Source organism: Parasteatoda tepidariorum, chromosome 2, assembly GCF_982258835.1.
Source record: "Parasteatoda tepidariorum strain Cologne lab strain chromosome 2, Ptep-v5.0, whole genome shotgun sequence".
In the NCBI taxonomy this organism is placed as follows: Eukaryota; Metazoa; Arthropoda; class Arachnida; order Araneae; family Theridiidae; genus Parasteatoda; species Parasteatoda tepidariorum.
In genome coordinates this window covers 126,052,089-126,124,177 of record NC_141756.1, presented here as the reverse complement: position 1 = coordinate 126,124,177, position 72,089 = coordinate 126,052,089, and the positions used below count along the sequence as shown (strand labels likewise).

General features: G+C 29.5%; 1 protein-coding gene and 1 long non-coding RNA gene across 5 annotated transcripts; both read right to left on the bottom strand.

The window, feature by feature from the left end:
• Window positions 1-16,150: 16,150 nt before the first annotated feature.
• On the bottom strand, window positions 16,151-41,120 carry LOC147816181 (uncharacterized). 4 transcript variants are annotated; one of them, XM_087158334.1, is made up of 8 exons: window positions 40,853-41,119; window positions 40,030-40,091; window positions 38,619-38,661; window positions 31,601-31,712; window positions 25,672-25,829; window positions 22,821-24,420; window positions 22,466-22,561; window positions 16,151-16,380 (listed from the first exon to the last, which is right to left on the bottom strand). In XM_087158334.1, exons 1-5 carry the CDS (start codon window positions 40,909-40,911, stop codon window positions 25,794-25,796), a joined length of 312 nt encoding a protein of 103 aa, XP_087014460.1. In that variant the 5' UTR covers window positions 40,912-41,119; the 3' UTR covers window positions 16,151-16,380; window positions 22,466-22,561; window positions 22,821-24,420; window positions 25,672-25,793. The 4 variants fall into 4 exon arrangements, with proteins under 4 accessions (XP_087014460.1, XP_087014459.1, XP_087014461.1 ...); XM_087158333.1 differs by having other exon boundaries at window positions 24,260-24,420; XM_087158335.1 differs by lacking the exon at window positions 22,821-24,420 and having other exon boundaries at window positions 40,853-41,120.
• Window positions 41,121-55,861: 14,741 nt separating this feature from the next.
• Window positions 55,862-60,496, bottom strand: LOC147816180 (uncharacterized). The gene is made up of 2 exons (XR_015431859.1): window positions 60,171-60,496; window positions 55,862-57,019 (listed from the first exon to the last, which is right to left on the bottom strand). It is a non-coding gene; the product is annotated as an uncharacterized LOC147816180 (long non-coding RNA).
• Window positions 60,497-72,089: the final 11,593 nt, after the last annotated feature.

Below are 72,089 nucleotides of genomic sequence, written 5' to 3'. Positions count from 1 at the left end.
ATTTATTTTATTTAATTTTTTAATCCATTGTGCGTTCTTCTGCAAAGAAAGACAATTGGTTTTATACATAGAACACCTTAGCTATGCTAAACTGTCGTGAAAATATCGTAAAACAAGTTTATAAAAATAATATAATTTAAACAAACTACTTTTCCGGGTTTTTTTCCAGTTTTTAAGCATTATTTGAATTTTCCCGATCAGAAAAAAATATTTTTTATATATAGAATCCCTTAAAACATCGATAAACACGTTAAATAAATAATATTATGCAAAATAAACAAAAGAAAAAAAAAATTAAAAATTGACCACAGCCGAGGTTCGAACCCGGTCCCCCACGCTCCAATCGTAAGTCACTAGCGCATGGTCTTAGACGTTGGACCCCGCTTATACGACGTTCGTGCTACAACATAGCTTTAATTACCCTCTCCCCGTTAGTTAAACAAAAGACATGAGGGGTGACTGCGACCTCCCTAATCTATTTATAAATATTTACTTAAGTAGGGTGGTTTGGTTCATAGAGGCCTACTTCCATTCCGAGTTTGAAAATTATAGCTTAATATGCAAGGGAGTTTGGCGGTCTTGAAATTTGAGCCTTTTTCCCGCCAATTTATTTTATTTAATTTTTTAATCCATTGTGCGTTCTTCTGCAAAGAAGGACAATAGGTTTTATACATGGAACACCTTTGCTCTGCTAAACTGTCGTGAAAATATCGTAAAACAAGTTTATAAAAATAATATAATTTAAACAAACCACTTTTCCGGGTTTTTTCCAGTTTTTAAGCATTATTTGAATTTTCCCGAACAGAACAAAATATTTTTTATATGGGTCATTCTCACGAAAACTGTCATTTTTCAGTTCATAAAATCCCAAAAAAGTAAAGTGAATAAAAAGCTCTGAAACTTTCTATATTAATAGAAATATGTAATGGCATTATAAAGAAAGTATATATCCAATAAATTATACTTAATATTTAAATTAATTAATTTTTAAAAAAATTAATTTATAATTATTAATTTATAATAATTAATAATTAATTAATTAATTTAATAAATAAATTAATTAGTTTAATAAATCAATTTATTAATTTATTTTTCAAATTAATTAATAAGTAAATTCATTATTTTCACTATTTAAAAAGTGAGGGACTGACACTAATAGTGAGGGAATGATATTTTATTTTAATACATGTTTTTATCTAAGTTACATCTACCTAAAGTTTGAAAATGATAACATACTAAGTATATCTAATATTTATTATAATTTAGTCTTATATATTTAATAGTTTTTACAGGTTTGGGAAATAAAATTGGCTGGCACGATTGAACAAAAAAAAATTTAATAATATACTCATCTTGAATCATTCCCTCACTTTATACACTAGTGAGGGAATGATGAATTCAATAAAATTTAAAAATAACAGTTAGGCTTTATTAATTTCTGAAGTCAATCACATACAATTATATTCATACAAGAAAGCAACATATAATTATCCACTTTCTCGATGAAGTTGTATTTTATTTTACTCTAAAAAACGACATGAGGGAATGACAAATGTAAAAAATTTTGCCTGGTTTGATTCATTCAAATTTATTCCACAGCAAAGCTTCTTTAAGTTGAAGATGGAAACATACTGCAATTTTGTTCTATGATGCCAGTTGTTAACTTCTGAAGTTTTTATTAAAATATTTTCATTCTAAGATGATTGCAGGTGATAAGAACATTGTAGTGAGGGAATGACGCGAAACACTGGGGACAAAGTTTAAAATAGTGCTGTGTTAATATTTTTATCAGAAATTAAATTTAAAATTTATTTTCTGAATTCTATATTTCAATATTCTCAAATAAAAAACACAAATTTGTAAAAAAAAAATTTTTATTTCAGATACAATTTTTTTCTTTTTTTAAATCAGCAGTGGGGACAAGTGAGGGAATGACATATTGGTATATTTTTATTACCTAAAATTAATAAAAAATAAAAATTGATAATTTTATTTTTATTCTTTTGTTAGCTTGCATTCTGAAGGACACTTTCCCTGAAAAATTTTTTTTCGTAAGTTGTAAAACAAACAGAAAATATACTGGGGACATGAAAATGACTGTTTTTGTGAGAATGACCCATATATAGAATCCCTTAAAACATCGATAAAAACGTTAAATAAATAATATAATGCAAAATAAATAAAAGAAGAAAAAAAATTAAAAATTGACCACAGCCGAGGTTCGAACCCGGACCCCCACGCTCCAATCGTAAATCACTAGCGCATGGTCTTAGCCGTTGGACCACGCTTATACGTCGTTCGTGTTACTACATAGCTTTAATTACCCTCTCCCCGTTAGTTAAACAAAAGACATGAGGGGTGACTGCGACCTCCCTAATCTATTTATAAATATTTACTTAAGTAGGGTGGTTTGGTTCATAGAGGCCTACTTCCATTCCGAGTTTGAAAATTATAGCTTAATATGCAAGGGAGTTAGGCGGTCTTGAAATTTGAGCCTTTTTCCCGCCAATTTATTTTATTTAATTTTTTAATCCATTGTGCGTTCTTCTGCAAAGAAGGACAATAGGTTTTATACATAGAACACCTTTGCTATGCTAAACTGTCGTGAAAATATCGTAAAACAAGTTTAGAAAAATAATATAATTTAAACAAAATACTTTTCCGGAATTTTTCCAGTTTTTAAGCATTATTTGAATTTTCCCGAACAGAACAAAATATTTTTTATATATAGAATCCCTTAAAACATCGATAAAAACGTTAAATAAATAATATAATGCAAAATAAACAAAAGGAAAAAAAATTAAAAATTGAACACAGCCGAGGTTCGAACCCGGACCCCCACGTTCCAATCGTAAATCACTAGCGCATGGTCTTAGCCGTTGGACCACGCTTATACGTCGTTCGTGCTACTACATAGCTTTAATTACCCTCTCCCCGTTAGTTAAACAAAAGACATGAGGGGTGACTGCGACCTCCCTAATCTATCTATAAATATTTACTTAAGTAGGGTGGTTTGGTTCATAGAGGCCTACTTCCATTCCGAGTTTGAAAATTATAGCTTAATATGCAAGGGAGTTAGGCGGTCTTGAAATTTGAACCTTTTTCCCGCCAATTTATTTTATTTAATTTTTTAATCCATTGTGTGTTCTTCTGCAAAGAAAGACAATTGGTTTTATACATAGAACACCTTTGCTATGCTAAACTGTCGTGAAAATATCGTAAAACAAGTTTAGAAGAATAATATAATTTAAACAAACTACTTTTCCGGGTTTTTTCCAGTTTTTAAGCATTATTTGAATTTTCCCGATCAGAAAAAAATATTTTTTATATATAGAATCACTTAGAACATCGATAAAAACGTTAAATAAATAATATAATGCAAAATAAACAAAAGAAAAAAAAATTAAAAATTGACCACAGCCGAGGTTCGAACCCGGTCCCCCACGCTCCAATCGTAAGTCTCTAGCGCATGTTCTTAGACGTTGGACCCCGCTTATACGACGTTCGTGCTACAACATAGCTTTAATTACCCTCTCCCCGTTAGTTAAACAAAAGACATGAGGGGTGACTGCGACCTCCCTAATCTATCTATAAATATTTACTTCAGTAGGGTGGTTTGGTTCATAGAGGCCTACTTCCATTCCGAGTTTGAAAATTATAGCTTAATATGCAAGGGAGTTAGGCGGTCTTGAAATTTGAGCCTTTTTCCCGCCAATTTATTTTATTTAATTTTTTAATCCATTGTGCGTTCTTCTGCAAAAAAGAACAATTGGTTTTATACATAGAACACCTTTGCTCTGCTAAACTGTCGTGAAAATATCGTAAAACAAGTTTAGAAAAATAATATAATTTAAACAAACCACTTTTCCGGAATTTTTCCAAATTTTAAGCATTATTTGAATTTTCAAGAAGAGAACAAAATATTTTTTTATAGAATCCCTTAAAACATCGATAAAAACGTTAAATAAATAATATAATGCAAAATAAACAAAAGAAAAAAAAATTAAAAATTGACCACAGCCGAGGTTCGATCCCGGTACCCCACGCTCCAATCGTAAGTCACTAGCGCATAGTCTTAGCCATTGGACCACGCTTATACGACGTTCGTGCTACTACATAGCTTTAATTACCCTCTCCCCGTTAGTTAAACAAAAGACATGAGGGGTGACTGCGACCTCCCTAATCTATCTATAAATATTTACTTGAGTAGGGTGGTTTGGTTCATAGAGGCCTACTTCCATTCCGAGTTTGAAAATTATAGCTTAATATTCAAGGGAGTTAGGCGGTCTTGAAATTTGAACCTTTTTCCCGCCAATTTATTTTATTTAATTTTTTAATCCATTGTGCGTTCTTCTGCAAAGAAAGACAATTGGTTTTATACATAGAACACCTTTGCTATGCTAAACTGTCGTGAAAACATCGTAAAACAAGTTTAGAAGAATAATATAATTTAAACAAACTACTTTTCCGGGTTTTTTCCAGTTTTTAAGCATTATTTCAATTTTACCGAACAGAAAAAAATATTTTTTATATATAGAATCCCTTAAAACATCGATAAACACGTTAAATAAATAATATAATGCAAAATAAACAAAAGAAAAAAAAATTAAAAATTGACCACAGCCGAGGTTCGAACCCGGTCCCCCACGCTCCAATCGTAAGTCACTAGCGCATGGTCTTAGCCGTTGGACCACGCTTATACGACGTTCTTGCTACTACATAGCTTTAATTACCCTCTCCCCGTTAGTTAAACAAAAGACATGAGGGGTGACTGCGACCTCCCTAATCTATCTATAAATATTTACTTAAGTAGGGTGGTTTGGTTCATAGAGGCCTACTTCCATTCCGAGTTTGAAAATTATAGCTTAATATTCAAGGGAGTTAGGCGGTTTTGAAATTTGAGCCTTTTTCCCGCCAATTTATTTTATTTAATTTTTTAATCCATTGTGCGTTCTTCTGCAAAGAAAGACAATTGGTTTTATACATAGAAAACCTTTGCTATGCTAAACTGTCGTGAAAATATCGTAAAACAAGTTTAGAAAAATAATATAACTTAAACAAACTACTTTTCCGGGTTTTTTCCAGTTTTTAAGCATTATTTGAATTTTCCCAAACAGAAAAATATATTTTTTATACATAGAATCCCTTAAAACATCGATAAAAACGTTAAATAAATAATATAATGCAAAATAAACAAAAGAAAAAAAAATTAAAAATTGACCACAGCCGAGGTTCGATCCCGGTACCCCACGCTCCAATCGTAAGTCACTAGCGCATAGTCTTAGCCATTGGACCACGCTTATACGACGTTCGTGCTACTACATAGCTTTAATTACCCTCTCCCCGTTAGTTAAACAAAAGACATGAGGGGTGACTGCGACCTCCCTAATCTATCTATAAATATTTACTTGAGTAGGGTGGTTTGGTTCATAGAGGCCTACTTCCATTCCGAGTTTGAAAATTATAGCTTAATATTCAAGGGAGTTAGGCGGTCTTGAAATTTGAACCTTTTTCCCGCCAATTTATTTTATTTAATTTTTTAATCCATTGTGCGTTCTTCTGCAAAGAAAGACAATTGGTTTTATACATAGAACACCTTTGCTATGCTAAACTGTCGTGAAAACATCGTAAAACAAGTTTAGAAGAATAATATAATTTAAACAAACTACTTTTCCGGGTTTTTTCCAGTTTTTAAGCATTATTTCAATTTTACCGAACAGAAAAAAATATTTTTTATATATAGAATCCCTTAAAACATCGATAAACACGTTAAATAAATAATATAATGCAAAATAAACAAAAGAAAAAAAAATTAAAAATTGACCACAGCCGAGGTTCGAACCCGGTCCCCCACGCTCCAATCGTAAGTCACTAGCGCATGGTCTTAGCCGTTGGACCACGCTTATACGACGTTCTTGCTACTACATAGCTTTAATTACCCTCTCCCCGTTAGTTAAACAAAAGACATGAGGGGTGACTGCGACCTCCCTAATCTATCTATAAATATTTACTTAAGTAGGGTGGTTTGGTTCATAGAGGCCTACTTCCATTCCGAGTTTGAAAATTATAGCTTAATATTCAAGGGAGTTAGGCGGTTTTGAAATTTGAGCCTTTTTCCCGCCAATTTATTTTATTTAATTTTTTAATCCATTGTGCGTTCTTCTGCAAAGAAAGACAATTGGTTTTATACATAGAAAACCTTTGCTATGCTAAACTGTCGTGAAAATATCGTAAAACAAGTTTAGAAAAATAATATAACTTAAACAAACTACTTTTCCGGGTTTTTTCCAGTTTTTAAGCATTATTTGAATTTTCCCAAACAGAAAAATATATTTTTTATACATAGAATCCCTTAAAACATCGATAAAAACGTTAAATAAATAATATAATGCAAAATAAACAAAAGAAAAAAAAATTAAAAATTGACCACAGCCGAGGTTCGATCCCGGTACCCCACGCTCCAATCGTAAGTCACTAGCGCATAGTCTTAGCCATTGGACCACGCTTATACGACGTTCGTGCTACTACATAGCTTTAATTACCCTCTCCCCGTTAGTTAAACAAAAGACATGAGGGGTGACTGCGACCTCCCTAATCTATCTATAAATATTTACTTGAGTAGGGTGGTTTGGTTCATAGAGGCCTACTTCCATTCCGAGTTTGAAAATTATAGCTTAATATTCAAGGGAGTTAGGCGGTCTTGAAATTTGAACCTTTTTCCAGCCAATTTATTTTATTTAATTTTTTAATCCATTGTGCGTTCTTCTGCAAAGAAAGACAATTGGTTTTATACATAGAACACCTTTGCTATGCTAAACTGTCGTGAAAACATCGTAAAACAAGTTTAGAAGAATAATATAATTTAAACAAACTACTTTTCCGGGTTTTTTCCAGTTTTTAAGCATTATTTCAATTTTACCGAACAGAAAAAAATATTTTTTATATATAGAATCCCTTAAAACATCGATAAACACGTTAAATAAATAATATAATGCAAAATAAACAAAAGAAAAAAAAATTAAAAATTGACCACAGCCGAGGTTCGAACCCGGTCCCCCACGCTCCAATCGTAAGTCACTAGCGCATGGTCTTAGCCGTTGGACCACGCTTATACGACGTTCTTGCTACTACATAGCTTTAATTACCCTCTCCCCGTTAGTTAAACAAAAGACATGAGGGGTGACTGCGACCTCCCTAATCTATCTATAAATATTTACTTAAGTAGGGTGGTTTGGTTCATAGAGGCCTACTTCCATTCCGAGTTTGAAAATTATAGCTTAATATTCAAGGGAGTTAGGCGGTTTTGAAATTTGAGCCTTTTTCCCGCCAATTTATTTTATTTAATTTTTTAATCCATCGTGCGTTCTTCTGCAAAGAAAGACAATTGGTTTTATACATAGAAAACCTTTGCTATGCTAAACTGTCGTGAAAATATCGTAAAACAAGTTTAGAAAAATAATATAACTTAAACAAACTACTTTTCCGGGTTTTTTCCAGTTTTTAAGCATTATTTGAATTTTCCCAAACAGAAAAATATATTTTTTATACATAGAATCCCTTAAAACATCGATAAACACATTAAATAAATAATATAATGCAAAATAAACAAAAGAAGAAAAAAAATTTTAAAATTGACGACAGCCGAGGTTCGAACCCGGTCCCCCACGCTCCAATCATAAGTCACTAGCGCATGGTCGTAGCCGTTGGACCACGCTTATACGACGTTCGTGCTACTGAGGAGCATTAATTACCCTCTCCCCGTTAGTTAAACAAAAGACATGAGGGGTGACTGCGACCTCCCTAATCTATCTATAAATATTTACTTAAGTAGGGTGGTTTGGTTCATAGAGGCCTACTTCCATTCCGAGTTTGAAAATTATAGCTCAATATTCAAGGGAGTTAGGCGGTCTTGAAATTTGAGCCTTTTTCCCACCAATTTATTTTATTTAATTTTTTAATCCGTTGTGCGTTCTTCTGGAAAGAAAGACAATTGTTTTTATACATAGAACACCTTTGCTATGCTAAACTGTCGAGAAAATATCGTAAAACAAGTTTAGAAAAATAATATAATTTAAACAAACCACTTTTCCGGAATTTTTCCAAATTTTAAGCATTATTTGAATTTTCAAGAAGAGAACAAAATATTTTTTTATAGAATCCCTTAAAACATCGATAAACACGTTAAATAAATAATATAATGCAAAATAAACAAAAGAAAAAAAAATTAAAAATTGACCACAGCCGAGGTTCGAACCCGGTCCCCCACGCTCCAATCGTAAGTCACTAGCGCATGGTCTTAGCCGTTGGACCACGCTTATACGACGTTCTTGCTACTACATAGCTTTAATTACCCTCTCCCCGTTAGTTAAACAAAAGACATGAGGGGTGACTGCGACCTCCCTAATCTATCTATAAATATTTACTTAAGTAGGGTGGTTTGGTTCATAGAGGCCTACTTCCATTCCGAGTTTGAAAATTATAGCTTAATATTCAAGGGAGTTAGGCGGTTTTGAAATTTGAGCCTTTTTCCCGCCAATTTATTTTATTTAATTTTTTAATCCATTGTGCGTTCTTCTGCAAAGAAAGACAATTGGTTTTATACATAGAAAACCTTTGCTATGCTAAACTGTCGTGAAAATATCGTAAAACAAGTTTAGAAAAATAATATAACTTAAACAAACTACTTTTCCGGGTTTTTTCCAGTTTTTAAGCATTATTTGAATTTTCCCAAACAGAAAAATATATTTTTTATACATAGAATCCCTTAAAACATCGATAAACACATTAAATAAATAATATAATGCAAAATAAACAAAAGAAGAAAAAAAATTTTAAAATTGACGACAGCCGAGGTTCGAACCCGGTCCCCCACGCTCCAATCATAAGTCACTAGCGCATGGTCGTAGCCGTTGGACCACGCTTATACGACGTTCGTGCTACTGAGGAGCATTAATTACCCTCTCCCCGTTAGTTAAACAAAAGACATGAGGGGTGACTGCGACCTCCCTAATCTATCTATAAATATTTACTTAAGTAGGGTGGTTTGGTTCATAGAGGCCTACTTCCATTCCGAGTTTGAAAATTATAGCTCAATATTCAAGGGAGTTAGGCGGTCTTGAAATTTGAGCCTTTTTCCCACCAATTTATTTTATTTAATTTTTTAATCCGTTGTGCGTTCTTCTGGAAAGAAAGACAATTGTTTTTATACATAGAACACCTTTGCTATGCTAAACTGTCGAGAAAATATCGTAAAACAAGTTTAGAAAAATAATATAATTTAAACAAACCACTTTTCCGGAATTTTTCCAAATTTTAAGCATTATTTGAATTTTACCGAACAGAAAAAAATATTTTTTATTTATAGAATCCCTTAAAACATCGATAAACACGTTAAATAAATAATATAATGCAAAATAAACAAAAGAAAAAAAAATTTCAAAATTGACCACAGCCGAGGTTCGAACCCGGTCCCCCATGCTCCAATCATAAGTCACTAGCGCATGGTCTTAGCCGTTAGACCACGCTTATACGACGTTCGTGCTACTACATAGCTTTAATTACCCTCTTCCCGTTAGTTAAACAAAAGACATGAGGGGTGACTGCGATCTCCCTAATCTATCTATAAATATTTACTTAAGTAGGGTGGTTTGATTCATAGAGGCCCACTTCCATTCCGAGTTTGAAAATTATAGCTTAATATTCAAGGGAGTTAGGCGGTCTTGAAATTTGAGCCTTTTTCCCGCCAATTTATTTTATTTAATTTTTTAATCTATTGTGCGTTCTTCTGCAAAGAAAGACAATTGGTTTTATACATAGAAAACCTTTGCTATGCTAAACTGTCGTGAAAATATCGCAAAACAAGTTTAGAAAAATAATATAATTTAAACAAACTACTTTTCCGGGTTTTTTCCAGTTTTTAAGCATTATTTGAATTTTCCCAAACAGAAGAAAATATTTTTTATACATAGAATCCCTTAAAACATCGATAAACACGTTAAATAAATAATATAATGCAAAATAAACAAAAGAAGAAAAAAAATTTTAAAATTGACGGCAGCCGAGGTTCGAACCCGGTCCCCCACGCTCCAATCATAAGTCACTAGCGCATGGTCGTAGCCGTTGGACCACGCTTATACGACGTTCGTGCTACTGAGGAGCATTAATTACCCTCTCCCCGTTAGTTAAGCAAAAGACATGAGGGGTGACTGCGACCTCCCTAATCTATCTATAAATATTTACTTAAGTAGGGTGGTTTGGTTCATAGAGGCCTACTTCCATTCCGAGTTTGAAAATTATAGCTCAATATTCAAGGGAGTAAGGCGGTCTTGAAATTTGAGCCTTTTTCCCACCAATTTATTTTATTTAATTTTTTAATCCGTTGTGCGTTCTTCTGGAAAGAAAGACAATTGTTTTTATACATAGAACACCTTTGCTATGCTAAACTGTCTTGAAAATATCGTAAAACAAGTTTAGAAAAATAATATAATTTAAACAAACTACTTTTCCGGGTTTTTTGCAGTTTTTAAGCATTATTTGAATTTTACCGAATAGAAAAAAATATTTTTTATATAGAAATTCCCTTAAAACATCGATAAACACGTTAAATAAACACGTTAAATAAATAATATAATGCAAAATAAACAAAAGAAGAAAAAAATTTAAAAATTGACCACGGCTGAGATTCGAACCCGGTCCCCCACGCTCCAATCGTAAGTCACTAGCGCATGGTCTTAGCCGATGGACCACGCTTATACGACTTTCGTGCTACAACATAGCTTTAATTACCCTCTCCCCGTTAGTTAAACAAAAGACATGAGGGGTGACTGCGACCTCCCTAATCTATCTATAAATATTTACTTAAGTAGGGTGGTTTGGTTCATAGAGGCCTACTTTTATTCCGAGTTTGAAAATTATAGCTTAATATTCAAGGGAGTTAGGCGGTCTTAAAATTTGAGCCTTTTTCCCACCAATTTATTTTATTTAATTTTTTAATCCATTGTGCGTTCTTCTGCAAAGAAAGACAATTGGTTTTATACATAGAACACCTTTGCTATGCTAAACTCTCGTGAAAATATCGTAAAACTAGTTTTGAAGAATAATATAATTTAAACAAACTACTTTTCCGGGTTTTTTCCAGTTTTTAAGCATTATTTGAATTTTCCCGAACAGAAAAAAATATATTTTATATATAGAATCCCTTAAAACATCGATAAACACGTTAAATAAATAATATAATGCAAAATAAACAAAAGAAAAAAAAATTTAAAATTTGACCACAGCCGAGGTTCGAACCCGGTCCCCCACGCTCCTATCGTAAATCACTAGCGCATGGTCTTAGCCGATGGACCACGCTTATACGACTTTCGTGCTACAACATAGCTTTAATTACCCTCTCCCCGTTAGTTAAACAAAAGACATGAGGGGTGACTGCGACCTCCCTAATCTATCTATAAATATTTACTTAAGTAGGGTGGTTTGGTTCATAGAGGCCTACTTCCATTCCGAGTTTGAAAATTATAGCTTAATATTCAAGGGAGTTAGGCGGTCTTGAAATTTGAGCCTTTTTCTCGCCAATTTATTTTATTTAATTTTTTAATCCATTGTGCGTTCTTCTGCAAAGAAAGACAATTGGTTTTATACATAGAACACCTTTGCTATGCTAAACTCTCGTGAAAATATCGTAAAACTAGTTTTGAAGAATAATATAATTTAAACAAACTACTTTTCCGGGTTTTTTCCAGTTTTTAAGCATTATTTGAATTTTCCCGAACAGAAAAAAATATTTTTTATATATAGAATCCCTTAAAACATCGATAAACACGTTAAATAAATAATATAATGCAAAATAAACAAAAGAAAAAAAAATTTAAAAATTGACCACAGCCGAGATTCGAACCCGGTCCCCCACGCTCCAATCGTAAGTCACTAGCACATGGTCTTAGCCGTTGGACCACGCTTATACGACGTTCGTGCTACTACATAGCTTTAATTACCCTTTCCCCGTTAGTTACACAAAAGACATGAGGGGTGACTACGACCTCCCTAATCTATCTATAAAAATATACTTAAGTAGGGTGGTTTGGTTCATAGAGGACTACTTTCATTCCGAGTTTGAAAATTATAGCTTAATATTCAAGGGAGTTAGGCGGTCTTGAAATTTGAGCCTTTTTCCCACCATTTTATTTTATTTTATTTTTTATTCCATTATGTGTTCTTCTGCGTAGCAGGTATGTGAAGCGTGGTGCAGTTGGTAGCGCTGTGGGCAAGGATGATATGTAGTCCTGGAAGTCATGGGTTCGATACCTTGCAAGGGTCGAATTAAATTTTTTTTTATTTATTTTATATACTTTTCGACAATTTAGCATGAATGAAGTGCTCTGTATATAGAAATATCCATTTTTCCTATATGAAATGGCGAATAATAGCTAATAAACAGAAAAATTTTGATTATCTTTTATTTATTTATTTATTTTAATAATTGTTATTTTTTTAACTTCCTTCTCAATATTTTTAAGGGAATAAATTGTTTAATATAAGAAAAGAATTATTTTTCTTTTTAAAGAGCGAATAATGGCTGAGAAAGGGACAAAAGTCGTATCAGGAGGAACGCACACCTCACACCCCGTGTTTCCATATTATATTGACCTATAAATTTCAAACTCGGTCCCAAATTAGAGTTTAATGTAACAAACAATTGTACCAAAATTTTTTATAAACTATTTAGTGGGCCCACAATGGGCCAAAATAAGTTGTTGACTAACCAGGAGCTAATTATTCGCGGTGGTGGTATGGGAAGCGTGGAGCAGTTGGTAGCGCTGTGTGCTAGGTTGATATGTAGTTCCCGGAAGTCCTGGGTTCGAAACCCTGCAAGAGTCGACTTTTAATTTTTTTTATTTATTTTATATTATGTTTTTTAATATACTTTTCAGCAATTTAACTTGAATCATGTGTTTTGTACATAGAGATAACTATTTTTCCTTTCTGAAATAGCGAATAATAGCTAATAAATAATTAAATTTTTCATTATCTTTATTTATTTATTTATTTATTTTATTATATGTTATTTTTTCAACTTCTTTTTCAATATTTTTAAGTGAATGAAGTGTTCTATATATGAAAAGAATTATTTTTCTTTGTTAAAGAGCAAATAATGGCTGAAAAAGGGACAAAAGTGGTATCAGGAGGCACACACACCCTCTAATATTAACCTATAAATTTCAAACTCGGCCTGAAATGAGAGTCTAATGTAGCAAACAATTGTACCAAAGGAATTTTTTATAGACCATTTAGTGGGTCTAAAAACTTTTAAAACGAGGCGATTCGAAGTCCTTTTTCAATATTAACGCAAGGCCCGATATCAGACCTTAATATTGACAAATAATATTTTAATTGGACCACGTATTATATTACCGGGTAATAGTGTACCCTACGAGAGGAAGTAATTATACACCTCATAGGGGATACACAATGTGGCTCTTTAATTTCCTTTGTCTGTATAAATATAATAGTGTGTTGAATAGTGTTTAAAGGAAGAAATTCGAAGTCAATATTCTGTATAAAAATATGGTCCTATATCTGCCTCTAATATCAACCTATAATATTCAAACTGGACCACGTATTATATTATCGGGTAATAGTGTGCCCTACCAGAGGAAATTATTATAGACCTCATACGGGGTACACAATGTGGCCCTGTAGTTTACTATGTACGCATATGTATTGGAAGCAGGTTTTTTATCGTTTACTTATATGAAGCATATTTAATAACATATAAAGTTTTTAAATTTTGACTCATCTTTTGTATGATACCTGGGCTCTAGCGGCCCAAATTTAAAAAAAAAGATACTCAGTGAAAATTCTGGGAACCCCTTTAAAACTATTATTTTACTATTGGGGTAGCTGGAAAGTAATTTCGGTGTTGTTGAGTGAAATAAACTTTTTTTTTTTCCTACACAAAAAATAAAATTAGTCAAATATCTTTCATTCTGTTTGACTGACTTTTCTACTATTTCCATGATCCAAAGCTCATAGAACTTCAGGTCCTTACAAGCAAAACTTTTATTTTTATTTTACTAGAAATGTCATTACTGCACAGAATGGTAATTTTATCACAATTTTATGTGATTTTTATTGATAAAATCATTAAAATTTAAAAATTTCGTAAAAATGGTAATCAAGATATGATAAATGATGTAAATAAATAAATATTAAATGATAGTGGGAGATCGGGTCTACATGGGGGATGCGACAATACCTCCCAATCAAGCTACTATAATTTTGTACCGAGTTAACTCGGGTGGGTCTATATATTGCAAATATTTATTTATTATCCCGACAATATCCGGGCATAGCAGAATTTGTCAGTTTTTTTTTTAAATGTTTTTACTAGACTGGAATGAAAAAAAAAATCTGCTGTCATTGGAAGATTACCAAGGTTTGTTTATGAGTTTTGCTGTTGGATTGTGATACTGCACACGTGTTTTATGCGATTGTATATACGACGGTTACTAAATTTACGTAGGAAAAAAAAAAGAGTAAAAAAAAAAAAAAAAAATAGCGTATCACTTTGTGTTGTCCCTTGTTTTAAAAACTATCATATTCATATTTAACATTTTTTTCATTTGTCCGAGAAAACTCGGGATAGTACAGTGATGGTAAATTAAATGTCATCATGAAATGTGCCTCATTTCAGCAAATATAGCTCTATATAAAATGTATTTTTTAAAAAGAAATAATTTTTAAGCAATCTTACTAAGAGCAATTGGAATTTAAGAAAAGAAGATAATTTTATAACCATCATGCTGTTAGTATTATATAATAATAAAGAAAAGTTCCATCCCAGGAAAAACAAATACATAGGTACAGCACCACAAAACTGTTGGTTGCCAGCAGCTAAAGCGACGGGTCTAAGTCACTTTCAACTGTATTAATGCTGGCCAGTAGTATTCAACGCAGCATTCGTCGTCTAAGAAGCGCAGGATGAGGGATTGCCCGACATTTTCCAGCAGAGGGTAATCAATGAATCAATAATTGAGGGCCAGCAATTTATATGCACCCAGCAGCATCCTTTCAGTCTATTGAGATTTACTAGAAGTCACTGACCTAGTTACAGGGGTAATTAAAACCCTCAAATCCAATTATTTTTATTTAATACAATTCAATTAGCTAAATAAATATCTAGCCATCTAAATAACATATTTGAATAAATTATTAATAAATGAACTAAGAAAATATTTTTAGGTAACTTTTTCATTTAAATTGCTTTTTGTAAAGAAAAATATTTTTTACACAGCTCAACCCCTTAGTCCAGAAGATGTGCCCTGCATAATCTATGTTTAACCCCTTAACGATCGGTTAATTTTCATGAAAACGATCATAAAAGTGCCTATTTTCTTGGCTTTTGTATTTGTATTAGATTAGTGCTGCAACTAGTTTAAAATAAACTAATTATCTACAATTACCTTAAAATTATCCTGTTACTGCCATCAGGTGTGTAAAATGAGAAATAAAATGTTTTCCTTGCAAAAGAAATGAATTAGTTTTATTCTTATTGGCACGTTACTACTGAACACTCCAGCCCGTTAATATCACGGGAGCAAGAAATAGCGGGCAAAATCTCACCCCGTCATTCTCACGGGAGCGAGAAGGAAGGGGTTAAACTTATTAATACATTTTTAAGCTAGGTAAACATACATAATAGTTTTTCCTTTACTGTGCTATTCTACTTAAAAGCAGAGTAATAAAACTGCTGTCCAGATTTATAGAAATTCTGTATCTCACAAGTAATTGTTCAAGTTTTAACTTGTAGTCAATATATGTATATAAATTACTAAACATAAAATAAATATATAATAAAGTTAAAAATAGAGTTTTAAAATAAAAGCTGTGCGTTTTTAAGGAATCTAGTGATACTATTGTACCCTATACAGAAATAGATACAACCTACAGCTGAAAATATTAAGAAGCTGTCTACAGATGATGATTTAGTGCGGTATTGATCATGAATTCATGTCTTACTGATTATATTTTGTCTTGCAGCAAATTTAGCAAAAAATAAGTGTATTGTACAAAAATGTACTAATATAATCACCTGGTTATCTCATGTAATGAATTGAATGTACACTGAAAGTAATTAAATACATAATCAACATTGCCTCTAGCATACATTTTATTATACAAAGATATATAAATACAAAGACATATCCATAAACAATACAAATATTACACAAATTTCTATTTATATTTAATTTTAAAAATAATAAATACAACAGAGAAATAAATATTTTTGTCAACATAGAATCCCTTGGAATAGCATAGAAGAGTTCTGAAAAACTTCAATATAACAACTGCAACAAACAATGCTTGACATTATTCAAAATCCTGAAAGAGAAGATATTAAAATAAAAATTATGCAAATCATATATTTTAAGCAACTTGAGTATTTTTGTAGAAATGTGCTTTTAAAACTAAAATTTCTACCTTGAAAAGTTTTTGTTTTCATCATTTCATTGATAAATTTTGACTCATCAAAATACATATTGTAACACCATGCAAGTATACACCTGCCTTATAATTTAGACAGATTTTGAACACAAAATTCCTTTTTGAATGAAATTATTGATTATTGACTCACGAACCCATTAAGATTGACACCTAGTACAGGAAAAGCTGACTGTTAAATGAAAAGTTATTCAGGGTGTTCACTTTTTTATTTTGTGCACAACTTTTCTCAGAAAATATTTAACTTTCAAAAACATACTGTTTTTTTTTCCCATTATTTATTTAATGGTGCTCAATTTTATTGCTTTTAATATTTAAAATAATTATGATATTCTAATGTAAATTATTGTTTCAAGGGAAGGTATAGAAGAAAAAGTACTTCTAAATATATATTACTTACATACATGAATTTATCAATTGCATTTCTTTTTCGGTTTATTTTTATGATTAAATTTGTTATTGGATTCCTTCGACAAAAAAAAAAGTCAAAATTTACAACATTTTTCATATTAAAACAATAATACGTAATGAAATTGAAACCAATTCAGTAATAAACGAAAAAAGATTGCTCAAAATTTGCTAGTTAAAAAGGCAAATAATTTTCCAATACTGTAACTAATTTATATTTCAAAAAGTTTTTAAATTACTTTAATGGTGATGCTTTGAGAAATTCATAAGTTTTCCTTACATAAAAAACACAAGAGTTAGATAAGAATAATCGCAGATTTGAGCAAGTCACGATTTCCATAATGTCTCTATATAACTGGTACAGATGTAAGACAAAAAATGAAATGTTTACATAAATATTAATAACATTGTTTACATCTCTGAAGAAATTTCCTTACTTCACTTTTTTTTTATTTATTTAGTTGCTTTTTTAGCTAAAAATTTTTCTTAAATACTCCATTACAACGCCTACTACAGAGTTCTCCCTTGAAATAAAAAAGCGCAAGATGCTTCCTCACAGAAAAGGGTACATCGAATTTTTAAAGGGCTCTTAATTAACACAATAAATATTTAACAAAATGTGTACTATTATGTAGTGGCTGAATTTGATTCTCAACGACTGTAAAATTACCATCTTATACTATTTTACATGTGTATTTCAAAAAGTAGTTCTCATCCATTATCAAAATGAGAAAAATTTGTAGTTTACGAAAAAAAAGATATGCTAAAAGAAAACCATTGTGCACACTTTAAAAAAAAAATTTATTGTAAAACTTGAGATTTTTTTTTATAATTTAAACTAAAAATTATGAGAAAAATAAATATTTAAAGGTACATTTAAAAAAAATATATATTTATTTCAAAAAAGTTTTAATATCCCTTAATAAACTTATTGATACCAAAAAGAGAAACTTTGAAAAATTTAACCAGGTGAGAAAAATTCTTACAAAGTAAATATTTGTAATGGTATCAAAATCAAACCTATTAACACGAATAATTTTTTAACAGGAATATTAACAGACAGTGTCATCAAAGGGCAGTGAGGAGGGGTGGCCCTTATCGAGGAAGTACACTACATACTACATGCATTTTCATTTGATACAGAAAAATTAGTTGCCATTTTCTGTAGATTAGTATAGCAGGTGTTACACATTAACCACTTTCAATATATACTTTTCAAACTCTAGTAAAAAAAAAACTTTGCTATAAGACGCACACATCAATGGTCACAAACGAAAAGAAACAATCTAATCTAATGAATAATTCGGAGGAAAACCGGACTGAAAATATTTAAACCTGTTTGATTGCCAGAGGACAGGAAAGTTAAAAAATAATCTTTGAAAACTTCAACATTTCAATGTGCAATTAAATTGGTTCTGATGTTTTTCATCTTTTTTAACTTATAAGAAAATCGTGAAATTTCTATAACTTTTTTGCTTCCTTCGCACTTAAATGTTGGTTTAGTGATTCCTATTGCGTTGACATTTTAAACTTCTGTTTCAAGAAAACTTTTTTTTCGAAAAGGTGTATTTTTGCCAAATAAAAAGATTTTCTACTATTTAAGAATAGATAAATAAGTGAAATGTAGGTGTTATTAACATTATTTTTAGTAACCATAAATTAAAAAACTTTTACAAGGCATTTTACTTGCTTGGACTAAAAAAATTTTCGTATTGCAAAAAATTGTTCTACCAAATAATGTCTTAGAAGGCATTCAATATTGTACAGGTTAGTTTCAAGATGCTTCAAATCAGCATTTATTTTTCTCTCTTTAACCTATATATTTTTAAGCTATGTTAACAAGGTAGGTTTTTAAATATGATTGTGTTTGCACAATCAAAATCTTATTGTACATAATAAAATTAAAAAAAAGTATTTCATATACATTAAAAAAATTTATAAATAAAACACTTTTTTTCATTGAATAGGGGAGAGAACTATTAAAATGAAAATTAATAAACTAATAAATCATGTAGGGAATGGTTTCGCCGTTTCAAGAATGATGTGGTACAGTATGAGCTGCTACTACCTGGCGATTCCATTATGGGCGATCGGTATAGGCTACAATTGATTCGTTTGTGCCGTGCATTAAGAGAAAAACAGCCCGAATATGAGCAAAGGCATGACAAAGTTATTCTTCATGACAACAGTTGGCTTCATGTCGCAAAAAATTTTTATAAACGCTCAAGTGGGATATTTTACCACACCCGGCGTATTCGCCAAACATTGCTCCTTCTGATTACTGGTTCTTCCTACGGGCGCAGCACGATTTGGCAGGTCTACGGTTCACTTCTTTTGCAGAAATCGAAAATTGCCTCTTAACTTGGATCGCCTCAAAAGAAGAGAAATTTTTTCGAGATAGAATTCGAAAATTGCCAGAGAAGTGGAAAAAAGTAGTAGCCAACGATGGACAATACTTTGATTAATCTGTTCATTAATTTTGTTTCTGAAGGATTTTTAACCACAAAAAAAGGACTGAACTAATTTGTACTCCCAATACATAACTAATTATTTTATTGAGCAATAAATGCATACTAAAGGCAAAACAGGACATTTTAAACCCAAATTCTAAGTCCTGTTGTCACTTGGGCCCTTTCTGTTTTTCTCTTTCATTTGAAAAGAGAAATGAAATGTAAATTTATTTTTTTTTAAATGTGCAAACATTTCTACGTAATTGTAATGATCTGCATCGTTATTTTCAGGGTGGCCACTCAAATCAGATTTCAAATTTCTCTGATTTTCCCAGGTTTTCCAGATAAAAATCTTAAAATTTCCAAGTTTTTGTTTCTTTTTTCTTGTAAAGTGTAGGATGTGTACAAGAAAAGTGTCGGTATTATAAAATATTTTATTCAAAATATTATTTTTTTAACATATTATCTTGAAAAAAATAATTTATTTTGACAATTTTCAAGATTTTTTATTTAATTTTTAATGTTTTGGTACAAAATTTTGAATCAAAAATCATTAATGCAACAATTGTAAAGATTTGTTGACAAACATTGCGGTTAGCGATTGTAAAAATATGTGATTGGTTGGTTTGCTGAGAAAAAAATAATTCATAGATTTCTTTGTATGGGAGTAGAAAAGCTTTCAGAAAAAGGGTGCAATATAAAGTCTATTATTATTAAATTATAACCAACTAATTTTTGGAGAATTAAAAATACAAAATCAGTAAAGTTAAAAATACAAAAACATTTTGTCAAAATAGAAAAAAAAAATACCACCAAAGCATCGGAACAAACTTGAGCCATAAATGGATTCAGCCCAAGAACAGAATTTAAAAACAGAAATTTCCTAATCCCTTTTTCCACCTCCACCAGAATCTTTCCTAAATTGAACAGTCCCATAGCGGTCAAAGGTTTCTACATTCGTTCAGCAACCGTGGCAGAATTTTATGTGGCATTCTAGTTTAACAGAGCTGTAATGGAGCAAATTTTGATGCAAGCAAAGTATCGCTAAGTTGATAATATTTCAACTGTTTGGCGATACATTTCCGTTTAAAAAAAAGTGGGTATAATGGATGAAATAATTTAAATTAAAATAATTTGTAGATAATTTAAATTGGTGAAATTAAAAAAATGATCAAAGAAAAAATTTCCAGCTTTTCTTTAAAATTCCCTGATTTTTCCAGGTTTTTATCCAAATTTCCCTGATATTTCCAGGTTTTTTCCAGTATAAAAAGAATTCCCTGATAATTCCAGGTTTTCAAGGTTTTCCAGGTGGGTGGCCACCCTGTCTGTATCTCTGTTTTATTAATTTTTTAGCTCCTAATATTTATCCTTTTTTCAAAGTACTTTTTTTCAAGGGAGGAATCATTTGAAAAGAATGCCTGGAGGTAGTTATCTTAAAAATCTTTTACAATTTTTATACATTATTTAATAATAATTAACACAGATACATAAATAACAGAATACAAAAAAGGACAGTTTTCCTTGAAACTTAAATAAGTTCTTCTCTAATTCATTAGAATATTGTGGGCAATCACTGGAAAATAGTACTTGAAATAATTTGGAGATATGATTTCACGCTTAATAGTTTGTAAATACTTAATAATCATTAAAGAAATTCCTGGCTTTTGCTAATAGAAATATTAAATAAACAATTTGGAATGTTTATATCAAAATGGACACATCTAATTAGTAGCGGGACTGAATCGAGAAGAGACTAAAACCGCAATGAGAATGAAATGGAGGAAACAAAATGTCACAAGACTTCAAACTACTAAAAAAAAAAATTAGTATTAAAAGATCAAATGCCTTATGATAATTAACCATGAAATGAAACTTTTATTGTTTTGAGGAAGTACTAATTAGTGTTAAGCATAGACTCGCTCTTAGAGGCTGACTCTAAATTTAAGCCTATTTTATATGTGTTAAAGATTTTATATGTAAGATTAAGCTAAAATTTGTAAAGATATAAGACTAAGTAAAATATGTTTGAGATTAGTATATTGAGATCACTTATTTAAAAATTAGCAAGTAAATAAAAACTACGTCATTAGCCTGAGTATGGAAAATGTTTCCAGACAATGAGTCTCAGCTAGTTGTCAAGCCCAGCTGGGACTCATCTCCAATAAGGATGCATTAGCTTCTTATTATGAAATACTAGAATGTAAGCAGATCAAAAAATTATTAATTATTACAAATGAAATTATTTATTTTCTATTTAAAAAAGATAATGCACATTATGATGAGTTCCGAACTTAATAAATTAGATAAAAGAAATAACTGACAAAAATATAACATTTGTAATCTTTAAAATCTTTGTGACTTATAAATTATCGTTAGAATAAATTTAGAAAGCTTCTCCTAATATAATTTGAAATAATTTAATCTTAAAATATTTTTCAATTGCTACAAGAATTATACTGATAGAAAAAGAAATTTATGTAATTTTCATAAGCTTCCCACAATTTTCTAGAGCTAGATACAAATTTAAATTTCTGCACTTGATAATTTATTAAAATATCACATTCCATTAAATTACAATAGAAGTATTTTGAACAATTTCCAAGAAGTTCTAATTAAAAAAAAGTACACATAAAATCAAACTCTTCAAAATAACTAAATACTAAAAATAATAAATAAAAAAAAATAAACAGTTAAAATAAAAAATTTAAGCAGGTATGCTGGTAATAGTAGTAATGCTCTTATTCACATAAACATCTCTTCTTCAATGTTTTTTTTTTTTTAAATGTAACAGAAGATAAGAAGCCATTAATAAAATGAAGAAATTGAAATTTTCAGCAGTTTACAAAATATTTAATTTATTTTGTTGTCAAAGAAAAAAATCTGTAAAACTTAAATCTGTAAAAAATAAGTAAAAAATTAAATAAACAAAAAAATGAATAACTAGAAAACAAAGTAATTGGTAATTTGAATTAAAAAATTAAGTTAAAAAATGCTAAATAATTTTGCCTTATTTTTAATTCTTTATTTATTAACTTGAATAATGTAAATAAATATTTAAAAAAAAATGTCCTCAGTAAATAGGAAATTTATTTAAAATATTACTTTACCAGTTGCTTTGGACTCATATTATGGAGAATTCGTTCAGCTTTTTCAATGTCACCTCTGCCTTCCATTCTTGCCAGCAATAACTTCGATGCATTGTTCTGTGTAAAAGAATACACAATAGGTTACAAAAGTAGCTAACAATTTTTTTTAAACCAAATTTAAATTCGTTAACTTAAATCTAAAACATTGCATATTGGTTTACTTAAAAAAAAAATTTAATTAAAAAATGGAAAGGTTAACAACAAATTACGAAAACAGCTACAGTTTAGAACCAATTACAGGTTTTATTATTCTAATATTACATAAGTTTATAAAGAAAAATTTTTTTTTGTTAGATTAGAAGAAATATACACAAACCTTCAGTTCAAGGACTAAATCCATTCATTTTCCCCATACTGTAGTAGTAACTACCTGGCTATCACACTGTTTCCTAACCAACCAAGGAACTTAATTTAGAAACTATTAAGGACATTACATTAGGTTGGATTTCAATAAGAACTATCTTACACAGGGTTACCACTCAAATCTGGGAGAAAAAAATTCCCTGTACATATTATACACAATATATTAAGAGGAAACAACAATTACTGTGCTCTTGCGTGAGCTATATTGGGCTAACTATTTTTATTAGTTTTAATTGGTGGAAAAACAGTGAACATACTTAAATAATGCTTTAGCAAATGAAATAATTTAGTATAGCTGAAATATAAGGGTGAAATATCCCATAGATTACGCTTTGAGGAGTCACCATTTTTTAAAAGACAAAAATAAGAAACAAAATTCCCTGTATTTTCCCAGTTCATAAAGAAAAAATCAAAATTCCCTGCATTTTCCTAGTTATTTTAAGTGATTTTTAAATTGCCTGTATTTTCCAGGCTTTTCCTGTGGAGTGGCAACCCTGTTAGAATCAGAGAATGATAAAATCATTTCTCTCCTTTCTTTTGGGATCCTGAACAACAATTATTCGAGTCCTTACAACATAGGATCTAAATAACAGTGAGAAGCATTTCAATTATCGATTTGAGAAACATTTGCTTTTAAACCACTTTAACCAATATTTTAAAAGCTGACATAGTTGTTCAACAGAAACTGGTCAGATTGTTCCAATACAGCCAACTGAAATTTAAATCTTGGCCCTGAGAAGTAGTACAATATTTACATTGCACCAGAGCTGCATAATGGGGGACAAACATCACTGAAGATGTTCAGAAATATGCCATCACAATTTTGATCCATCTGCCCACAAAGTTTAGCACATTATGGTAGAACAGTTTAATAAGGTTACTTCTCTTGCTGATCAAAGTGGTTACCCACTTGCTCAGTGAAGCTTGACTTTGTACAGGAAGTTTTACGATCAGTTGACTGTGGGATAGCTCTGAGAAGTTCATTAACCAAGTACATTGTTCATTAACCAATAATTTCACAAGTAATATTATTCTCACTTAAATTGGTTCGAAATAATTTTTCTTAAACTTAAAGAATTTAATATCAATAAATGGTATATGAACTGATAGAATACTTAAAAGCACAGTCACGTAATACAAATAGAAAATTGCGATCAAGGATATTTTCTTTACAAAATTAATTTAATTTATTCATTTTAAAACTAATTACATTGGATTGAAAACTTTAAAAGAAAAGAGTTAGTTCAGTATTAAAAAAATAAAATTTTCTAATACTGGAGAGGACTTTTTGGAGAGGACCAATTTTTACCACATGAGTACACTAAAACAAAAGCAAATACAATGTGTAAAAATAAACACTAAATGTAAAGAAAATGAATTAAAACTATTTACTTGATTTTCATGGCATGGTCCTGGCAATATTCAGGTTCATTAATATATAAACCTAATAATCCAAGGCCTCCTGTAATACTTACATATATACAATCAAGGAACATAAGAGTTTCAGATACAACATTGTAATTATTTTTATCGGTTTGATTTCTCAAGAAATTCTAAAAATAAAAGAAATTAAAGATGTTTAACTAAAGCAGATGGATATTAAATATTGTATTCAATTTTTCAAGTTTTGATTTTAAAAAAAGGAACAGATAAAAACTAAATAGTCATAAGTTATGTAATTAAACATTTAATTAAAAAAAATTTAAATAACATTTAAAAAAAAAACAATTAAAATAGTGCATAGTTGTCCAAAATAATGTTTTAAATAATAAATTTTTGGGTGGTAGTTTTTATTTGCAAGATGCAAACAAAAATATTTAAAAAAAATATTCATAACTATGCAATGCTTATCCACTCTTTATAATTATGATAATAATTAAGGATGTCGATTATAATTTGGAAAAAAAGAGAGATAACTAATCGGTTTGCACAACACAGACATTTTCTTTCTTAGACTTAATTTAATTTAGTATATGTTTCTAATTGTTAACAGTCTTAACGAAAATATCAAAATAAATAATAGTAAATAATATCAAAATTAAATTATTAGACATAGTTATCATTGTGAATCCACACAACTTAATAGAATTTTAAAAAATATACGGTTAAATGTAATGAAAAAAAGTTTGCTTTACATTCAGAAAAATGAAAGATACTTTAAAACTTACAAAATTCGAGAGATTTCACAATTAGAACACTAGCATAATAAAGACGATTTTCGATACAAGACTTTGGTTATAATCTCCACAAAATAAATTGTACTATATTTTCAGTTATGTCAATGGCCACAGTTATACCAATTGTGGGCATTGTAAACAAATAACCAACACAAGGGTTCAACATAACTAAATGATGACTATGAAAGATGCAAGGAAATCTTTTTAAAAAGTCACAATGCATATAATTATTTGAAGTCTCTCACAATATAGTGAGTTGTTTCAGATAAAGAGTGAATAAAAATGTAGTTCTTTACAATATATATTTGAAGATAAATAAACACACTGCAACCTGTAAATTTAAAATAAGTCAAATATTTAAGATAATTGATTTACTACTTCAACAGCCTTTTTTGGATAAAACAAACTTTCTCAACTTCACTTTGAAATTTAACTATAATTACTAAATAAACAAAACTAAACACCACTCAATCTATAGCTATGAAGCTACATCCAAATTTAATGAGCTAAACTCCCGTAAAACATATTAATACTAAATAAGGAGCTAAGGAATATTTTTAATTTGAATTTTTATTTAATTTATCCTTTTTTTCATTAATAATCTGTGCTATGAAAATGTGCACTTACTTGCAAATCATAATTATGGTTTTCACACAAGAGTTGTAAGAATCTTAAAATAGGCTGCATCAGAACTACTTCTCGGGGAAGTTTGTTTTCTTCGGCATCTTTTGCTTTTTCAGCCTTTTCGGCTAAAATTTCTTCAAGAGCAATGTGGGTATGAGCCCCTAAAAAGAGTTTGATACAAAACTATTAGGAAAAATATCAAAATTTTGTGAAATAAATGTCTTATAACATATTGTTATAAATATAACAGAAATATTAAATGAAACTATTTTAATCTTATATTCTATACGCAGACATTTTAACTTAATTAGTATCGATTTGAAACAATAAATATTATTGACTGCATTCATTGATTAATGTGCTTTAATCTCCAGTATTGTTTTTTTTTTTAACTCTTAATACTGCCATTCAAAACTAAACTAAACTCAGTGACACAACAGCCCATAAAGGGCCAAGGCCTACTGTGCCCATCTCAGTTTTCTTAACATTGGGCTCAGGGGTGCAGAAGCAAGATGTTGCGGCTAGGTGGTCAGTCGAATGCGAAACCCCCAGTGTTTAGCCCCCAAGCATGCTTGGTACTCATTTATCGACCCACTGAAAGGATGAGTCAACCTTGCCCAGCCCGAGGATCGAACCCAGAACCTGTGGCATGGGAGCGCGAAGCTTAACAGAAATTAAGGGATTGTCGTGATGATGACTATTGTTGAAAAGACAAAATGCAACACAATATGATGAAGTAAAAATAACTAATTAGAAAAATATTTACCAGGGTATCTGTTACATTTAATAAATTTCAAATTCATGACTTAACGAAGTTACTATTTTCTCTGACAAAAACACAACAATAAATTTAAAACAGCATTATAAAAACATTTATTGAAATGGTAATACCTACTATTTCAATGTCAAACCAAAGTTATTATACTCTGCCTCTTCATATTTATAGATTTTAAATTTTAAAAACAGTGTAAAGAAAGAGTTGAAGCCATAAAATAGCTGAAAAAATACAAAAGTGAATAATTTTTTTCTTCAGCAGAATTACATTCGAAAGATACTTTTCTTGTTCATAGGAAAATAAAAGAATACTCCTGAATTTTCTGTTCACATTTCGGAATAAAAAAATTTACCAATTACTGGCTTGCCCTCAGGTAGAATTTTAAATTGATAAAATAAAAATAATAACAAAAATTCTGAAATCACAGAAGTTTCAAAGATAATTTGCTCCAGAAATGATGTTTTTCCTTTAATTTTTTGAAAGAACACCATAATTTTTATAGAACACGATAAAAACATTTTATATTTTAATCAAATATGGGAGTGGTGAGTGGGAATTTTGTTACAAATTCAGATATTCGGAACACTATAAAATTGGGTATGAGAGGGGTAAATTCCATTTTAAAAATTTAATCGGCGACCTAAATCCATGACTTTTCATGATTTTTTTTAAAAAATTAGTAAAAACCATGACAAATTTTGCTCAATACCAAAATTCATGACTTTCCAGGTGCGCAGATACCCTGTATTTAAAAAAAACCTGGTAGATTCCTTATTTATATCAGATAATAATATTACAGGTGTTATTATGCTTTTATAGAAACTAATAAAAAATAGCATCAGCAGAAATGCAGAAGGGATATATAAAAGCAAAAAATAAATATACATTTAAGAATATTACAATAATATAACAAATAAATATACCAAAACAAAAGTTTTATCTCAGAAATTTTCTAACAAATAAATAAATAGCAATAATTATATAATTGATATGTTTCATAGAATTATTATTAATTATTCTAAAATAAAGAATATAATAAGAAACACCTGTGTGGTGACCTGGTGAAAAAGAATAGCTTCAACGTAGCTCATACATGTCGTAAAAGGCGACTAAATTGGGTACCCAGCGTCCGGGGATATGAAAATTTACCCTGCCCCAATTTAGGGCATACGGGTAAATGTTTATGTAAATCCAAAAAGATATACAAATCATAAAATACACAAGATACATAAAAAAATGGCAACAGCCCATGAACATGGTGGGCGAGTAAGATAAATATTAAGCTATAGAACAAAAAAGAAATTTAAAACCAGGGAAAAGCCCCAAAACAAGTAAAATTCTAAAAGTAATTTAACATCAAATGCTAAAATGAGCAATTTCAAAATCTATAAGAAATTAAAATTTGGGTGAAATAGTAAAACTTTAAATTTACGAATCATATAAAACTCAACAAATAAAAAGCTAACATCGTAGTGTAGATAGATAAGATGATAAAAGCAGGTGTAAAGTTTTAAAAGTTGATAGTTGAAATCAATAAGTAAAAAGTTAAAATGTTGGCACGATGGAGGGACAGTCTAAGTTCAGAAGTAATAGTTCAAGTATTATAGTTTACGTAAAGTCTAAAATGTTCTTTAGGGTCACTTTGATGATGTATTTGATAGTATTTCTGCAGGCCTGATTAGAAAAGAGTTGATGTTCAGTATTATTATTTTGAAAGTCAGTGCCACGACGCGTCTGGAATTCCAGGCAATCAAGTAATAGATGTTTAATATCCTGGAATTCACCACAGAAGTTACAGTTTGGGGATTTCCCGAAAAGGCGGTATTGATGATTACCAAACACGCCATGGCCTGTAAGAAATTGATTTAGGTAAAAATCTGCCTGCAGTCTGGTGACCCTTGGATCTTTAAAAAATTTAAAAGTTTGATGTCCCTTAGTATTATTTGTCCATTCGCTTTTTCACCGTGTCATGACACATTCATTTATTATCGACTTGACCTGTACTTGGGTTAGTTGGACAGTGAAATCCACTCGGTCGAGACTGATGGCTTCCTTGGCTGCCCGATCCGCCTCCCCACATGAGCTCTAGTCCAATTAAGAGTAATACCTTTATGCCATAGCTTTTTAATTGCAATTACCATTGAGCTTTTGTGAGTTGGGTCAGCTAGGGCATCAGAGTCCGGGGGTATAGCTGGGCACACTGCCCCTGGGGATTATATCAGGGAACTGTGTTAGGGGTTGGGCGTGGGGCCAACTACCCCACCCTGTAAAGGACCTCCAGTTCAGAAACCTCAACAATGTGCATATACCGGGCTCTGTTTTACCCAGACGACTCAGCATGGGAAGGGATAACCTTGCAATAAGCTAGACCATGACTATAAGCTAAATATCCTTGCAGTTCAGGAAATCAGATGGTTGGGAAAAGGCATTTTTGATAAAAAAAAAAAGGGAATGCAGAGTATATTACAGCTGCCATGACAAATCACACCATTTTGGTGTTGGCTTCATTGTGAACAAAAGAGTCAGTAGGGCAGTCATTGACTTTCAGGTTATAAGCATGAGACTCTGTAAAATAAGACTGAAAGGAAGACATTACAACATAACCCAGATTTGTGCTCATGCACCGACTGAAGAGAAAGACTATGCGGAAAAGGACTTATTATACGACCTGTTGATGAAGAGCTATAATTCCTGCCCTGCACACACAGGACATGAAGATGGTAATTGGAGACTTCAATGCTAAGATCGGCAGAGAGGGATTTGTTAGATCCCATGCTGGTGATGAAAGCCTTCACTTTGATACTAACGGAAACGGACAGAGAGGTTTTGACTTTGCTGTGTCGGAAAATCTGTTCATCACAAGCACGGCATTCCCACATAAAGATATACACAAGCTTACTTGGCTGGCCCCTGATGGGTTAACTGATAACCAGATGGATCATATACTTGTGGACACGAGACACCATAGCAATGTGATGGACGTGAGAAGTTTTAGAGGAGCGAATGTTGACACGACAATGTCCTTGTGATATCCAGAGTCAGACTCCTATTATGCAAGAATTTCTATCACAGGAGAGAAATCAGAGATTTCAAACCTGACATTTCTAAATTAAATGATCAAAACATTCTTAAAGAATATAAAATTAAATTCTCCAATTGAATTCGTGAACAAAAAGGGAAACTAGGCTTCACTTTTGACTGGTACGCAATAAAGGATAACATTTTGACATCTACACCTGAGGCTATGCCAGATCTGGAACGACGAACCCGCAATGAGTGGTTTGACAATGATTGCAGAAAGGCCACAGAAGACAAGAACAAAGCCTATAGATTAATGCTACAAAAGCATCATACTCACTAGAATTTCATGCACCAGATAAAAGAAAAATTTGGTTCACAATAAACACGCTTAAATAAAATAATTAAAAAATATATATAAAAAGAATAATTTAAAGGTAAATAATAAAATATAAAAAAAAAAGTTGTGACAATCTGTTGGGAAAAAGAATATAAGAGTAATTCAAGTAAAGTGGGTTAAGCAGGTATAACAGCTTGTTTTACAACAAAAGTTTCAGTAATCTGCAATAACATAATTTTTAGAGTAATAAAAAAATCACTTGAATGACATCTTTTAAATAAAAAAAGTACAGTACACTCTCGATTATCCGGTTTGCGGATTATCTGGTTTGTGGATTATCCGGTTTGCGGATTATCCGTGCTCATTCTGGAGTCACACGAAAAATATAAAGAGAAACATTTTAAAGATTAAAAAAAATTTTATTCATGAAGTTACAACACTACCAAATTTTTGGAAGCAATATTCGTTAGTGGATTGAAGCATATCGAATATCAGCAGCATGGTCAAAGGTAAAATCGTCTACTTTATCACGATCTTCGAGAAAGATAATATCGCTTGATGAGCAATCTTCTTCAGATGCTCAAGAAAAATATGATAACAGTATTCTCGAACAAGCAAAAGAAATCTGAGGTTTCTAAATTCTTGACGTAGAAAATTTTGAAGATTTCTTTCAAAGTGATGCATGTGAGCCTGACTTCCAGTATTTGACTGATGAAGACATCGTTATGTTGTTAAATCAAATAGTGATGATAGTAACTGATGCAGAAGATGTAGTAAATGAGGGAAATACAATTTCTATTTCTGCTGCTCTGTGGAAATTTTATTAGATTATATGGGAGGATTTAATTACGGTGACATTACTGCGGTTCGTAAAACATATGACGAAGACGCATTACACAATTTTTTAAAAGGAAAATTTCCAGTTTGATGTTATGCATGCAAATGTCAGTAATTTTTATATTTTTTGTACTGATATTGATTTTTTCACTAATTAAAAGAGTTTTCGGATTCTCCGTGCTCCCTGTCCCGGTGATTAACCCGTATAATCGGGAGTGCACTGCATTTGAGTTGAAAATAATATGTTTGATTAAAAAGTTTGAGATAACAACCTATACACATTGAAGGAGTGTCATTGAGTTGAATGACAAAGGAGCAGGAATCAGCTGTGTTCAAATGCTAAAATGGCAGTGATTCAAAACCTTATATACTTGGGTATTAAGTAGACACACACGTGTACTATCAAATATTTCATCAAACATGTAAAATAATTGGTGCTTTCAGACGCTATGGACCGACGCTATGGAGCCGAATCAGATAGTGATTGAATGAATTGTGAAGACGTTGAATAGAATGCGAAAAGCATCCTTTTGCATAACGCGCAAAAGTCGACATGGTAAAGAAGAAGAAAAAGTTCATTTTCGGAAAGGGGATATTAAGCACTTTTTAAAAACACCCAATGAAAAAAGCACCCTCAAGGGATTTTAAAAAACGAAAATAAACACCTTTAAGCCCTTTTTAAAAACGCTACGCACCATGTAATAATAATGAAAATCGAAGGGAAGGTTTGTTTAATATTTTTCTGAAACTTGACATGAAACAAAAAGAAAACAATAATTTGCAATGATGATAAACTTTGTAATCTATTAGTATAATAAAAGCAGAACAATGAATAAAAAAACACACACTTGGTCGTTATCAGAACTTAAGCTTTCATAACTATTTATAATAGGAACAAATAAGAATCAATAGTTACTGCTTATTTACTGCCCTTGTAAGTAAATAGTTAAGACTAAACATACCTTTTCTCCATAGTCTGGGTCTAATGACATCATTTCTTTAAAAGTTTGCAGCACTTTAATGCAAAGTTTTTCCTCTTTTTTCTCCAACAATCTTTCAGTTTGACATATAAGTCTAAACAGCAAATAAATAAACTATGTGAGAACTAATAAAATGTCAAATAACTGATAATGTATTCATAAAAAATTTCAAATTAGGAGTAAGCATTTATTGAAGGAAAATGATAAAACAATAGCATTTGGTATAAAAATTCAATAAATCAATTAAAAGTGGTATCTTTACCATTTGCATGTACCAAATGTTTTTGAAAAACATATTTCTTTAAAATTTTTTGGGAAATTTAGTACATTATACAGAGTAATTGAAATATGGAGGCATATTAAATTGAAAAAAGATTTATTTAAGAGATGCAATAAGTTTCCTGCCCTTAACTTAAAGCAATTTATTTTTTAACATAGACTTGCTATAAGTATGTTATAAATTTTATTACTCTATAACTTAAATTCTATGATTATTGCAAAAATATTTTTCCTAATATGTTACCCTTGTATTCAAGAAAAGTAGGGTAATCTTTCTGCTGGTAGTAAATAGAAATAACGAATATTATGTACAAAAAGAATTTTGAAAGGCAAGCGTCAGTCTTTTAAAAATATTTAGTCTAGTGTTTGCTTATTTTAGTACTATATCCAAGCATCTAAATTTATTATATTGATATTGAGATTTGTTAATAGCACAAAAACTGTTATCTTTTAAAACTCTTTCCGATTTTCGCGTTGCTAATGATTTATTTTATGTTATTCTCATGTTTGTGAATAAATAAATTTAATAAATTTTTCACAGGAGTAAAAATTCTGTTGTGAATCTATCATAAAAATAAGCTATCCTCTAACGTAACAGTTCATACAAATAATATTTAAAAGAGAACTGTTTAAATAGTTCTTCAGACCGGAAAAAATACTCCACATTGCTTACGCGAAGGAAGCAAAATAAGAAAGGGCAATTAGTTATATATTAAGAAATTCTCTATCCAACTACAAATGACTAAATCATCTTGTTAAACATATAAAAAACTTTAATAAGACTAATTAATGTAAGAAAGAAAACTAAGACGCAAAAGTGGCATAAGACTCATTAAGTGATGTGCGTGCATGAGCCATTTTATCATAAGATATTTTTAAAAAAATACTTTTTTTTTTGTATTTAAATATATATAAATATATATATACATTACCAAGTACTGAAATGTAATTTATATTATTTTGAAATGAAAAAAGTATATTACAATGAATTATACATAAACAATAATGCTATAAAGAAAATTAATATTACTGTAACGAAAATGTATGTATAATTAAACAAGGTATGAAGAAAATTATACTTTTTTTAAAGAACTCAAAATTTATGGCACCACATATAAAGGTCTAAATCTACTACCTTGCAAGTAGATTTTAACTTTTTAATTCCTTTTTTGTATTAATTTGCATTAATAACTAAACCTTTAAAAGTCTAACGAAAAAGAAAGCACAAAGAACGATATTTTTTAAAAATAAAAAAAACTAACTTTCTAAAAATTTACTGTACATTTCAATTTAATGTACATTTTTTGTTTTTAAACTTAGTGAATAATTCCAAAATTGAACCATTTTATTATAAAATGCTTAACAAAGTCATAATTTATCCTTTCGAGTAGCCATAATTATACAAATTATTACAATATACTAATGACCAAGCCTAGTTGTATAATTTTAAACCATGAATTTTAAAAGGATGCAAATATATTGTAATATATATTCTTTTAATAAGAAAATATATATTCTTTTAATTGGCATTACTTCTTGTTTCTTTCTTACAGTAAAAATTTTCAGAACATTTTTCTACTAATTGTTTTCAATTAAAAAATAAGGAAAAAATAACAAGTATTCTCGAATATTTATATTCAAGCAATATAAATAGAAAACAAGACATTAAAAAGTGTAATACATATCAGTTATATTTAATTTTAAGTTAAAAACATATTTAAGTGAATTATTACATATTTTAACAATTGCAAATATATTTTGATAACAGATACAGTGATTAAGAAATACTTTTACTAAGAAACTTTTAATTAAAAAAAACTATTAAATTTCATTAATGAATTGCTAAGCATAATTGATAAGTGATTGAATTCCACCTCGGTGAAAACCAGAGTTTATAATCTTTTATATAGGTTTCCTTTTATAAATATGAGTATAACTGTTTATAAACATTAATATTCAGTATAAAGATATTTCAGATAATAATTTATAAAATATTTATTTATTTTTTATTTTATTTCCAATGGCAATTGAACATCAAAAAGATGACAATAAATCTATAAATAAGAGCAAGCAATTCAGTAGCGTTCCCAGAGAGATTTCCGAGCGAGAGCAGGGCACCTAGACAGGTGAAACAAGTCTATTACCTCGTGGAGGTCACACAATGTACAAAAGGGATCATGAACCACGTTGATGCGACGTAGATGTTTTTTCAGGTAATCGTGGCCAGTTCTCAGACGAAACACGGCAACAGATTCCATCCTAGGCCACCGAGGGACATTGAGAATCTGTTTAAGCCATGATTTATTGGAATTACGATTTTTGAGTTCCTCGTGAAAAGAGGCCCTGAAGATGTTCTTTATGAGACTTTTGATATTATAGAAAGGGAGTCTGCAATTAGTTCTGTGTAGGACAGAGGCTCCCTTTTTCGCCAGGAGATTGTAATTAATTGTGCAATTAATTAAAATATTAATTGCACAGGTTAAGTGTGAAGAAAAATACTGAAAATACCCTCACATTTCATACATAGATGTTTTTTAAAAGTTCTAAATCCACCACATGAATCCACCATTTTCACATTTTTTCCCAGCTTCAGTTCCATGAGGGAATAAAAGTTCAGGTTGATGCAGAACATCAACTAACACTAATAACTCTGATTGAACTAGAGGATGGAGTTGATCCTCCAAGAGGGACATGATATCCTGAAGACATCAAGCAAATACACAACATTAACATCTGTGTTTAACAAAGTGAGTCCTTAAAATTTCAAACCCTACAAGACAAATAATTAACATTCTTTTCTAAAAATGTTAATAATTTAAGCATAGATTTTTAATAAATTATCATCATAGTTGGCCAGACAGCCCAATGTGAGCCAATGCCTTCCTCTGAAAATATCTCCATGACTACTTCCTGATTTTTAACAAATAAAAGAATATAAATCAATCTCAAAAAGAAAGGAAAATATTAAAGAACAGTTGATCATTTAAATAAAAATAAATTACCCAATTAAAAAATATCTTCACGTTCTGATTAAAATAAAATGCCATTTTAACAGCAAAAAAATTACAACATAGGAATGAGAAATTTTCGGAAGTAACAACGTGTTTGATTTATCATGGTTCAAAAAACTAGTAAAATTGGTAAAAAAAATTCAAAGGTCTAAGAATGGATTCAATTTAACACGTATCAAATACCAACAAATTGTTTAAAAAAAATTTAGATTGATAGAAAATTTTTCCAAATGAACATTTACAAAAGGAAAGTATTAACGTACTCCATTTTCAATTACAGTAATACATGAATGAGTTTATATCCTTACAGATAATCCCCAGTTCAATTCTCACCGTCATAGCTACATTTCTTATACATTTTAATGTTTTTTTTTAATGATAATGAAGACTTATAAGTACAATAGACAATCTGGTATACTAGGGGGTGCACAACCTGCGGCTCGCCAACCCTCAATGTGCGGCCGTGGCCGTAATCTGAACAAAACAAAAAAAATTACTTTGTTTTTTAAATAAAAAAAAATTTGGAAATTTCAAATTTACGCATTAAGTTTTTGACGCACCCAATTACACTCAATGTAGTTTTTGATCGTTTTTTTTTTCGATGGTTACCTCTACAGATTTAGGCATAGTTTTGAAAATCTCATTATTTTTAACGCATCATTATTACGATATACGAATTTCTAATTTTAGTTATTACTTTTGACGTTCTTCGTGTGCTCCGATTTCATTGTAAATCCAATGACTTTCCGGTAGTTATTGCTGCCAATTTTCACGTACTTTCTGGAATCGCGATTTTTAAAAGTTATGAAACGCTTTATTTCTGCAAACTCCATGAAAAATCTGATCCACTTTTGATCCTTTTTCGGTAGCTACGCATTTCCGCATGGTTTTTTAATTTTTATATTTTAGCACGATATTATTATGAATCGCAATTAAATAATCACTCATTTAGAAAACCATTTCTTGACGTGGTTTATTTGTGCCGATTTTATTGCAAATAAAATTATTTTTCATTCGTTATTTTGGCAATTATTGTTACACATTTCTACAAGGTTTTGAAAGTCCAATATTTTTTTAGACGCTATTTCGATACTTTCCTTTCGCATTTAAATACATAAAATTATGACGCGTTTTATTTAAACCATTTTCACCGTAAATATAAAGGGATTTTGACAATTTCCTTGGTAGTTACTACTACGTTTTTACCCGCGATTTAAAAAAATTCTGATATTTTTCATACAATAATTTGACAGCACGCGAGTTTTGAATAGCACATTAAAATAACTACTTTTTACGTGTTGTATTTGTGTCGATTTTTACATAAATATAAGAGGTTTTCCGAGCGTTTTTTTTTCTTTCCAATTATTGCTACATTTTTACTTCTGATTTAGAATATCCTGATATTTTAGCACAATATTACAACTCTTAAAATCCGATACTGTTTAAATTTTTTTTTTTTTGAAATTTAAAAAGTAATTACGTATTTTAACAAAATCGATCCCTTCCTGAAAAGAATTTTAAAAAAACATGTGTACATTTATATTAAATTCGTTCCCTTTTGCTAAAAAATAATTCAAAACACGTGTATATTTCTTTAGACCCATGAACAAATGCAAGTTTAACATCACACACCCAACCTATTTTTTTTTTGTTACATGATTTAAAAATCACATGTCGAGTTTCGTATTTACACATTTTAATTCTTCTCATAATTTAAAATTCACACATCGTAATCCGTATTTATGCGATCTTTAAATTGCGCATCGCATTTCGTATTAACAATAACGAGATTTGAAAATTATCCATCGCGATTCATTTTCATGCGATATAAAAACCATATATCGCGATTCACACATTTTAAAAATCATGCGCTGTGAGTAATCTTTTCGCAATTTAAAATTGTACATCTCAATTCATATTCACGCAATTTTAAAATCACACATTGCGTTTTATATCTACGCAATTTAAAAAGCACACATAGTAATTAGTATTTAGGCAATTATAAAATAACACATTGTTATTTGTATTAACGTGATTTAAAAATATGGAAATGAAGAACACCATATAGGACAAATTCCAAAAGTGATTAAGTTATTTGCCCTAATTTAATACTACTTCTGTCGAAAGATTGTTTTCCAGAATAAATTTGGCCTGCTCAAAATTACAGAGCAGTCCGTAAACAAAATGATTAAATTTTCATTTAATGGCTCTAAAAAGCTATCACATGATAAAGTGAATAAAATTATCACAATATTTAAAAAAATTTCAAAATACAGGATAACCATTAAATAATTTTTTAAACCATTTTCTATATACTTACACCATTTCATATCATTCATGATTATACGCTGGGAAATGATTTGTATATTATTAAATTTTAACTGTAAAAAATATAATCAAAATAAGTTTCATAAAATAGTGTAAATGTTACTAATTGTTTATGCATATGTGTATTAATTGTAAATAGCAAGTGTCATGTTAAAAAAATATTCGCCATAAAATTGTAAACAAGTATCGTAATAGTTTTTTATTATTAAGGAAAATAGTTTATTCAAAATTAATGTTTTCTTTCTTTCTTTCTTTCTTTTTTTCCCCTCTCTTTGCCCCTGCGTCATATCATTAATTTAAAATAAATGTTTTAAAGTTTAAGTATATTCCACTACTAAATGCTAAATCTTATTTTCCGCAGAAGGGATTTTGTGTCAATTTTTATCATTTTTAACCCTATAAACTTTCTTTCAATCAAAGTATTTAACTTGCATTTATTTTAATAACTAGAATATTTTTTTTTAAATTTAATTCTATGAACAAATTTTTTAAAGTTAAAATTTATGTTTAAATGGACTTTTGTATTGTGTAATATGATTTTAAAAAAAACATTAATTTTCCCAAAGTTTTTAAATTATTTCTATTTATCTAAATTTTTTTCTGATTAACTGATTCTGATTTTCGGATTCTGTTTTTTTCTTAAGTAATCAGTTTAGAAGTTTTAACTTTAAATATTTAAAAGTATTTAATTTTATACTAAGATATTACAAGGTTAACTTAGAAATAGAATTTAGTGGTTAGAACAATGTTTTTATAACAATTGCTACCTAAAATTGCTGTGAATATGTCTGCCTAAATACTTTGGGTGTCCCATTTGGCATGTGGTCCTTCATTGGTCAATCTGCTATACATGTGGCCCTTCACTCAAAAAGGTTGGGCACCCTTATGGTAGACAAATGGAGACCCATCCCCATTAGGCTGATCATAAGAGGAATTTATTATAATTCACAAGTAGTAAGATATATAGACTTTTCAAATATTTGCCTAAAGAATTTCATTGCTTTAATATCCATCTAAATTAAAAGACTTTATTGAAAATTGATAAGGACTAATATTTCAAAAATAACAAAAATAAAGGAACATAAATACATCGAGATAAATAAAAGACTATTTCAGCATGCAACTGTACAAATCTATATGGGGATTTCAAGAGTAGAGAGTCTCATACATACAACTATAAAAACTTATTCGAAAACAATAGCAGGTGGACATAGCAAAATAGTTTTTAAGACATTAATCGAATTTCTATTCATTTGTACTCCAATAAAAATGAAAACGTTTCAAAATTAACAGAACACTATCAGGTACAATGCTTTAACTTCAGTAATAAAACAGATGAAAATTAAACTACTAAAAAATGCAAGAAGCATTCTGAAACTCACTTTGCAGAACCATTATAAGGAGGGTTTAAAGTACCTTCTGCATCTGAAAAAAAGATTCAGCATCAATAAAATGAATGGCAATCAAATTGATTACTGACAAAGGCTCAAACTTTAAAGGCTATCAGATCAGGAAAGAATTTGATAAGTAGAGATACAAGGTTTGCAGAAAATAACTTGTTTGGACCCATTGTTTTTTATCTGGATAACTTCATTGAAAATATTTTCTTAATTTACCATTAAATTGCTATTGTAAAGAAATTTTTAGTTTAAATATCTTATTACCAGCAACTGCATATGTAAATACTATTTAAATGTTATGCGTGTATACTTCATGATTAAAAGTAGAAGGCAACATTAAGCTTTGGTCCAAACAATAGTAAGTACTGATAGAAAAATTATTTTTATACTACTAAATGCAAAATTATGTTTAAGAGGACCACCCAGGGCCGGATTTACCTATAGGCACACTAGGCACGCGCCGAGGGCCTACGAAATTCAGGGGGATACGAAAAACTTGGGAGAAAATTTTTTTTAAAAAAAATCAAACATAGTGGAATCAGAAAAACAGTTTTGTTTTTCTGATTCCACTGTGTTTGATTTTTTTTTTCTTTTCACGATAAATTTCGCACTCAATAAATTCTTTTTATTCATAAATTTTATCATTAGTTTTTTTTTTTTTTAATTCCGTTGATCTTGCCTTGTTCCGGGTTTTAACATTTATGCTAGTGCCTTTTTTAACTATCGTTTCGGTTCGATAATTTTCAAGTGTTTTGATTTAGATTAATAAGTTTTCCTTTTATTAACTAACTTCTATTTTACTTCATTTCTCAAAACATGTAGTGGTTAATCGTAGAAATAATTAAATAGAATTAGTTAGGCAAAGAAATTTACACCAATCATTTATTTTTTCACTACAGTATGTTTTAATACTTATACCACGTTCCTGTTTTTTTTTTGTTTTTTTTTAAAGCTTTGCATTGCTTTAAAAAGAATTATATTATCCATAAAAACTTTTTTTTAAAAAAACAGATGGGACCAAAATTAATGTCAATGTACCATAAAACATTATAAAAAGAAGAAAATAATAATTTATAGAAAGTAAAAATAATGAGATGCAATCGTAATGCTTAAAACGGAATCTTTTCCCTTCAATGAGAAAAAATACTTTTAAGAATACATTTTAAGTTAGAATTTAATTTGAATCTATTTTAATAATCCTTTAAAGAAAACACTATCATATGATCATTTGTAATTTCAGAAAAATAATACCATGTGTGGACAGTTGTTTTATTTTTTACTCTGAGTTATGCACATATGTGTAGGTATTAACCTTGAACTGGTAGATGGCTTTATGATTTTAAAGAGTGCAGAGATCTTGGAATTTCGTTTGTCATTTTGATTGTCTATGTACCTGCATCTTCCTTATTAAATCTTTTTGTGAACCTCTGGTACTTGTTTTTCTTATATGTGGACCTGCAATGAAAAAATCAGGTAGATATTTACTCATTAAGATATATTTGGAGCTGGCCACATGCAGCAATTATTCCTTAAAGAAACCTCCCAATCATATAATCATTTGTTCTTCCCAGAAAAATAAAACAGTAACTTTACCAGCTTCATGAAGTCAAAATTCGCAACAGCCAGAAAAAGAGAATTAATTGTTTAATTCAGTAATATGTTTCTACCTTTAGAGTTGTTTTCTAAAACTGATCTTTACGGAATCAAGGGCTTTTTCAATAGCTGGAACACTCAAATAACATTTGGAATTACGTGGTTAAGGTAAGATTTTAATAACCAGTTTTACTATAACATGATAAAAAGTAGGTTTTCAGTGGTAAAAAAAAAGAGGAAAAACAGCGAAAACCTGTCAAAAATTAGCAGCCCATAATTTATTTACATGTTTACTATTTATAGCTGATACAAGTAAATAATATATATATATTATAGTTAATACTTGGCAGTAATGAATAATATATGAATACAAAAAAACAATTAAGGACTAAGGATGTACTTAAGCATGTTCATTAAAAATATTATTTTAAACATGTTTGTGACTAAAATTATTGTTTTCTTACTACGTTATCATAGACTCACTTTAATAAAAACTTCAAATAATAAAAGCAATTTTTTAATATTAACCAAGACAGCTATTTTTCTTGTTTAGTACCTTATCCTGTAGCTTATTACAGAAAATTATTAATTTCCGACAATTTTTTTTATGTTGTTGTCCCTACCTGAAAATAGCCAATTTGTAGGGAATAACCCATGTACCATATACAAGCAAACTCTTCATCAATCATTAAAAGTAGGAGCACTCATCCTAATTCGGAACAACATTTATTAGAAAAGTTAATGTCGTAAATTTATTTCAGAAAGACTAAATAATAACTAGAATCATGTATCAGAAAGAGATCAGATTTTTGTTTTGCTGAGTATGCTTGCAGCTGCATATGTCTGTGCGATTTAAAACAAGCTTTGAACTTTCAAATCTTTGTGTAGACGTAGTAGCTACAGGTGGCGCAGGTAGGTTGGTACTTTACTTACGTTGTACTAGAGCTGCACGATGTGCTATTGACAACGAACTGGGAAACATCCCTGAGGATGATCCGAAGACAAGCCATCACAATTTTGATCCTCTGCAGAGGGGATGGCGCCCCCGCTTCGGTAGCCAGGCAACCAGCACGCGAAGTCGAGCAATCTACGGTAGAACAGTTTAACGAGGACCAATACCGCACACCCTCGGTTCCTATGCAGACTGACCCAAGTGGTCACCCACCCGTACACTGACCGCAGACAGTGATGCTTGACTTCGGTGATCTGCAGGGAACCGTGTCTTAACGATCAGTCCACTGCGGGACCTTATCATTTCAGATAAAAAAAATTTAAATTAAATTAAATAATGACCGAATTGTGAACGAAAAACAAAATAAGACTCAATTTCTTAAAAATAAAAAAATTTTGATATTCGATAACATGTTTAGCTAATTAACAAGTAATATGAAAAGAATATTTTTTAAAAAAATTATTATACTCTCTAATAAAACGAAGTGCTAAATGATTTAAAAAAATGAATAAAATACGCAAATCTTTCAAATTTTTTTAAATAAACAAAGCTGATTGACTTATGTTCAAATCCAAATGACAAAAATAAATTTTGTTTTAACTTAATTTCTAAAAATAAAAACAACAAGATTTATGAATTTAAAATCAGTAATAAAAACTCATTAATCATCAAACTCAATATGAATAGTTGATCGTGCAAAGCTAATCACAGATAACGCAAGTGAAAAAAATTCGTCGTAAATCTGCCGGTTTACTAATTTCGATTGATTTTTAAGCCTAAGATTTCAAAAAATGCACCATTCAATATTATTATACTTTTACACATTGTGTACCCCCTAGTAAGCCAATAATTATTTCCTCTGGTAGAGTACACTAGTACCCGGTAATATAATGCGTGGTCCAATATAAATATTATGGGTCAATATTAAGGTAAGATATCGGGCTATATGCTTTAATACAGAATATTGACTTCGAATTTCTTCATTTTAATGCCATTCAACACACTATTATATAGAACTTCTTACACTGAATTATAATATTTCAAACGTTCTTTTCTTTGAAAAATTCTTTGTAAGCAGTTAAATTTGAAAATTACTTTGAGCAAAATAAAAAATAAATCGTCTGAATAGCTGTATTGTAATTCTAAACTATACGCAATGCTTAATGGTTATAACCATTAAGCATTGCGTATAGTACAATATTCTGCCACAATAGAATAGTTCGCATAAATATTATTTGTAATTTTTTGATGGGAAAAAAAGGGAAAAGATACAGATTCGATTGAACAGAAAGATTATTAAAAGTGGAGAATCGAAAATTGAATTAGTTTTGTTTGGTGAATTTTAACCATTTGCATTTTGCGCAAATATGCATTGAATTTTTACTCATAAATTTAGGAGGTTTATCTTTTAGGTCACAAGAAATTTATTTGCTGAAAGATCAGAAAGAGCAAACAGGGTTGACAAAGATGTTATAACAATCAGTTTGATTGATTCAAATCTTACAAACAGCATATTTTATGTCACTCAAATGTTAAACTACTATGAAGAAATTTAATACATGAATGTGATTGATTATTTCTTAACACTTCTGGACCTTGGATTTCCGGATCAATAATTCCATGCACAGGTGATTTTATATAAATATAGAAAACAGTTTCCTGCTGTACATTGTTTTGCAGTTCCATTAAAACTGATGCTCATACAATAAATATATACTTTACTCCTTAGACTATTCATACATAAAATAGGTTAAAAAGTATCTTACAGGAATGGCAAAATTTAAGGTACTATTATTTTTTTAGAAAATAACCTTTAACTGTCAATAATATTAATTTTAAAGCATTAACACATCGAAACATTTTGAAGTTAAGAAAAATGTCCAAAAATCTGTAGAATTTTTTTTTTTTCTGAGAGATTTAAATAATAACTTAACAAATGGGAGCAACAAATACAAGATGTAACTATTTTTTTAAATATTAATAAAATGCATATTTTGTAAAATACTGACAGTAATTACTTAACTGAAAAGTTCTAACATATAATTTTAACAATGCAAATAATTATAACAACCTTGTAAAATAAAAATTATAACAAGATTAACTTAATATTTTATCTGATCTTTCTTTTCTTGATGTAATAATCAAGAAAAAGAGTTCATCGTCTGAAACTAGTTATTTTATCATGATTATGTAAAGTCTTTGAAAATTATTTTGCATTTTGTTAATGTATATTGTACTTAAAAGGTGCTTATTTTTTTGTTGAATGATTTTTCTACGCACCCTGATCTGTTAGTAGGTTTTGCATTTTGATTACACAAACGACAGAACAGGATCTAAAGAAACTAAGAGATCAAAGAACTGATTTGAATAAAAACCTATACTTAAATTATACTTATACTGTTTAATCAACTTCTCGTGATTCAAGAAAAATATATTAAAAGGCTCTCAATCCGTTTAAAAATGCTGGTCTTAACTGATATATTTAGTAGTCATTTACAGGTATGATGATTTAATAATCTCACCGGCTTCTTTATTTCGTTCTGTTTCATTAAGTTTAGTTTTGATTACGGTAACTAAACGAAATTGATATTTTTCTCCCTACGCAATATTATTTTCTAGTAACTGTAAACATATAGTAATTGTGTTTAATTTCAAAAAAAATTCCTTTGAAGGAATATATTTTGAACAGTAATTTCAGATAAATACTGAAAATTTTGAAGTTTCTACATTTTTTATATAAAGTCCTTTATTATTATTTTTTAAACAATCGTTTACTTAAAATCTGCTACGAATTTTGTGTTTTTTTTTATTATCAGTTAAATTATCGAATTCAAAGGTCAATTCATAAAGGTTTTTGGGTCTTAATATTTTAAAATGTTTTAACTTGCTTCTCACTGAAAACCTTTTATTAAATATTGAGCAAAATGTTATTTGCATATATTTGCATGTGTATTTTTTCTACACATGCAAAATGTTATTTGCATGTGTAGAAAGAAATGATTCTTTAAAGATAGTATAATGCAATCATAATAAAATAGCATATAATATACGACCAATTTATGAGCTTTTACTTTTTTCTACTAAAAAAGCTTAGTACTTCATCTTTTTTTACACCCCCTAAAAAACCACAAGATATACATAATAACTACTGATTTATTCGAAACAAAAAATATTTACTTTGGGTTTTTATTACTGGAATAATGAATGTTCCATAAAAACATCCAAGTGTTAAAAAAAAGTAAACTTAATTATTTAGCAAAGCTACTACATAAAAAAAATTGCTATACATTTTTAATTTCGCCAAGAAAAAAAAGTAAGACTTATAAAAATATTCATGAACTCAACAATTCAACTTATTTTGTATTTCAAATGTTTGTGAGTAGAATCAAGTAAAACAAAAAAATTTCAAATATTAGATATGCTTACCAACAAAAAAATAGGTACTTTATAAATTTGTTTTGTTTAAAACAATTTGTTAAGTGATGTTCCTTCTTAAATTAGGTTAAAATTATGCAAGGTTTTACTAAAAGTAATATTAATAAGAGGCCGTCAACAAAGATGCAAAGACTTGAGAAGATTAATTTCGAGGGAGAGGTAACAAGTACCACATCACGTATTTTAGTTCAAATATATTCTAGTAATTTAAAATGTTTTATTTTAACTTGCATCCTTAAAAAATATAAAGTTCTACTTCCCTCTTATGCAAGGAAGAGTCGGGTACCCCCGCCCACTGTCAATTTCATATGTATAGAATATTTTTTCAAGTCAATGGGCCATCGGTCATTGTTATATTAAAAAAAAGATTATTTTCAAAGTTTCAAGTATTTATGCAGCTGTTAACATGGTAAATAATAGTTTTGAAAATATGTTGAATACAGTAGTCATGAAATTAAGAAAAATTGGTTGAATGTTCGATTCAATTTCATTTTAATACTAAAAAAGAATAATTTTTTCTATGCATACGGCATTAAAGTATGTAGTCTTAAGTTTAATTTGCACAAAGAAAGAAGTTTATGTGTGAAAAATTGTTCAAGTAATTACAAATTTACAAAAAAAAAAAATCGAATTTCAGGTAACCCCGCTCACATGAATGCCGGGTATCACCGCCCAATTTTATTTCGTCGATAAATGTACGGTTGCAAAGATTATTTTATTACTTCAAATTTGAATGTAATATGCATTTTTAACAACAAATAGAGTTGTTATTAAATGATTGTTATTAAATGATAGAATTCACTAAAAGTACATAAATATGTAATAAATAAAATAATTTTGTGATAAAAATGATAAACGGGGTTTATTTATTGTCAATACATTAGTTATTTTCATTTACACCAGAAAAAACAGTCAAGAAACATAATTTTTGTAACTGGGCGGGGCTACCCGACACATTTTGAAAATAACTGAAAAACATGTTTCTTTAAATTTCTATTTTTTTAAGTTAAACTATTCTTTTTTTGGTTTATTCTCTTTGCATTATTTAATTAGATGATAAAACAATAGAAACATACAAAAATATTGATTATTACTCGATATTATACAAAAATATAAGCAATACTCCTTAAGTGGGCGGGGCCAGGGACCGATCAAGACAAATTCAGGCCCAAGGTCCACCAAATTTTCTGGACCCCTTACAGAATATTTTGAAATTAAATTACTGAAGAGTAGTCATAATAATGAAAAAGAATCCATTAAACTGCATGATTCAAGAGAAACATTCTGAGAAATTTTAAAAGCAGACAATTGAAGATTATTTTTCTAAGAAAGTTTACGTATCTATAAATTAAAGCAATATAAGAACAATACAATGTTATGTCAGAATAAAAAACAGTTTGGTGATCACAAACAATTGAAATCAGTGATTTTTGCTAAAAGTCACTGATTAGGTGAGTTATTTTTTATTTAGTACTTAAATCAAGACATAGCTAGCCCACCTTTAATTAGCGTTTTTACTAATTTGAGGCCCCTCAGAAATTGTGGGCCCTAGGCCCATACCTATTGGGCCTAGGCTATAATCAGGCCCTGGGCGGGGCTACCCGACTCTCCCCCAAATATTTTATTTACTAGTTTTTAATTGCGCTTTTTCTTGTAAATATTAATCTCAATTCAAGCAATATTGCACAAATAATTATTTTATGCTTTAATTATATTATAACACTTTGTTATTTAAAAGTAAAATGTAATGTGATCTATAAATAAGTTTCTGTATTTCGGGTATATGTTTATCCAATGTAGTTTTACTTTTGACAATGGTATAGCAAAAAAGAGGTAATCGAAGTTATTGAAAATTATGACTTCAATCATGGACTACCGTTTTATTGCTCATCAAAACAGTAAGACATGGCGAATGTCAAATGCGATTAATTCTTTCGGAATTACTAAAAACTGTCATTACCAGATACAGTATAATACTAGTGTACATGGATTTTATCGTTTGAGAGCATAAAAGTGCAATTAGTTTTATTAGTTGTCTAAACCAGTTGTATGTTTAACAAAAAGGACATTTATTCATATAGATCAGAAGAATTAACATAGTTTGTTGCTTAGTTGTTGAACCGCTTTCTGTTTTCCATAAACATGTTTGATGTTACGTAAATACATAGTTTAAACCGCTTTCAAACTCATTCTATAAAGGTAGTAACAAAACATTTATAGAACTCTTAAGCGCCGCAAGTGTTCCTAAAACATACTTTTCACTGCTTTAAAAGTATTCATTGATGTAGAAATTGAGATGTTTGTAAACGTTTTGAATGTTGCTTAAATTTATAGTTCCCTTTCTTTGTTTACGAGTTCAATCCAGTTTAATTTTCCAACTCTTTATACTCATTTCAAACTTAGCAATTTCAAAATACTATTTTAGTTATTATTTCTCAGTAAGTTATCGAATTTTAACTATACCATTTGAGCTGCATCTGATGAAATAACGAGCAATAACACTCGCATATTGCAATGAATGTTGATATTAACTTCCATGCATTTTATGCATATTAAAGATATTCAAAGCCGTACACTAAGCTTCACGTAGCTAGCTATAAGAAGGAATTTAAACTCGAAATGTTATGTTTAGGTTGAAAAATAAAATTTATCGATATTATGTTAAAGGAAAACACTTAAACATGCAAATTAAAGAATTAGAAAGGTAAAAAGTGTGAATCGAAAGTTCCTAATTCCTTCAAATTTCGCAGGTTTCTTTAAGTAAATTAGAAATGTGAATTTTCCCTCCAAGAAATTAGACTTTATTTTGATTACTAAATTGTAATTTTTGCATGGACACAAAATCACAGGAATTTAATTTTGAAGAAATTTTTATCAAAAGTAATTACAAAACGATAGCTCAATGACTTATTGCAATATGCATTTTGAAAGAAAAATTCTTTCAATTTGAGGATAAAACTCTACTCAAACGTATGTTTCCTTGAACATTTTTAAGGTATCTACAATTTCAGAAATTAATCTCTAAAACAGATTCAAACCTGTCAACAAAATAAACACTGCAGATGCTTGATTCGTAGTGAATAATCATTTTAAGATTTTTTTGCGTGATTTTTATGCTTAGTCACATTATGAACTGTTCAATACGCTCAAAATTTATGTATCAAATTTAAGCCTTTGATAGTTCAAATTAGTATGCAATATTGTGGTTAAGGAATCTACTTTGGTTCAACATTGAACCAACTTTTCTGAAAAGTTATCAATTAAAAGAATGATAAATTAAAATTTCACGTGTATTAAATGAAGTTACATGTAACACTAGTTATTAACTTTAATTTTATGATCTTTGGTAAAATTTTGATAGTCTTAAAAGTTAGATATAAGGTAAATGAGCAAAAGTGAATTAAGCATCAACTAAATTTATGAACTACCATATATACTTTCCAGATTTCTTTTGTAATCCTAAAATTTGATGCTAAATAAGGGCTAAGAAGATCCATTGTGCAGTTGGTATTAGGATTAGCAATTTTATTTTTGTGCGGTGTACATAGCAACTAGTGTTTCAAACAGATTTGTTCTTAAGTTTAAAATAAAGAGTAAAAGTAAAATAGTAAATACTATTTGAAACGGCTCCCACGGAAGTAAGATTTCTGAATATTTTAAGAAAAACCATTAAATACACATTAATACATACAAGACTAATTTATTAGTTCCTCATTTTAAATGTACATCAAAACTAAGAGAAAGTCACAAATTATAACAGAAATAAAACGCTCACAAATTCCAGCATACATTCAGTACAAGTTCTAATATACAGGACTACCAATGCTAAAAAAAATTCTATTGCCAAGCAGAGGCCAAACAAAAATTCACATTTGTAAATACTAATTTAGTTATACATGCAATTTTGAAGAAATTTAGCACTACTACATATAAATGATTTAAGAGAAACCTTTACAGTTTACAAGAACTAAAATTTAAAGTTCGTTCAAAAACTAGAATTCGGGAAACAGAAACAAAATTCTATTTAAATGAATTTCTTTTCGCACTTTTATTAATTAAACATATTAGATTAGTAAGAATAAATTGCAAGCTTTTTATACTCATTATTACAAAATGATTTTTATTAAGAGACTAAATTAATTCGGTGAAAAGTGATATTTCGATTGTTTTCCAACTAAAATTTAAAATAAACTATCACTTAATTTATTAATTTCAGTTACTAATTTCATTTTATAAAATTTTCGAGGTTTCAATTATCCATGTTAAACTTTTTAGCCTCGTAATTTTGAATCATACCCAAAAGACAAACGTTTCTCAAACTCTGGAAAAGTCTTGGGTGATAACTTTGGAAAACTAGCCGAACTTTTGTTAAGTCTTAACGTCACATTTAGCAAGGATTCAGCATTTTTAAAAAAACTAGAATATGAAATGGATAATTGAAACAAAATAAAGTGCTGAAAGAAAAAGATACTTCGTACTGGAAACAATTATTAATTCCATTTTCTATTATAAGCAATCTCCTAAACATTTAATGAAATTATAAAATAAACTTATACAAATTTAAGTCTTCCTCCAAACAGTGGTTTACTTTCTATTGAATTTTTGGTTCAACACAACATTTATAGGTCGTACACTAAGAAGCATATAAATTCACAACAAAAACAAACAAGATGTTGAAAATACAAATTAAACATTGACTGAAAGTTATTTGAGTTGGAAACAGATTACTTTGTATTACTACAATTTAATTCCTTATCTCTCTTGAATATCCACATTTTTGTTCTTTTATTTTTCTCTATAGCAGGAAAGAACATTAATAGAAATTTATAAATTTCAGACTGTTTAAAAAAAAAAAGAAAAGGTAAATTTGAAAAATTCCAATTACGCTGAATCCGTGAGATCAAATTCATGCCTTTTCTTATAAAAGCAGTATTTTAAAGAAAATCTATAGAAACACTACTAACACCCTATAATCTGTTACACATTCAATATGTAAAGTGTCTCAATTGAAGAATTGAAACAACATATGTAAAATCAATGATCTGAATCTGATAAATTTACTTCATTTTGTTTTTAAAAATTCCTTTCTTATTTAAAAAGGTAAATTACAGGATCCTCATTTAAAGTAAATAAAAGGATCGTTCAAGATTTTTTCTTAAATGTTAGATTTAGAATATATTTTATTCCACAGTTGAGATAAAAACTTTCCCGCAATTCTAGCTCTTAAGGCTCAGTTTTAATAAAAGTTAATTGAAAGCTCGCATTTAAAGTGACAGTTTGATTTGACAGTTTTGTTTTGAGAAACACCATTAAATACACATCAATACTTACAAGACTAATTTATTGCTTCCTCATTTTAAAAATGCACATCAAAACTGAGAAAAATTGGCACAAATTATAACATCGAAATAAACAGTTCACAAATTCCGTCATACGTATAGTACAAGTTCTAATATACAAGACTACCAATGAAAAAAATTTCTATTGCCAAAAAGAGTTCAAAACGAAACTTCACATGTAAATGTTAAATTTAGTTATACATGCAATTTTGATTAAATTTAGCACTACATATAAATGATTTAAGAGAAAACTTTACAAGAACTAAAATTTAAAGTTCGTTCAAAAACCAGAATTAGGGAAACAGAAAAAAAGTTCTATTTAATTTGTTTTCCTACTTTTTCGAATTAAACATTAGTAAAATTAAATTGCAAGCTTTCCATGCATTAAAACAAAAAAATTTTTGACTAAATTTACTAATTTAATTCAGTGAAAAGTGATATTTCGCTTACTTTCCAACTAAAATTTAAAATAAACTCACTTCTTAATTTATTAATTTCATTTTATAAAATTTTCGGGGTTTTAATTATCAATGTTAAACTTTGTAGCTTCGTAATTTGAAATCATACCCGAAAGACAAACGTTTATCAAGCACTGAAATAGTCTTAAGTGATAACTAACCGAACTTTTGAAGAACTAACCGAATTTTTGTTAAGTTTTAACGTTACAGTAAAGTGATCCGAATATGCAAATCGACAAAAAAGCAACGAAAATCTCCAATAGGTAGCCTGAGAAGGGGATTCAAGCCCATGATCCCTTTTATCACCGAGTTTATTTTACGTTAAAACTGGAGTCTGGGAGAGCCGCAAGCCTAATTCAAATCGACCAGGTCATCTCTAGGATTTGAATTAGAGTCACCTAAATAAGAGGCAAGCGCTCTATCCCTTGAACATTTGTTTTCATACTTCTACGAAATATGAAAACACGGCACGAAGCCGAATTGTCGAGAAACAGACATTTGAATAAGTGAATTGTGAAGTTCGGAAACGGCTGAAAGAGTGTGAAACACAAAGCAAAAGCGGTAGCGGCCGTCTACCACTTCCACTTCATGCATCACATTCTCCCAGTCAATTCAAAACTTCTGGTCATTACTTGCAAGATCCTGTTTTATATTGTCCTAACACAGCACGAAGCCGAATTGTCCAAAAACAGAAATTTGAATAAGTGAATCGTGAAGTTCCGAAACGGCTGAAAGAGTGTGAAACACAAAGCAAAAGCGGTAGCGGCCGTCTACCACTTCCACTTCATGCATCACATTCTCCCAGTCACTTCAAAACTTCTGATCGTTACTTGCAAGTTCCAGTTTTATATTGTCCTATGTTGCATTAATTCAGCAATTCTCATTTCGGTATGACATTCACTAAATTTAGGCTTTCTTTCAAGGGAAGAAAAGTTGCTTTCAGTATTAAAAATTTAGGATCTGATAACAGTTCGGCTAACCATTGGAGTTTTTCGCCGTTTCCTTTCCATCTAATGCAAATGCTGCGCACTAAAAAAACTATTAAGGGACCGTTATTCGATTTTCTGTAACAGAAACGAGATTGACATGGAAGATTTACTCATCGAACAGGGATTAAATAAGTCAAATTCGCCAAAGAAAGGAATAGCTTGACCCAGAGATTATCGTATTTTATAGAAATTACGGAGAATCGCGTGTCCATTTTTAGGACGGGAAAACCGAAACGCATGGTAATTTAAGAGTTACGAAACGACTATTCATTTCCACTAACAGTTAAAACAACCCATCTTTCCTTAACTAATCGCAGTAATAGTTAATGACTTTTTCTGAAACTTCTTGTTATTAAATTTTATTGACGTTTATCGGGACTATTTAGAAATAGAAGCTAATTTAAATGTAGAAAATTCGTTATTTTCGAGAGAAAAAAAGATTTATAAAGTCCCTTTAAATTTTAGTTCTTTAGTTTAACATTTAGAAAGGATTCAGCATTTGAAAAACTAATAGATGAAATGGATAATTTAAACAAAATTAAGTTCTCACTACTGAAAGAAAAGATTCTTCGTACTGGAAAACAAGCATTTCAAACCATTGAAAATATTAAGAAATTTCCACAACATTCAAAGAAAGTACAAAATAAACTTTAATACAAATTATGGTCTTCCTCCAGACAGTAATCTACACATTTTAAACAGAATTTTTGACTACACAACATTTATAGGTCGCACATTAACAAGCATAAATTCTTAACTAAATGGGAAAAAAACAAAGATGTTGAAAATAGAAATTGAACATTGACTGAAAGTTCTAATTTGAGTTGGAAACAGATTACTTTGTATTATACAATATAATTCCTTATCTCTTGACAATACCCAATTTTCGTTCTATTATCTTTCTTTATAGCAATGAAAGAACATTAATATAAATTTATAAATTACAGAATGTTTAAAAAAGTTAAATTTTGAAAAATTACAATTACCCTGAATCCTTCTGATAAAATTCATACCTTTTCTTTTAAAAAAGTATTTTAAAGCAAATCAGTAGAAACTACTAATACACTATAATCTGTTACACATTCAATATGTAAAGTGTCTCAGTTGGAGATTTGAAACGATATGCAAAACCAATGACTGAAAATCTGATAATTGAACTTCATAATTTTGCTTCTTTAAAAAAAAAAAAATTCCTTTCTTATTTAATGCAAACTAAATTACATTAATACGTCAAAAACCCATTGAAATTAAAATTGGAGATTAGATTTTAAATGTGAAATTTAGATAACTTCTACTCTTATTTAATGCCGCAAACTGAACGAAAACTTTATCGTAATTCCTGCTTTTTCAAGGCTCTGTTTAAGTAAAAGTTAATTGAAAGCTCGTATTTAAAATAACAGTTTATACTTTGACAGTGAAGCTTCTGTTCTGCGGAAAATAGTCAGCACACTTCCCACACTAGTTTCTGAAAAACACTGCTTTTCATGCAAAATCAGTGCATGCTCATGTTTGATTTAAAATAAAATTTTATTCATTCTACTTAAAATTTTTGTAGCAGTACCCAAATACTTATACTTAGCAACCTTTTCTTAAGATCCCGTCACTTTAGCAGAAACTTCAAATGTGAATTAAAAAGAAATTAAAAACTTATTTAAACCTCGCTCTCAGAAATATGTAAAGGAGAATCCTACATAAATATTGTTCTGTGAAACTGGCGTTCGTTCTTTAACAAAGGCTTATTCCGGATTTTTAGAAATCCTGAAAATTCTTCCGATACATTTCTGGAGATAAAATTTTCGTATTTTTACTAATCTTTGTGAAGACAATGATTGCTGGTTTTTAGGAGAAAAAAGTCATAATTAATTTTAGAATTAAACTGAAGTTATGGATTCTTAAGATTGAAATTATGAAAAGCAGGCGTCTAAAATTAAGTTCCTTGATGGAAGTAAATTTCTGATCAAAGACAGGGTCTTAACTACTTTAGTTACTTTTTTTCAGCTAATTTTGCATTTTCTTGCTTTAACTTTTGTGCTTAAGATCGTGCTTACAAGTTTAAAACATAAAATTCCTAGATTAATATTTTAGTACTACAGAGTTAATTCAAAAATTCTAGACCCTTTGATATTATTTAACTTTATATTATGGTTGTACGTGTTTCATTATTCCTAAATTTTTCTGAATTTCGTATGACCAACGACGTAGAAATGTTTGATATTGAAAATCAAGTCTTTGTTGAGAAAAAATAAAAGATCAAGAAATTTGCACTTTAAAGGAACAATTTATGAATAACATATCTACTACGACCACAGTGACTAGAATTCCACTTTTTATTTTTCTCAACAAAAAAGCAATCTGAACATATTGAGGCAAATAAGAAATTCAAGTAAATGCTGTTTCAAGGTATGAAGTTAATCTACCAGTAAAATAAATTAGATAATTCAGTATCTTTAAATAAAAATCTAAAATTACAGAATAATTTAACATTCTTACAAATTAAAACTGGTTCAAAATTTGAGATTATCCAGCACCATTTATAAAGGCTAGTGATCTAATTTTTACCTAAGCATTTTTAAATAATCAATATTTTAGTCATTTCTAAAAATATTTGCTTTAAACTAGATATTGTAACTATATAGTTTGGAAATAAACAGATAATCTAATTCATAATCTTCAGAATTTACAAATTTCAGCAATTTTTATGATTAATTTTCTTTATAATAAGAAATCCGTATTCCAATCCTATGTTAAATATTCCACGCAAATCAAATCTTATTTTGCTTCTGAAATAAGTTAGTGTTAGCTTTCTGTTAGGATAAGTTAGAGTTACTTGTTAGTAATTTACTCAGAGCGAAACAAGATTTGAATCTCTTCTGAAGAATTCAGAAGCCACTTAATAAGAATTTCAATTTTCATAAAGATTTCCCCCTATTAAATACTTTTATCTGAAACGTAAGGGACGTAAAAATTAAACTTTACGTAGATAAACTGAATATATTTAGAAACTTAGAAAAATCCAACTAAACATTACTGAATCTTGTTAAGATATTTAAATAAAGCGCAATTTTATTTCATCTTTTTCAGTCTTCACTTCATACTTTCTCTTATTTGCCAATATTTTCTTTCGCCACCAAAAGATTTAAAGTTAAACGAAAATATTAAAAATTTATTTACTAACTTAAAACAATTATCCACTTGCAAAGCTTTTCAGGTTCTATTAAATCTTTGAAAACTCTAAAATGAGAGCAAATAAATTTTTAATATGCGTGGAGGTGGAAAAAAAAAGCAAAAACTCCAAGTCACTGTGGTGCTTAGAATAAGGGTAAATCCTGATAATTCTTTAAACTTTTTTAGACAGAAAAAATAGAATTTTGATTTAAAAATGATCTAGAATATTCTTAAACACACTTTATTAGCCCTTTCCGAAGCTACGAATTTAGATTGAAAACTTTAGTGGTGCAGAACATTAGAAAGTTCGTCCTTAGACATTACATTGAAAGTACAGATACTGTAGCTCTTAGTTATTTAATCAGTGGTTGCAAAAAATCCGTGCGTTTAGTTTTACATTTCTAGTGTTTTGTTAAGTATGTCGAATTAGTAATCGTTTTCATTAAGCTTCTTCCGATATTTACTTGCGCCCTATATCTATTTTTTGAAGCTGATTACAAGCAAAACATTTTGCTATATCTTAATAAAAAAAAGTAAACTAGTTACTAAATAAATATGTTAGATTATTGAAATTACATAAACACTTTATAAAATACAAAAAAGTTCTCATTGAAAAATTTATCAAGTGCATTTAAGATCTTTTAAGGATGAATAACCTTTTTAGATTTAGAAGTGAGTCGTATTGAGCAGTGAGTCGCCAAAAAGTCACCGGTGTTTTACGCTGTATTTTATAACTATAAATTATTAAAGAGTTAAATACGTTTTTCACTTGTTTTGGCCTAAATGCAAAATGAAAAAGTGCAAATTGGTTTAATGAAAATTCTGTGTCGAAGAATTGAAAAAGGAGGGGTCTGTTAAAACTAAAATTACTTCGGCGAATCTAAGAAATTTACCACTGCCAACTATTTGGGAAGTCGCAGAAACAAGGAAAACATATGAAGATAATGTTTGAGATTTCCAGATTACAGTAGATTTCTAATCTAAATGATAGAATGTTTCTGCTCTGTTTAAATTATAAACATCTAAATGTTTTAGATCATTTTTAATTTTGGAAATATTAAATAGCCATTATGTAATTTTATAAATGTTAATACTTTATATTAGATTGCCGATTACACAATATAGATTACAAAAAGTGGTTTCTAGTCCTTGGAAAATTTGAATTTTGTTATCCCTTACGGTGAACGTATTTATATATTTTATTTCTCTATCATTTTACTGTTTAATAGTAAGTTTATCTAATTTTTAAATTTAATATTATTCTATTTTTACAATTTAAGTTTTATCCCTTTAGTTTTTTTCCATTACTTATAACCATTATATTTTACTATTGAATCACAATTTTTAAACTTACTATTCTAATATAGTAAATTTCCGTTTAATGCAGCAATTTATTTATCTGTATCCACATTTAAAATAAAGAGAAACAATGCCATATTGAGTTGGAATTTTGGATTTAAGTTAGAGAACCAGTAAATCTAAATTCACTTTTCTTAAAAATTTAATTTTTAGAAATTATTTTTACCCAACCTGCATGTTTAAATGCAAAAACATTAAGATTTTTATCTTTCCCGTTTCAAGCTTTTAAAAAAATTTAGATTTGTATTTTTAAAGAAATTAAAATGTAAGATTTGCAATTTTTTTAAACTTTTATTTAAATTTATAAATTTCTTTGCTTATTCAACTGTCTATGACGACTGAAATGTTTTAACGTTGAAATTAACATAGATTACAGTTTCAATGCGCCAATTCATCTTACTATACCTTCCAGCATTTATCGTAGAATTAACTAAATAAAGACTTGAACCACTAATATAAGAAACAAGTAGAAGTCCAACTTATGATTTTCAGTCAAACTATTTGCAAATTAAAGATTTCATTTCTGAAAATTATTTAAAATTTTTTTGAAAAGGTAGATTTAAAATTTCAAAAAGTTACAATTATTTTAAGAGATTTTAACATTAGAATAGATACGACTTAATTTACAGGAATGCATAGGTTTAACAAATTTTTTAACTGTCAGTTATTTGACTTCCTTTTCATTTCTTAACTAGTTCTGAACTGATAAAAGGGCAGAAGCATACTGATATGTAGATCAAAACAGGAAACAATTAGTTCGAGTAACATATTTGCCTCCGTACTTTATACTGTACAAAAAACATCAACTGAAATAGTATATTTTGAATAAATATTTTGAAACAGTTGTCAATTCTCTAAAACAATGTTTTGTAAAAATGCATCAATACAGCTGCGAAATAATTTTTAAGTTCGAAGAAAAATGTAAACTAACTTATTGTAGGGTGTAGCAAAACTTTATTGCAAGTAGACTTCCATGAACTATTGCTCTGTTGTCGTTGCTCTGTCTATCGACGGGAATTTATAGATAGACAGATTTCTGGTGATTCTGATAGAAGAACTAAAGACAGCACTCTGGACGAAAATGGTAGTGAAGCTGTAAGAAAAGGACATTCATTAGTAACGAAGAAAAACTTAATTCATGTATAGTTTAAAAACCTTAATTTGAAAAACTTAAAATTTATCACTATTCCATCGATTTAGCTTAAATTTTGTATTTTAAAGTTTGAGTTTAAAATAAAATAAAAAAATTTGTTTTTTACCGAATTTTTCAACCACTAACATATTCAAAGCTATTCGTTGTATAAGATTATCTTTTGATACACTAGTTTTCAAAACTATTGTGCACCAAAAGTTTTCAATTAACTTTACCTAAGGTAATGCACCGAAAAGAAAACAAATCATTAAAAGGATTTGAGATTGAGTACCACCCAAATTTCGATTACAAAACTATAAAAAGGTATATTCTAAGAGCATAAGTTTGTGTTTAATGTCGCTACCTAATTGTTTAATTATCATAATTGATTCTTACAAAGATCACTGTACAAAGTATAATAAGCACGTGTGCAATTATAAGTATATAGCTTTTATAAGCACATTATAATTTAATAAGCATAGTTTTTATTGAAATAGTTAAAAAAAAGACACCATTTTTTAATTATTACTTGTTTGCTCTAAGTTTAATTTTTCGAGTGAAAATCTTATTTCTAAAGAAAACCTGTTCGTTCTATAAAAACCGAAAAAGTCAGTGCTAGATCCAAGAAACAACTTAGTTTAAAAAAACTCGAATAGCCACATTCTTGCTGTATTTTTGAAATATATGTCTTATTAAGCCACTCCTTTAAGCGTTGTGCATGAAGGCTATACTTTTATTTAAATCTGTCTATTTTATTTTCTTTCTACTCAATTTTTAACGATATTTTGAATAAAAAATATCACAATTCGCTTTTTTGGCAGAGTTTCTGATTTGTTTATAAATTCAGGATTCAATGCAAGACGACAACATTAAAGCAATATAAGTTGAACTCAAAAATACAATTGTGAAACAAAATGGCAGCTGAAATATGGCGAGCAAAAGTAAAAAAATAATACAGCACGTTTAAATAATATAACAATGAAAATATAATAGTTTTCGTAATTTTATATTATAAATGAAAAGCAAAGTTTTATTTCCGAAGTAATTACAAAATAAATCACATTAGAAAATAACGCAAAAACCTGAAGAAAAAAAAAACACAACTTTTGTTTTTCGGTATATTTAGTCCACCTTTGCAATACGGGCAAAATGGGGCATATTTTTTCGAAAGAAACATCAAAGACGACAACAAAAAAAAATTTAGCTAATTATCTCGTGGAACTTTTTGGAACTAAGTTTCGAAAATCATTCAAACATTGTAAAATGTCAAATGATAAGATATAAACTATAAGTTTGTCAAGAGTATTAACTTATCCAACAAATTGAAAAATTGTATTATAATTTAACACTAACTAATTACTCTGATAAAAGTGTAACAGTAAGGTAAAATTCCTATATGGGTCATTCTCACGAAAACTGTCATTTTTCAGTTCATAAAATCCCAAAAAAGTAAAGTGAATAAAAAGCTCTGAAACTTTCCATATTAATAGAAATATGTAATGGCATTATAAAGAAAGTATATATCCTATAAATTATACTTAATATTTAAATTAATTAATTTTTTAAACAATTAATTTATAATTATTAATTTATAATAATTAATAATTAATTAATTAATTTAATAAATAAATTAATTAGTTTAATAAATCAATTTATTAATTTATTAATTTATTTTTCAAATTAATTAATAAGTAAATTAGTTATTTTCACTATTTAAAAAGTGAGGGACTGACACTAATAGTGAGGGAATGATATTTTATTTTAATACATGTTTTTGTCTAAGTTATATCTACCTAAAGTTTGAAAATGATAACATACTAAGTATATCTAATATTTATTATAATTTAGTCTTATATATTTAATAGTTTTTACAGGTTTGGGAAATAAAATTGGCTGGCACGATTGAACAAAAAAAAATTTAATAATATACTCATATTGAATCATTCCCTCACTTCAGCGTCATTCCCTCACTTTATACACTAGTGAGGGAATGACGAATTCAATAAAATTTAAAAATAACAGTTAGGCTTTATTAATTTCTGAAGTCAATCACATACAATTATATTCATACAAGAAAGCAACATATAATTATCCACTTTCTCGATGAAGTTGTATTTTATTTTACTCTAAAAAACGACATGAGGGAATGACAAATGTAAAAAATTTTACCTGGTTTGATTCATTCAAATTTATTCCACAGCAAAGTTTCTTTAAGTTGAAGATGGAAACATACTGCAATTTTGTTCTATGATGTCAGTTGTTAACTTCTGAAGTTTTTATTAAAATATTTTTATTCTAAGATGATTGCAGGTGATAAGAACATTGTTGTGAGGGAATGACGCGAAACACTGGGGACAAAGTTTAAAATAGTGCTGTGTTAATATTTTTATCAGAAATTAAATTTAAAATTTATTTTCTGAAATCTATATTTCAATATTCTCAAATAAAAAACACAAATTTGTAAAAAAAAAAATTTTATTTCAGAAGCAATTTTTTTCTTTTTTTAAATCAGCAGTGGGGACAAGTGAGGGAATGACATATTGGTATATTTTTATTACCTAAAATTAATAAAAAATAAAAATTGATAATTTTATTTTCATTCTTTTGTTAGCTTGTATTCTGAAGGACACTTTCCCTGAAATTTTTTTTTTCGTAAGTTGTAAAACAAACATAAAATATACTGGGGACATGAAAATGACTGTTTTTGTGAGAATGACCCATATATATATTTATGAAATAAAAATTAAAAAGTTACATTTAAAACAATTTTTGTTAACATATTTTTCAATAAATTGTACTCTCGTCGGTCCAAAAAGTAAATCATAATCTTTGGAATGATTATGAATACTTAATTTGGGATATATTAAAACTGCCTACGCATATTCTGGTTGAAAAATAATTTTTTTCTTTTGGCCAAAGATCATAATCTTCTGGCCCACAGTGCAACGTAGAGCTTTATCGTCTATTCAGCTATTTCAAAGTTGCCTGTTAGTAAAACGGCCTCAGTGAGAAAAATAAATGAGGACAACAAGTCAGTAAATTATTTAAATTATCATTTAAACAAAAATGCGAAAAGTTTTTTTGAAAATAATTAATTGAATATATCACTTACCGGAAGAGGATGCTGTTGAAATACACTTTCGCACTGGCAAATTTAATAATTCATCTGCGATCTGGAAGATTCTACGGAATATTCGATTCAAGATAAATTTTTTTTCGATTTAAGATAAACTGTCAGATATCTTTTCATTTTTGAAAGTACATAAAGTTCGATCAAAACCACTCATCTAAAATATACGCACACCATATACATTGAATATATATGTAAGAAAAAAGCGTCAAAATTATCGTATATAACTACAACCATTTGCTAGAAAAAATAACAATTTCGATGGAAAAACTCCAGACAGTCACAACCTGGTCGCAAAATCTTAGGACAGAGGAACAAACTCTCGACTTCGGACATATATATACTCCATAAAAATGCCGATAACGATTATTTTAGACAAAAATTTAAATTTGAAAAGGGGCCTTCCTAGCCGAGTGGTATCACCCGCAATAGGCTGTGCGAATCGTGAAGATTTCAGGTTCGTAACCCTGAATGTCTTCTTCGTGATGTGCTTCAAGCATCACAGGTTGCGATCAGTGTTCGGGTGGGTGACCACTTGGATCAGTCTGTGTAGGGACAGAGGGTGTGCGGTATTGGTCCTCGTTAAACTGTTCTACCGTAAAGTACTCGACTTTGCGTGCATGTCATCGGAAGAGGGAATGCCATCCCCTCTGCAAAGGATCAAAATTGTGATTGCATGTCTTAGGATCATTCTCAAGGATGTTTCCCAGACCGTCACCAATAGCCTATTGTGCAACTCTAGTGTGACGTAAATGAACTACAACATCGTGATGTCTTTCACTAAACTTTTCTATCTGTCCTTCTACTTGATAAAGGTTCAATAGCCTAAATTGAGCACTCAAGTCTTCAAATGTATGTAATTTCAGCAACACCGAAATGGCCGAGATTTCAAGAAGGTTAGTTTCCCGAAATTGCAGCAAGGAGAATTGTTGTATTCATTGTTCTGCAGCAGAAGTATTAATAGTTACAAATAATCTGCGAGTTTCGTTAAAAGTAATCAAACAACTCTCATTTATTTTATTGTAATTTTTTTGATGAACATTTCGTTTTATTTTGCAAACAAAAATTACAAAAAACAGAAATCCTAATTAGTTAATACTCAATTACTGAATTAATTTGATTTTTTTTATAATTACACATTTAAGTAACATAAAGTAAGTACGTAACATAAAGTATGTATATAACTTTTTTATATTGGTAAGTAGGTAGGTACTTTATTTGCGTCGCACTAGAGCTGCACAATGCGCATTTGACGACGGTCTGGCAAACGTTCCTGAGGATGATCCGAAGAAATGCCATCGCACTTTTGTCCCTGCTTTGGTAGCCCGACGACTTGAGCGCGAAGTTGAGCTCTTTACAGTAGAACAGTTTAACAAGGTACTTTCCGTTAGAACTATGTTTCATGTAGTTTTCAGTTCCATGTAGCTTTAAAAATTAAAAGATTTTAATCTACATGAAAATCAAGACAGAAACTAACTTCCTTCCTTCTTGTATGACTCTCCTCACGCTAATATTGAAAGCATGCGAAGTGTTGCCATAGGTAGAGAGTTCTATTTTACGCCACTCGCTAATTTCAACTGCCTTATTTCTTCCTCGACTAAATAGTTCGGGTAAGGGGGCCTAATTGTAATGTCGAAGTTTTTTTTTTGTTCTCTGCATATGCATAAATGACTACATTTTGCTTTTATATTAACCGATAATTTTCAAACTTTGCCCCATTTATTAATTTAATATAAGTAAACACAAGGCTAAGTTATAGATATATTGAAGGATTCTTAGGGGCACATGGAGGCCTAATTGTAATGAAAAACTTTTTGTGTGCTTTTATCGTGTATGTATAGGGGCCTCCATTTACTTATATACTAACCTATAATTTTCAAACTTTGCTCCATTTACACTTTTAATATAAGCAAACTAGGGACCAAACAACAAATTATAGACGAATTAGTTTGGGCGCAAGTGCACAGTGGGCCAGCATCCAAGGTTTCGTGGCCAAAATTAGTATTTCGATAAAATTTGTTTCAAAATTTGAGGTTTTTTATTTAGGGGATTTTATGTGCAGGTAAATTGAATTCATAGGTGAAATTTTGAAATACACTAAAAATACCCGCCCCCCCCCCAAAAAAAAAGAAAAATTGCGACTGAAATATGGCGAGCAAAAATAAGAAACCAGTAATATAGTACGTTTAAATAATTAAATATAGCAATAAAATATAATAATTTTCGTAATTTTAAATTAAAAATGAAAAGCAAATTATATTTCCGAAGTAATATTCCAAAATAACACGAATTAATTACAAAATAACGCGAAAACATGAAAAAAAGCATATTTTTGTTTTTTGGTATATTTAGTCTACCTTTGCAATACGGGCAAAATGGGGCAGGTTTTTTCGAAAGAAGAAACATCAAAGAAGACAACAACAAAAAAAGGTTTAGCTAATTACCACGTGGAACTTTTTGGAATTAAGTTTCGAAAGTCATTCAAACATCGTAAAATGTCAAATGATAAGATATAAACTGTAAGTTTGTCAAAAGTATTAACTAATCCAACGCATTGAAAAATTTTTCTATCATTTCAGACTAATTACTCTGATAAAAATGTAACTGTAGGGTGAAATTCCTATATATATTTCTGAAAAAAAAATTTAAAAGTTACATTTAAAAAAAGTTTTTAACATATTTTTCATTACATTGTACTCTCGTCGGTCCAAAAAGTAAATTATAATGTTTGGAATGATTATGAATACTTAATTTGGGCTATATTAAAACTGCCTACACTTATTTTAGTTGAAAATTGATTTTTGACTTTTGGCCAAAAATCATGGTCTTCTGGCCAGGGCCGGATTTAAGTTTTGTGGAACCCTAAGCTACTGAAAATGATGAGGCCCTATTCTATTTTTATAAACCTAAAGTAAAATGTCATTATTTTTTATTGTTGAGTGTTAGCAATATATTATTAGAGAGTATGATAATATTACTTGATTGTTAAATATATTAATTGTGATGAGACTATAATGTAGAACGCTTCTTTTGTTGCACATATTTTTTGAACGAGGAAAAAAAGTTAGAATAGAAGCACATTTTAAGCACAGAGTAAAAATTTGGCATGCTGGAAGGGCATATTAAACAGTTTTTTTTCGAAATTCTGAATATATGTCATTTGAAATTTTAAATGATTTTTTTGCAAATTTTCTTATAAATCATTTTTTTTTTACATTACATTTTGCTCGACTGCTCAAATGTGAAATTAGAAATATGAAATCATGAAGGTGTGTAGAAAATATGCAAGGAATACAAGAAAATACAATTTGATTATTAGTTTAAATTTTTTTCATAACAGTCATTTAACAACCGACTTAATTTTGAGTTAGCCACCACCAATGTTTAACTCTGTAGCCTTGTAATTTTGAATTCAATCCAGAGGACAAGGGAACACCTGGATCAGTACCAAGAGGTATTGATTTGTTATGAGAACTTGAAGGACTTTTTGACCCAGACAAATTTCACATGCGCCATTTTGTACATAGGTATTCTTCGGCCGGCTGGATTCAAACTCCCATTCTCACAAACACGAGTCCAACCCCCAACCAACCAGGCCAAATTATTATTTTATTTTATAACCGTCATTGAGAGTCTCGATGGCTCAGAGGATAGAGCGTTCGTCTTCCAGTGAGGTGAACCGGGGTTCGATCCCGACGATGGCTGGTCGATACGAATTCCGCATCCGGCTTGCATCGACCACAGTGCTGACGTGAAATATCCTCAGTGGTAGACGGATCATGGGTTAGAGTCCTCTTGCCGTCAGGTTAACCTTCGGAGGTTCTCGTGGTCTTCCTCTCCATGTAACGCAAATGAGGGTTAGTTCCATCAAAAAGTTCTCCACGAAGGCAAATTTCTCCCAATACTTGATCCTGGAGTGTCTTTGTGTGCTGGATTGGGTTCAAAATTACAAGGCTACGGAGTTGAACATTAGTAATCTTAAACCCAAAAATTGGGTCAGCTGTTCAACGACGGTTATTAAATAAAATATAACCGTCATTGAACAGCTGACCCAATTTCGAGTTTACGACTACTAATGTTCAACTCCGTAGCCTTGTAATTTTGAACCCAATCCAGCACACAAAGACACTCCAGGATCAAGTATTGGAAGAAATCTTTGCCTTCGTGGAGGACTTTTTGATGGAACTACCCCACATTTGAGTTAGGAGACGGAAAACCACGAAAGCTTCCCACGGTTAGTCTGACAGCAAGGGGACTGTAATCCATGATCCGTCTACCACTGAGGATATTTTGCGTCAGCATTGTGGTCGGTGCGAGCCGGGTGTGGAATTCGTATCGAGCAGACATCACTGGGATTCGAACCCGGTTCACCTCACTCGGAGGCGAATGCTCTATCCCTTGAGCCCATCTTCACTGAGTAATAACTCTGCGCTATGCACCAATTTGCGTTAGATTTTATAATTATCATCCCCAAATATACTCAACTCCCTGACGGTTTTTTTTATTTATTTTTTTAAAAAATTAAATAAGTTAAGAGTAATTTGGATATTTGACATTCTTGATTTTATTGAAAATTTCCAAAAATGTTCTTTATGTAAAACTATTAGTCACGTGTTTTTCCCCCCTTCAATTTTGCGAATAATTTTTTATTTTTATTTTGAGATGTCAAAATAGAAGATCCTCTGAAATTTTGAGCAAAACGCATTTGTTAGCATGCGGCAATACAGTACCTTTTCTGAAATGTGAACCATGGTACGGACAGCACTTAGAAAAAAAAGTATAGTCAAAACTATTAGAATATGGTAACATTTACGGTATTTGTGCGAGGACCAAAAAACAGGGTAATTTTTTTCCGTATCGGTTTGGTTATGACTTCTCGTGAAATTAACATAATAAAAATATAGTTTTTTACCATGCTGTTCGGTAATAACTGTGGTAAAATTTGTTAAACTTTTTCATGATACCTTATAGAAGCAATTCCAAACTGTGTTCTATGGAACTTTAGTGATCCGGGGAGAGTTAAAGAGGTTCCGCGAATTAGTACTTTTTATAACCAGAATGAATACTTTTATAACTTCCAGTTAGTACTTTTTATAATCTCTCATTATACTATTTAGATCCGAACTATAAATCATATCTTAGATAATATTTCGGTTTCCTTTATTAAATTATTTGAAGTAAAATTCCAATTAAATAGAAATGGCATTTTTTAAATGAATATGTATTTCTAAAAACAACATGTTGAATGTTGAACAAATTAGAAAAGGAATAAGAATTTATAAAATATTACATTATTATTTCATACCACACTTTTCAAATCAAAATAAAATAACTAATTTCTTTTATAAGAAAAGTGCTTTCCAAATTATTAATTTAGAAATAGTAAACAATTCGAAATTACTTTACATTACATTTTATTTTCAATGCACACGTTTAAAATAAAAACAAAGCTGCCCAAATTTCTTAGAAAGTTTCGATTTATAATTTTAAGAAGTTGTTTTGAGTTTGATTTAAAAATTTAAGAGCCTTATTAGAAAAGTGAAGAGTAACAATTATTTTTATCTTTGTAAATACTTTGATTAGATTTTGAAAAGCACCCAACAATGTAAAAACGAATTTTAAAAAATTATTTTGGGCTTCAGAGGGCCCCAGCTCCAAATAAAACTTTTAAAAAACGAAGAAAAAAGTGGGATCTAGGGGCCCTTAGCATCTCGGGGCCCCAAGCTATAGCTTATTTATTTTATACGTAAATCCGGTCTTGCTTCTGGCCCACATTGAAGTGGACCAAATTAGAATGTCAAAATTCTTATTCCTTATTTCTGGAAACGTGATAATGAGTTGCTTTCACGGAGAGGTTCACGATTCGGGCACCACTTGGCATTCTTTGGCGAAAACTTTTAATTCGAACCTGCCTTACCGCCAAATTTCTTTGCGAAGGGTCTGTAAACAAAGAATTGTACTGTATATCGTAACAAAGCATGGCGATTAACTAAATGTTTTTTTAAAATCGAATGTTCATCCAAAATTGTTGGAGCAATTCCCAAAAACAGTTTATAGAAACAAAATAAAATTCGTCACTGTCAGAAATTGTATACAGAACGACGATTAAGGGAGAGAAGTCGAATTATTTAAAAATGTCTGCCTTTTGCACTGCATGGAATGTCTACAGCGAACCTCATTAGGTTAAAAGGTAATTCTTTTATAAGCTATTTTTTTGTTCTAAATGTGCAAAGTAAATTAGATTTGTCTAAGAGTAGGGGGGGGGGCATTCTTTATTTTGATAAATAGGTAAACGTTTTGTTAATTCATATTTTGAATTTAATAAATGATCAAATTTACCATTATTTCTGAGTTGCGTAAAACGCAGGAAAGTTTAATATTTAACTTTAAAAGTATTAATTAAGTTTTAAGCTATTATACTGAAACTCTTTTAAAAACTTATAAAAGTGAGCATAAAATGCGTGCAATTCTCAAGATGAAGTAAAGGTAATTTTTATATCCACAATTTACTTAAAGAGTGTCATTTAAATGAGTAAATTTTGTAGTTCTTTGACATTTACTAGTATTTGTATTTTTTAATTACTTAATCTTGTAGGAAAAAAATATTTTTCGGTTTTTTGAAATCAGATCGTTTTGTTTAATTTAAATCGTTTTAAATGATTTTTTATTTAAATCGCCTGTAAAAATTTGTTAAAGAATTAATATTATAGAAAAATATTTAAAAAATGGGTACGTTTTTTGTCGGAAAATTTTTTCGAATGATTTATTTTTTAAATCAAAAAAAATTCCTAAATAATTAAAATGAAAAGCATGAAGTAAGTTTTATTCAAGAGATCTGTGAAATTTGGTACAGATATCCATAATTTTATTTGGAAATTAATTCATTAAGAAACATTGAGACAAGTTTTAGATAACATTTGAGCACTTCAGTTAGTCGGAAACTGGTCGAAATTTTTATTGGCGCCAAACTCATTTGGGTCATAAATTGCAAACAGAAAAATTATTAAAACTAATATGAGAAACAGTGCTCCAAATGAGATTTGAGCGCTCTAGTCAATCGGGAAATGGACGAATTTTTGGTCGCAAATGTCTATCCTCACAGGTACGAAAACAAGTTAACTAAAAGGTAGTAATAAAATGCTGCTGTAGAAAAACTTGGATATATTTTTCTAACTTGGATAGAAATTTGGATTTATAGTTTTATTTAGAAACGACAATTTAGAAACTGGCGATAATGAAAACTATTTCGAAAATCTTATAAAGCTATATAGAATCATTTGTTTTAATAGGTATACGATTTTCGTCTATGTGATACTTCATTATTTTTTTCACATTATTATGTTTTCGTCTATATGTGATTGAAATGCGAAATAAAATATTTCGCTTTTGTATCTAGTTTTGATTTACGTCAGCGTATTTTAAAATGGTAAAACATTTCGTAACTTATTTTGATACACTTGAGGCAAATCTAGCAGTAAAAATAGTTAAGTATCATTAAATTCGAACATTGATACAGAGCATTCAATCGGGGATTTTGAATTGGCGACTTTAGCTGGAACATTCCATGTAGGAAATAAGGGGGAGTAAAGTATATAAGATTTTAACAACTCTCGAAAGCTTAAGATAAATTGAAATTTGTTTATTTATATATTTTTTAAACCGATGAGAAGTATTCTCTTTTGCAGAAGAGAATGGGTAAATTTACAATAGATTATACTTTGAAAATGTAAAATTCGTATTTTTTAGGATTTTTTTTAAATCCATTTACTAAAATGACGTATTAGTTATATTTTTTTATGAAGTTATATTTATTTATTTATGAAAAACATCAGTTTATATTGTTGTTTAAATTTCTATTATTACGAAATTATCTATGTTGCTGGCAGGATTTATGTTATTTTTTATATAAATCCATTAAAAAAATTATGTTAATTATGTTATGAAGAATAATCAAATACTATAAATTAGTTACATAAGTACAAATATTGAAGATGCAGCTAGTGTTATTATTATCATCTACACATGAAATGTAATATACATTGTAGGATTTTAATAGTTTAAAAATCAGTCTAGCATCCCGATTTCTAGTTATTTTGGCAAAGTTTCATAGTTTTTTAAATCTCCCACAGTTAGCCTGACTGCAAGGGGACTCGAACCCATAATCCGTCTACCACTAAGGATATTTCACGTCAGCACTGAGGTCGGTGCAAGCCGGATGTGGATTTCGTATCGACCAGCCATCGCTGTGATTCGAACCTGGTTCACCTCATTGGAAGGCGAGCGCTCTATCCCCTGAGCCATCGCAGTTCTTTTAGAATCCTTTATAAAAACGAAAAAAAAACCTATACATGATTACAAATTAATGCATAAGTGATGAAGTTTATCAAAAAAGGAAGGCGTGAGTAATAAATACGACAGATTTGATTGCGGGAAAAGAAGTAGGACAATAATTAGAAACATCTTCAAGTTTAAATATACAATTAAACCTCTTGATGTTTATTACATTCGCCTTCCTCTTCTGTAATTTTTCAGATTTTGAAGATGTTTTTGTTTTTTTACTCGTTTTAAAATAATTTGCATTTCTATTTTCATTTTTAAAAAGGATTTAAAAAAATATATATTAATGGCGGTTTCAACTGAATACTTTTTGAAAGCTTTTTCTTAAAAAAAATTAATATATCGAATTCTAATGCTTTTCTAATTCTGTTTGAAGCAATTTACTCGAAATTGTGAGTCAATTTTTTTAAGATATATAATAGTGAAATGTTATAGAATAGTTAAATATAATATGTATATTTAACTATCCGCATTTTAACAATTATTTTTGAAGTAGTAATTGTTTTCTTTATTGAATATTGCAATGGTTAGTCGAAAGGGATAAAATTTTCATACATAACGCCTATAACTTCTAAAATGTTGCGAATTTTGCATATGTATTGTAAAAAGAAGCACATTCATATCATCAATTTTAAGTTACGCTTATCGGAAAATATTTTCTATCCGTATTCTGCAGTCAATAGTCCGTATTCTGGAAGTAACATCAAAAAGATTTACAATTGAGAGTTTTATATATTTGGCATTTTTGTATATACATATTGCAAAAAAAATTTTTTTTTATTGTTTTATTTAATTTAGCGTTCATAGCGTTAGCAAAAGAAAGAAACTAGTGGTCAAGCCGTTTTTCTGGAAATTGAAAGAGGTCACCCAAGTTCGAATGCCAGCAGTGGTTGGTTAATACGAATTCTGTTTTCAGTTTGCACCGATCACAGTGCTGACGTAAAATATCCTCTTGTTTTCGGATCATGGGTTAGAGTCTCCTTGCCGTTAGGCTAACTTTTGGGAGTTTTTCATGGTTTTCCTCTCTATGTAACGCAAAAGCAGGTAAATTACATCAAAAAGTCCTCCACGAAGACAAGTTTCTGCTAATACTTGATGAAACAGTTCCTTTGTCTTCTGGATTGTGTTCAAAATTTCAAGTCTACGGAGTTAAATATTGGTAATTAAATTGCACTACGAGATCTCAAACTAATTATCCTTTTTGCTTTTTGTTGACTGTAGATTTTGAAGAGTTAGATTATATGTGTAATGTGACTTTTGCGTAATATTTGTCATTAATTTTTAAAATCTTCAAAATTTCCCCTTAAATAAAAAGGAAGGAAAATTTGAAGCTATAAAAAATATACTACGCAAAAATTATTCAAAAATATAGCTTTTTGTATGTAATAATAAAAATTAAATGTTAATTTTTTTTAAAGAAATCCTTGTATTTTATTTCATTTATGAGTTACTTTTTTCTTAGCTATATATTTCTAAGTAAAAATCGAATAATCTACCGTAGGGGTGCTACAACCTTTTTGAATGAAGGGCCACTTGCACAGCAGGTTGAATAATAAAGGGGCAAAAACGCATATAGACATGTTAATGGCAAATAATAAAATCTTTCTATAAACATAAGCACTAATTTTTTTTAATCTGTAAACCTAGAATTTTATCAGTAACATTTTCAGAAAATTAAATACTTTTAATTTTCAAAATTACTTTTAATTATTAAAAATCATTAAAATATGAAAAACCTGATCCTTTTTTTTTTTAAATTTTTTCTCTCCTTATTATTAAAAATTGATATGTAAAAAAAAAAATAAAAAATCGATAAAAGAATTTTTTTTTTCATATGACTTAGTACAAAAAATCTTTTTAAAATAAATTTAAACTTTAAAAAAAAAAAAAAAACGTAATCTTCACATAATGAAAGTACAGAAAATAATTCAATGAATGCATATTTTGATGATTAATACAAATTCAAATGAAATATTTTAATTGAACAAAATTTATAGGAAAAATCACTTGGATTTGATCATATCAAGGCATATGAAGGGGTCTACCACTGAGAATATTTTACGTCAGCACTGTGGTCGGTGCATGCCGGATGCGGAATTCGTATCAACAAGCCATCGCTAGGATTCGAACCCGGTTCACCACTTTGGAAGGTGAACGCTCTATCCCATGAGCCATTGCGGTTCAACTATAATAATTGAAATCTAGTAAGTGAAAATCCAATCATTAAGATCGAAAGTTATTTAACGTGTATACTTTTTTTGGGCATTGTAATTTCTTTCATCGCATTTGACAATTTTTGTTTTATGGAGTTATTTAAATCAAAGTGTGCAGATAATTATTTGAAGTTTTTGAATATTTTAACGAATAAATTTTTTTGAGGGGGAGGGAGAGGTAAATTAGACATTGAAAAAATTCCGAAGTTTTGGTTAACTATTCGGGTGGAATACGTATTCCCCCTCTACCAACGTTGATTTGATGATATTTCAGTGACAACTTAGTTTTGGTCGTTGCAAAAATTGCAAAAATGTTAAATGAAGAAAATGCCTTTATTTGAAAAAATTTCGGAAAGTCTCCCCTTTTTAATCCCCTCAATATATTGTGAAAAAAACATACAGAAAGAATTACTGTGAAAACAAAATATTTCTAGAACCAAACTGAAAATTCAAACGTAAATTCAAGTTTGATATTAGCTTCGCAAAATCAAAAGAAGTGCGAGTATTGTCTATTTTACTTTCAGTTTTCAGTTTTTTTAATCTATATTAACTAAAAATGAATTTTTTATATAGCTGGTAGTTTGAGCCGCGATGTCTGTGGCCAGTGTTTCCCAAAGTGTGGTACGCGTACTCCCAGGGGTACAGTTTAGCGGGGTTACGCGTTCTTATGCGAAATATCTTGCAACAACAATATTTTCGAACAATTTTAGTATTTAAAAACAAAACTAGCCATGAAAATCTACGATTAAGTATTTTTCGATTGGCTATTTTTTGCAGAGTTAACAGTTAATAATGAGTGGTGTCAACAGCCAGTTGTGATTTTTAACTTTTGCGCAATTTTTTTTATCACAGCAAAAACAATATCATCCTTCTTACTGATGCAAATAAACTTATTAACAGAACTTAGTACCAAAAAGAAAAATAAGTAATTTTTTTTAAAAAATACATTCATTTTTTTATTAGTGGTGCACAGCGTTACGAAAAATATAAAAAGGGTACACAAAAATCATAAGTTTGGGAAACAATGGTCAGGAGATAGAGCCGTCAGTCTAACCGTGGGAGGTACTCATGGTCTTCCTCTCTATGTAACGCAAATACGGGTTAGTTCCATCAGAAAAGTCCTCCACGCAAGCAAATGTATCCTTATACTCGATCTAGGAGTTCATTTGTCTTCTGAATTGGTTTCAAAATGACAAGCCTACGGAGTTGAACATTAGTAGTAGTTAATCCATAAAATTGGGGTCTTTTTTTTTATAATACTAATAATAATTTTAAGAAAAGACGTTTTGAGATTAAAAAGAAATTGAAATACATTTTACAGTTTATAATTTTGAAAAAGTCGAAAGGTAAA

Excerpts from the sequence above, each read along its gene's own strand:
- LOC147816181 (XM_087158335.1), bottom strand. The coding sequence starts at position 40,911 with ATGAAGAGTTTGCTTGTATATGGTACATGGGTTATTCCCTACAAATTG. Across the intron at positions 38,662-40,029 it reads ATTTAATAAGGAAGATGCAG|ATGCAGAAGGTACTTTAAAC; the intron begins GTACATAGACAA and ends TCTTTTTTTCAG. Across the intron at positions 31,713-38,618 it reads CCTTATAATGGTTCTGCAAA|ACTTATATGTCAAACTGAAA; the intron begins GTGAGTTTCAGA and ends TTTGCTGTTTAG.